Raw genomic sequence first — 72,089 nt, 5'->3', positions numbered from 1 at the left:
CCTTGAACACCAATGAATATGGGGTCATGGGAATCCCTACCACCTCCAGCTCTGGGGCTAATGATGGGAAGTATACATAGACCCATAGCTGAGAAAAGCAATGCAGAATGTAAGTACGAAATGCTGAGAGCAAAATACAGACTGTAAAAGTGCGCTGTGTGTGCAATGTACAAGTAATGAAGAGCAGAAATGTAAATCAAGGGGACAGAAAGTACCTCCCAGGCTCTCCAGTAGCCGCCAAGTAAATCGCCCCGCCCGCGGGAGGTCGCGCTCATATAAAAATAAAGGGTAGCCAGGCCGGCGCCACCCCAGTCATATCTACTAACCTGTGATAGGTCAACCAGAGCGCTCAGCAGGTATAGCCCAACTGTGTTCCCTCTGTCGGTGAACAGGGTAGTCCCGAAGAGGAACATCAGGAAACCACGGGCATACTGCTCTGTCTCCTCGGGAGTCTCAGGCACCATCTCCGCCCGCCGGAAGTGGGAAGAGAACCAAGTGTATCGGACTCTCCCAGAGACCCTGTCGACAGGTGGGTGAGCCCCCAATAGATACATCCAGGCGGCCTCCCACTCACCCATATCCTCATCGTAGGGGATGGACCAACCTCCGACGTCTAAGCCGGTCAATACAACGAAGTCAAAAGGGGTCATGGTCATATCCCCGGTAGCAGAGAAATGAAAGGAATTGGTGGTGTCCTACCATCTCTCTACCAGGGCTGCCATCAGCGTCCTCCTGGCAGGACAACGTGACAACCCGACGCAGAAGGGCCCGAATCCTGCCAAATCTACCAAGTCTCGGACGCCCTCCGGGAGCTCGGCATACCAATCCCGCGCAATGGTGGAACCATACCCCCTCACACTACGGGAACCAACCTGCATTCAGAATGAATACATGTGTCAATAACGAAATGAATAGGCTGTGTGGCAATGAGATAAAATGGGCTGTGTGCCAATGAAGTGAATAGGCTGTGTGCCAATGAGATAAAATGGGCTGTGTGCCAATGAAGTGAATGGGCTGTGTACCAATGAAATGAAGTGGGCTGTGTGCCAATGGAATGAAATGGGCTGTGTGCCGATGAAGTGAAATAAGCTACATGCAAAATCTACCTAGGCTGCGTATTCAGAAAATTTGAAGTTTGGGCTGCATGTTCAACTTTCAGTTAAAATTGTGGGCTGCGTGTTCACTATCTATCTGGGCTGCGTGTTCAGAAAATTTGAATTTTGGGCTGCGTGTTCAACTTTCAGTAAAATTGTGGGCTGCGTGTTCACTATAAATCTGGGCTGCGTGTTCAGAAAATTTGAATTTTGGGCTGCGTGTTCAACTTTCAGTAAAATTGTGGGCTGCGTGTTCACTATCAATCTGGGTTGCGTGTTCAGAAAATTTGAAGTTTGGGCTGCGTGTTCAACTTTCAGTAAAATTGTGGGCTGCGTGTTCACTATCAATCTGGGCTGCGTGTTCAGAAAATTTGAATTTTGGGCTGCGTGTTCAACTTTCAGTAAAATTGTGGGCTGCGTGTTCACTATCAGTCTGGGCTGCGTGTTCAGAAAATTTGAATTTTGGGCTGCGTGTTCAACTTTCAGTAAAATTGTGGGCTGCGTGTTCACTATCAATCTGGGCTGCGTGTTCAGAAAATTTGAATTTTGGGCTGCGTGTTCAACTTTCAGTAAAATTGTGGGCTGCGTGTTCACTATCAATCTGGGTTGCGTGTTCAGAAAATTTGAAGTTTGGGCTGCGTGTTCAACTTTCAGTAAAATTGTGGGCTGCGTGTTCAACTTTCAGTAAAATTGTGGGCTGCGTGTTCACTATCAATCTGGGCTGCGTGTTCAGAAAATTTGAAGTTTGGGCTGCGTGTTCAACTTTCAGTAAAATTGTGGGCTGCGTGTTCACTATCAATCTGGGCTGCGTGTTCAGAAAATTTGAAGTTTGGGCTGCGTGTTCAACTTTCAGTTAAAATTGTGGGCTGCGTGTTCACTATCTATCTAGGCTGCGTGTTCAGAAAATTTGAAGTTTGGGCTGCGTGTTCAACTTTCAGTTAAAATTGTGGGCTGCATGTTCACTATCTATCTGGGCTGCGTGTTCAGAAAATTTGAAGTTTGGGCTGCGTGTTCAACTTTCAGTTAAAATTGTGGGCTGCGTGTTCACTATCTATCTGGGCTGCGTGTTCAGAAAATTTGAAGTTTGGGCTGCGTGTTCAACTTTCAGTTAAAATTGTGGGCTACGTGTTCACTATCTATCTGGGCTGCGTGTTCAGAAAATTTAAAGTTTGGGCTGCGTGTTCAACTTTCAGTTAAATTGTGGGCTGCGTGTTCACTATCTATCTGGGCTGCGTGTTCAGAAAATTCGAAGTTTGGGCTGCGTGTTCAAATTTCAACTAGTGTGGGCTGCGTGTTCACTATCTATCTGGGCTGCATGTTCAGAAAATTCGAAGTTTGGGCTGCGTGTTCAACTTTCAGTTAAATTGTGGGCTGCGTGTTCACTATCTATCTGGGCTGCGTGTTCAGAAAATTCGAAGTCTGGGCTGCGTGTTCAGAAAATTTGAAATTTGGGCTGCGTGTTCAACTTTCAGTTAAATTGTGGGCTGCGTGTTCACTATTAATCTGGGCTGCGTGTTCAGAAAATTTAAAGTTTGGGCTGCGTGTTCAACTTTCTATCGGTGTGGGCTGCGTGTTCACTAATTATCTGGGCTGCGTGTTCAGAAAATTCGAAGTTTGGGCTGCGTGTTCAAATTTCAACTAGTGTGGGCTGCGTGTTCACTATCTATCCGGGCTGCGTGTTCAGAAAATTCGAAGTTTGGGCTGCGTGTTCAACTTTCAGTTAAATTGTGGGCTGCGTGTTCACTATCTATCTGGGCTGCGTGTTCAGAAAATTCGAAGTCTGGGCTGCGTGTTCAGAAAATTTAAGGTTTGGGCTGCGTGTTCAAAATTTCAACTAGTGTGGGCTACGTGTTCACTATCTAATCTGGGCTGCGTGTTCAGAAAATTTAAAGTGTGGACTGTGTGTTCACTTTCAAATCCGGGCTGTGTGTTCGACAAATCAGTGTTTGAGCCGTGTGTTCTAATGTGGGCTGTGTGTTCGCAATTAATTAATGAGCCGAGTGTCCAGAAATTCGAGTGTTGAAATTACATGTTCAAGATGCAAGCAAAGTACTATGTCATAAGCTAAACTGCGTGTTCAAGCATGGCAAAGTTGCGAAATGTAAAATATAGAAAATGAAGTAAATACCTCTCGGGCCTCGTGTGAGAGATGCTGCTCCGGCTCTCTGAGAAGCAGATCCCCGGGTGCTCGCTCGTCAAAACTGGTAAAGTGACGGAAGACAGCGCGCGGAAGAACGTGTGCTGGCGGACGGTACCTCCCGGGAATGAAAGGTCGGGTCCTCGGGGGTAGGGTCATGGGATCGAAATCATCTCCGGCACCTGGAAAACCTCCGCCGTGGGGAGAATTGCCCGCCATTTTCAAAGAATCTGTAAAAGGGAGCAGAAATGAGCAAAATGGGCCAAAATTGGAAAAAGTCAACAAAAGTCAACTCTCGGGAAATGAAAAAGTCAACAAAAGTCAACTCCTGAGAAAATATTCCAAATATTGAGACAAACTTACCTCAAGTGGCGAAAATGCAAAAAGAAGCTCCGAAGCCGGAATTTAATCGCTTCAAAGTGCTTGAAACTGAGTGTTTTTGCGGAAACAATTTGCGCGGGGCGTTGGAAAACGCGCGTGAAACTCAGATCTGGAGAGGAAAGTGTTGTAGAAGGCAAGAAAAGGAAGGGGCCTCGGCTGCCTTTTATAGGCCTCAAGCCTTGGTTGAAGAAGCATGCAAAAAGGAGGGAAAAAGACCAAAATACCCCCGGATAAAGCACATGGCCGGCCGGCCCCTATTTCTAGCCGGCCAGCTATCTGCTTTTTGCAGAAATGGCCGGCCAGCCATTAGCTTTTTGGGAAAACGGTTGGCCACCTCCCCTTGGGAAGATAAACGGCCGGCCATGTTCCCCACATGCCCACCTAGCTCTCTGCAAATTTTGAGGAAGATCGGAGTTCCCGGGACCTGAAAAAGTTCAAGAAAAGTACACTTCCGGTCGCAAAAATGATCCGCCGGAACTTCGGCTTCAAGTTCTGACATATGTCTCATCATCACTCATCGAAATCAAAGTGTATCCTTTTTGAATGAGTTGTAACCTTTCAGGGAAGTGGATCGGAGGCCGCGATTGAGTTACCTTCGCCGAAACACGCGTTTCCGTACTCGTTGTTTCATGACAAATGAACACCCTGATTTATGCTCGTTTTGCACATAACTTGCATTCTCATGAGCATACTTGCCTTGTCATGTACATTTCTTGATATTGGCATACCTCTATGTTTGAGCATGCGTTGTCACGCATGTTCCATTCTTGCATTGCGATGCATACACTCACCAGCACTCCGTGTGTCGAACTTTCGGAATCACATTAAATACATGTTGTTAGCATATAGTGCTCGTTGAGTCTCTCTCTTTTGCAGGCACGATATTGTATGTACGGTTCAATTGAGGCTGGTGCGACCAGACGAATCGCGCAGGTATCGTATCTTCTCCGTGTGAGACGTGGCGGGGATTGAATAATCCTCCGCATTCTTAACTGCATGAAATGTAGTTGTTGCTTTGCATTCTTGCTTAGAACTGTTGCATCTATTTGCGAATACTTGCTTCATTACAGCTTGCTGCATTTGCATGATCATTGAGTTATGTTCGGCTTCTTGCATATCATTTTGCATTTTGCCCCCTTGCCTGCGGGCATGCCTGCGGGCACATCTCTGTTTACCCTGTATGTTTGTCTAAGTCTTCGGCCTTGTCAAAAATGGGTCGTCTCTGGGCTTTGACATTCACTCCCGTCACTTGTGACTTCCGAGTTCTGTCAAAGAGGGGCAACTGTAGACACCCCATTTTTGACCAACCTTAAGACTCAGACGTCACCGATTGAGCGCTTGGTGATATTGCATAATGTGCTCGTTCAGAAGTTTCAGAGTCGCGGCCGTGAGCCCTGCCTCCGGACTTCCGAACCCTCTTCTATACCTTGTCTCGGTTTGCGAACCAGACTCGGTTTTCTCTGTTTCTTTTCCTGAGGGAAGGGAGAAGTCCTGTAGACCATCTCTCAGTGGCCGTAGACTACATTTGGTGGCCGTAGGCCATTTTTCCCATTTCGGAGTCCGGTTCCCGGTTTTCGGAGCCGTCAGGCCGTGTGCCTCGGTTCGGGACCGCTTAACCATCTACTATTGCTCTAATTTTTGGCATACATCTTATTTAATCTCTTTTGAGGGACACTGGGGTCTGAAAAACCCACTTCGTGGCCGAATGCCACTTTCGGTGCTTAACAGCCCATTTTCGGGACCCCGAACTGCGTGTTTTGGTCCTCGAACGTTCGTTTTGCAACGGTTTTCGTTCATTTTTGGCAGGTACCTCTGTTTTATCACCAGGGAGGTCACTAAAGGGTGGGAGGCCAGCAATTGTTGCAGCAACCAGTTATGCATCCTCAGACGCCCTCCGGCGCCCGTTTTTCGCACTTCCGGGCTAATGTTGAACACCCTAGGGTTAGTGTTGCCAACTTTCAACCACATATTTGTGATGTACACACATGAGAGGACCCTAAAAGTTCATGGCCGGCCATTAATTCAACTTGACCCTTTTGACCCCCTTCTTCCGGGCTAATGTTGAACCCCTTGGACCCTTTTTCTTGAACTTTGAACCACATATTTGTGATGTACACACATGAGAGGACCCTAAAAGTTCATGGCCGGCCAGTAATTCAAATTGACCCTTTTGAACCCCTCTTTCCGAGCTAATGTTGAACTCCTTGGACCCACTTTCTTGGACTTTTAACCACATGGTTGTGTTGTACACACATAGGAGTACCTCACCAGTTGGTGGCCGGCCAGAAAATATGATTGAACCTTTTGACCCCTAGCCGGCCGGCTAGGGGGTGTGGCCGGCCGGCCACCTGCAACAAAAGTACCAGGCTGGCCTGCTTCCTTGCACTGTACACTTTACAGCTGTGGAGCTGTTTCCCCCAGACAAGATCTTTATCTGGGGGATATTTCGTGGGGGAATATTACTCTCCTTTTCCCCCACCTTTACACCCCTTCTTTGGTCTATATAGCAAGCAAGCCTTGTAGTATTTTGGGGTTAGAAAAACTCTCCTTCAAGTCTCCATACTCAACTCCATCTCCATCCTTCTCAATTCTTTGAAAAACCCTAAGTCCCTAACCATCATTCCTTCTACACCACCAAGCTCTACCACCACCACCTCATTTCCAGCAACAAGGAAGGTTTCTCAAAGGTCAAAGAAGCTGCAAATTCATCCAAGAAGCAACAAAAGTTTGAGTCTTCAAGGGTAAGTAATACTTTTACCCTTTTGACCCTTTTTCTTGATTTATTTGTAAGCCCCACTTGCTTTTTGTTTCAAGCTCCGGCCCTAACTGAAAAGGGCCCTCTTTTGAGCTCATCTTCACTTTTCATTAAGGGCTCAACCCTGTTTGAGCCCTCCATAATACACTTGCTTCATTGATCCTCTTATATGTCATGATTTTGCATGCTATTTTTGGCCCATGAGCAATCTGTTTTTGAGCATGTTGTAAACTGATATTAGGCTTATTTTGAGCCCCTATTCAACATTGGAGAAGGGCTTAACATTGTTTGGTGCCTCCATGTGTCACTTGTAGTTATATCCTTATTTGGCCCCATTTTTGCATAAATTGGCAGCCCCATTTTCTTCTGTTTTTGGACCTTGGTCCGAACTGAAAGTGGCCTTATTTTGGCCTATACTTCATGTTTCATTAACACTTTTTTTCTGTTTGATGATTATTTTATATACTTCATGTTATAGCACCTTTTGAGCCTCATTTTGCATCACATTTTTAGCATGTTTGTATACTGATTTGAGGTCTTCCATATACTGTAAATATTCATATTTTTAGTCCCTCTTCAGTGTTGTAGAAGGAATTTTTTCAGTTTGGGTTTTTCTTGTATCACTTGCTTCATTACCCCTCTTTTGGCCCCTATTCTTGCATGCTATTTTTACCATACCTATGCTTGCTGTTTGGCCATGTTTATAACTGTGAAAGTGCATTTTTTTTGACTGTCTAGCTTCTGTCTTTGCATTGCATGTCCATATTGTGCATGTTTGGCATAGCTATAGGCCATTTCGGGTGCCTAATGTTGCATTTCGGGACAATTCCATGCATTTCATGTCATTTCGCCTCATTTCGGGACTGTTTTCCCCCATATTTTACTGCTGAAATTCCATTAGAATGATTGCTATCATTTCCATGTCATTTCATCATATTTTGTCATCGCCTCAGTTTGCGTGCCCGTGTGCACGCATTTCGAGGCACTCCATTTTTACCCGCCGGCATCCTATGTGAGTGTGGCTGAGGCCCACTCATGTTGGTATAAGTCCATATCATGTTTCCATGTCATTTCATTGCATTCTGCCATCGCCTCGGTTTGCGTGCCCGTGTGCACGCATTTCGAGGCACTTCATTTTTATCCGCCAGCATTCCATGTGAGTGTGGCTGAGGCCCACTCATGTTGGTATAAGTCCATTTGCCATTTTCATGTCATTTCATTGCATTCTGCCATCGCCTCGGTTTGTGTGCCCGTGTGCACGCATTTCGGGGCACTTCATTTTTATCCGCCGGCATCCTATGTGAGTGTGGCTGAGGCCCACTCATGTTGTTATAAGTCCATATCATGTTTCCATGTCATTTCATTGCATTCTGCCATCGCCTCGGTTTGCGTGCCCGTATGCACGCATTTCGAGGCACTTCATTTTTATCCGCCGGCATCCCATGTGAGTGTGGCTGAGGCCCACTCATGTTGGTATAAGTCCATTTGCCATTTTCATGTCATTTCATTGCATTCTGCCATCGCCTCGGTTTGCGTGCCCGTGTGCACGCATTTCGGGGCACTTCATTTTTATCCGCCGGCATCCTATGTGAGTGTGGCTGAGGCCCACTCATGTTGGTATAAGTCCATATCATGTTTCCATGTCATTTCATTGCATTCTGTCATCGCCTCGGTTTGCGTGCCCGTGTGCACGCATTTCGAGGCACTTCATTTTTATCCGCCGGCATCCCATGTGAACGTGGCTGAGGCCCACTCATGTTGGTATAAGTCCATTTGCCATTTTCATGTCATTTCATTGCATTCTATCATCGTCTCGGTTTGCGTGCCCGCGTGCACGTATTTCGAGACACATATCATCGCCTCGGTTTGCGTGCCCGCGTGCACGTATTTCGAGACACATATCATCGCCTCGATTTGTGTGCCCGCGTGCACGTATTTCGAGACACGTATCATCGCCTCGGTTTGCGTGCCCGTGTGCACGCATTTCGAGGCACCTCATTTCCATAGCATTGTGTATGTTAGGATTGTATCTTAGTTGCATTTCATGCATATCATGCATATTGCATCATGTCTGGAATAGGAGTTAGCCCGGGCACGAAAAACGAGGTGCATTTCGTACTCCGAGTGACGGAATGTGTCTCAATTTTCCAGTCACCGACACTCCGGATTATCCATGATGGAGTTAGGTTTTAGCTGTAGTTTCATGTGCTTTCATTCTATATTGAGTTGTGCATTTCGACTCCTCGGCCATCATGCCTCGGTATGCGTGATTGGTGGCACGAGAATCTAGACATGCATATATCTGTGCAAATACATTGCTATGCCCCTTTCCTGCTCTTTGTTGCAGCAAAATCAGGAATCAGCAACTTTTTGGGGCTTGGCACGCATTTCAAGAACAGGTGTAAACAGAGGCTGATTGGGGCATTCCGGTGGATTTCCGCGCAAGACAACCCGGACATGCATCATCCATCAGAAGCAAGGCAGTCCCTGGCTTGCACGCCAGTTTTATTTGCTTTCTTAGTTAATTCATTAATTAATTAGGATCTTGTAATATGTCGGACTGTAATATTCTTTTATTCGGGACTGTAATATTCGGACTGTATATTTATTCGGACCCTCTGAGTGAGGGCACAACTGTAATAAGTGTGCGTGAGTATGATGCATGTCTTCCAACCCCACGTCTTTCTCCCTTTTATTTATCCGCTTATGATGGTTAGATTAGGGCATATTTAAATTAGCATACAGTATGACAGCATGTTTGCATCATTCATCTGTATTGCATGCACCGGGCTCGGCGCATCATACTAACTGCATTGTACTTTCAATTTCAAAGTTGAATAAATGATAGTTGTAACATTCCATATGCCATCTTAGAATAGCCGAGCCTGCTATAGTTGCATTTTGCATGTGTTGCATTAGGCATTTCTGTATACTTATGATTCATGCATGATTTCTAACGAGGTTTCTATTTTGGCTTGGAGTACTCGGTAAGCTTTATGTTTTAGCATCCTTGCATGAGTGTGAGTGACTGCCATGAATAGCATGCTTACCATGAGGCTACATGCTTATCTGATATAACTGCCTGAATGCCTGTGGGTGAAGGTTGGGTTATCTAAATTGGAATAAATCATCAAATGTTTCAAGCCTACCTGCGGGTAGCAAAACCTCTTTCAAAAACAAGCATGAAATGTTTTGTTCCAATTCGGGCGACCCGGTCTATACTTATATGCTGTGAGCATCACATAGTAACCTAGGCTAATAACCGGAATAAGAACATACAATGTTTTCAAAAATTGATATCATGGTTAGTAGAGGCCGGTCTATGACCGGGCGAGCGGGGGTGCTCACGAAGTGACCTTCCTCAATCGTACCCAAGTTCCCGAGCCGAGGCAACTTTGGTGATGACGGACACGTGGCCTTTTGGCACCGAGTCAGGGTTTCCTAAATTTCCCAAAATAAAATATTTAGGTGGCGACTCTGTATCTGGCAAAGCAGTCCATGTTTGGCACTACTTTTTCAAAAATCAGTTTCTCAAAACGATTTGCCGGATTTGGACTCTTTGGTTCAGATTAGGAACCGTGACATTTAAGAGTCCGAGCTGTAGTGACCCCAAAAGAACAGAACGGGACCTAACCCTCCCGGGGCGTTCGGGGTCGTCTACAGATGACTGTACCAATAAATGATGGAGAGAAGCCAGAGAAGTTCTCAGGAACTGATTTTAAAAGATGGCAACAGAAAATGTTGTTTTATCTTACAACTCTGAACCTGGTTCGTTTCCTCCGTGAAGATGCTCCTATCCTGAAAGAGGATGAAACTGACAAACAAGTTGTTGCTGCGGTTGATGCTTGGAAACATCCCGATTTCCTTTGCCGGAACTACATCTTGAATGGACTTGACAACACATTATACAACGTCTACAGTCCAATCAAGACAGCAAAGGAACTTTGGGAATCGTTGGAAAAAAAGTACAAAACGAAAGATGCCGATTCAAAGAAATTTGTGGTTGGCAGATTCTTGGATTTTGTAAGGGTTGATTCAAAAACTGTGATCAGCCAAGCTCAAGATTTCCAACTCATTCTGCATGACATTCACGCAGAAGGCATGACTCTCAGTGAATCCTTCCCAGTTGCAGCCTTAATTGAAAAATTACCAAAAGGCTGGAAGGAATTCAAGAACTACCTCAAACACAAGCGCAAAGAAATTTCTATGGACGAATTAATTGTGCGTTTGAGAATTGAGGAGGACAACTGCAATTCTGAAAAGTGGGCTGGTAAGCATCCTATGGAGTCTAAGGCAAATGTGGTGGAACATGCTTCAAAAAACAAGAAACGAAAGTCTTCTGGAGAAAGTTCATCACAAGGCTCTAAAGGGGGGGATAATAAAAAGTACAAGTTTAATGGCAAATGTTACATCTGTGACAAAGAGGGACATCGGGCTAAAGATTGCCGTAGCAAAGGCAAAAGTAAAAGAAGAACAAGCAAGAAGCCTGCTCAAGCCCATATGATTGAAGTGGACAATATTTCCAATGGTATCGATGACATCAATCTTTTTACAGTTGTTTCCGAGGCAAATCTTGTCGGAAATCCTAAAGAATGGTGGGTGGACACTGGTGCTACTCGCCATTTTGTGCCGACAAAAAGATGTTCACATCTTATTCTTCAATGGACAATGGTGAACAACTTTTTATGGGCAACTCCTCAACTTCCAAAGTTGAAGGGCAAGGAAAGATTGTACTCAAGATGACATCTGGAAAGGAACTCACTCTCAACAATATGCTGCATGTACCGAACATTCGCAAGAATCTTGTTTCCGGATCTTTGTTGAGTAAGAATGGATTTAGGCTAGTATTTGAGAGTGATAAATTTGTACTTACTAAGAATGGGATGTATGTAGGAAAAGGTTACATGTCTGATGGCCTTTTCAAGTTAAATGTAATGACCGTTGTACCCTCAGTTATTAATAATACTACATCTTCTTCTTACTTGCTTAAGTCTTCAAATTTATGGCATGGTGGACTAGGACATGTTAATTATGGATCTTTGCGTAGATTAATTAATATGGAATGTTTACCTAAATTTAACATTTATTCAAATCATAAATGTGAAATTTGCGTTGAGGCCAAATTATCTAAAACTCCTTTTCATTCAATTGAAAGAAGTACGGAACCACTTGAATTAATTCATAGCGACATTTGTGATTTTAAATCAATTCAAACTAGAGGTGGGAAAAAATATTTTATCACTTTTATAGATGACTATACTAGATATAGTTATGTTTATTTAATTCGAACCAAGGATGAAGCTTTGGAAACTTTCATTCAATATAAGAATGAAGTTGAAAATCAACTTGGTAAAAAAATCAAGAAACTTAGAAGTGATAGAGGTGGTGAATATGAATCACCTTTTGGTGAGTTTTGTAAAGAATATGGAATAATTCATCAAACCACCGCTCCTTACTCACCTCAACAAAATGGAATTGCTGAAAGGAAAAATAGGACTTTAAAAGAAATGATGAATGCCATGTTAATAAGTTCTAGATTATCTCAGAACTTGTGGAGGGAAGCAATACTTTCTGCAAACTATATTTCAAATAAAGTACCCCGAAAGAAAGTGAATCAAACACCTTATGAAATGTGGCATGGTAGAGTACCATCCTACAAATACTTAAAAGTGTGGGGGTGTTTGGCTAAAGTGGCTATACCTAGTCCTAAAAAGGCTAAGATAGGTCCTATGACCATTGATTGCATTTTCATCGGTTATGCCAAGAATAGTAGTGCATATCGGTTTTTTATTCATAAATCAGAACATTCCGAAATGCATGTAAATACTATTATTGAGTCTCGGAATGCATCATTCTTTGAACATGTATTTCCAAATAAGACTGGACAAGAGACTAGTAATAATAAAAGATCTCATGATGCTATTACTAGTCAGGATCAAGAACATGATCAAGAACAAGAGTTAGACCAAAATGAGGAAGAAGAACCTAGGTGTAGTAAACGTGCTAGCACCTCAAAATCTTTTGGTCCAGATTTTCTAACATATTTGTTAGAAAATGAGCCTTTAACTTTTAAGGAAGCTATGTCCAGTCCTGAAGCTCCTTTTTGGAAAGAAGCTGTCAACAGTGAAGTTGAATCCATCTTGCAAAATCACACTTGGGAATTAGTGGACTTGCCATCAGGTTGTAAACCTCTTGGATACAAGTGGATTTTGAAAAGAAAATTGAAAGCGGATGGATCAATTGACAAATACAAGGCAAGACTTGTGGTCAAAGGGTTTAAACAAAAAGAAGGTTTTGATTACTTTGACAAATACTCACCGGTTACTAGAATAACATCCATTAGAATGCTAATTGCCATTGCATTTCTATACAATTTAGAAATTCATCAAATGGATGTAAAAACCGCTTTCTTAAATGGTGAGTTAAATGAAAAAATTTACATGGAACAACTAGAAGGGTTTTTTGTTCCAGAAAAAGAAAAGAAAGTGTGTAAATTGGTTAAATCATTATATGGTTTAAAACAAGCGCCAAAGCAATGGCATTAGAAATTTGACAAGGCAATGATATCAAATGGATTTAAAATTAATGAGTGTGACAAATGTGTTTATATTAAAAACACAGATAAAGGTTATGTCATTGTATGTCTTTATGTAGATGATATGCTCATCATTGGTAGTAATAATGACATGATTAAAACTACCAAGAAAATGTTGAATAAACATTTTGACATGAAGGACATGGGCATTGCTGATGTAATACTTGGTATGAAAATTACCAAAACATCAGAAGGATATGTTTTGTCACAATCTCATTACATTGAGAAAATACCTGACAAATTCAGCAAAGATAATGATCATCTTGCTAGAACTCCTGTAGATGTTAATTTGTATCTTTCTAAGAATGTACAGGAAAGTATTTCTCAATTAGAGTATGCCCAAATTATTGGAAGCTTAATGTACTTGATGAACTGCACTCGCCCAGATATAGCTTATGCAGTAAGTAAATTAAGTAGATATACGAGTAATCGGGGAGTACAACACTGGAAAAAAATAATAAGGGTTCTAAGATATCTTCGATTTACTCGTAACATTGGGCTGAATTATACGAGATATCCAGCAGTACTTGAAGGATACTGTGATGCAAATTGGATATCGGATACTAAAGACTCGAAGTCTACCAGTGGGTATGTCTTTACTCTTGGTAGTGCGGCTGTATCTTGGAAATCTTCCAAACAGACTTATATTGCTAGGTCTACTATGGAATCTGAATTCATAGCTTTAGACAAAGCTGGGGAAGAGGCAGAATGGCTTCACCACTTCCTTGAAGATATTCCAATATGGCCAAAACCAGTGCCTGCTATATGCATACATTGCGATAGTCAATCAGCTATAGGTAGAGCACAGAGTCATATGTATAACGGTAAGTCACGATACATTCGTCGTCGACATAATACCATAAGACAACTACTCTTTAATGGAATTATTTCCATTGATTATGTGAAGTCTAAAGACAACATAGCGGATCCACTAACCAAAGGGTTAGCAAGAGAGTTAGTTGAGAATTCATCGAGGGGAATGGGACTTAAGCCTATTAAATAAGAGCTACCACAACGGCAACCCAACCTAGTTGACTGGAGATCCCAAGATCTAGGTTCAAAGGGACAACCGAGTTGTGAATAACTCAGAAGGATCACTGGGGAGTCTAACTCCTACCCATTTCTTTGATGAAATAGTGATGTCTGCAACGTCAAAGGTTGAGTAAAATTTTAATGATTCTTATATCTAGGTAAACCTAGTGGCGTATAGCAAGATACTCTTCATAAGAATCACCTATGTGAGTGTGAACTGGGCCGGTTCTATAAGATTTGTGAAGGGTTACAAGTCTTTATAGCACTCATGAAATACCAGGTTGTTCAGGGCCAAAATGAACACAATAGTGAGAACTAAACTGTGTCTGGGAATATACTGTGTGAGTTCTATTGTCTTGGTTTACACAAACGGCTGAACAGTTCAAGACATCATGTTCACTGTTTAGCTAGTAAATCCGATAGTGTCTTACAAGGGAAGGTTCAAAGCCAAAAACTACCTATCCTTTGCAGAATATTACCAATTTCTGTACTCTCAGTAATTAGATCATGTTGTTGCATTTTCTCTCCGTCAAATTCCATTCATGTGGGGGATTGTTGGAAAAATGGTTTAATATAGGCATATTGTTTTGCTCAATTTGAGTGGGCCCCAAACGTCTTTTGGGGTGGGTCCGAAGAGGTGAAGTGTTCCTTGCCGCGTGGCAAGTCACACGGTGAAGACGGAACGTCAAAACCATTGATGAGTGAATAGAAAGTTAACGTCGTTTTCAGATCTAACATTAATTTTTTAGATAAAATTCATTTGAATTTTTTCAATAAAAATTATTGTGGGAATTTAATTTAATTCTAAATTCAAATTTTGGGTTCCTAAGTGGTTTCCTAAAGTTTGTAATTATGGGAATTTAATTTAATTCTAAATTCAAATTGTGGTTTCCTAAAAAAATGATTAAACTATTCAAAATAGTTTAATAAATGTTTTCCATTAGTTTAATATATACCTACATATTTCAAATAGTTATTAAATAAAGTTCCAAACTATTCTTGCGTTTGACCAACGGACACTTTTTTGAATTTTGGTTCAACCGTCAAAATAATTTGAATACAACTTGTGCACCTGTTCTTTTAGAAAGGGCATCTGTTCATTTAAATTTGTTGCACCTGTTCGGGGACTTTGTTTGCCTATAAATACAATCTATTTTCAGTAGTCCATGGTATCCGAAAAATTCAGTCTGAAATTGTTGTCTCTTTGCTGTCCATTTTCTTTTAGTGCATTATTCTTCATATAAAATATTATGAATAAATTTCAGAGAGTTATAGAACACAAGGTTCTAGTTCGCCGGACAAATTTGTTTGAAGTGCTTCTACAAATTTGTGAAGATCATTGTATCCTGGGAGATAGACGCCACTCAACCGTAAGCACCGTAGCGGGGCGAATCTGTCTTAAGGGCAGAGTGTCATACACTCGACTTGGTCTTTTATTTTTAATTTGGTTCGATAAATAAATTCGGTAAGTTATTTATTTTATTTTATTTGACTTTGTTTTAATTTATTTTATTTACACAGAAGATTCTTCCAACAAAACTCACATTGTATAATTGTGTAAGTTTCACTCATGTTATCAATACGCAATTAAAACTATGATTAAAAATAGTATGCCTCCAAACTTATTCTATCACACACAAAAACACAATGAATTTCTTCAACATACCATGAATGTAAAATGACAAACCGTAGTGGACACGTGAAAATCACAAACAAAATAATTTTAATGAAATTTCACCCTCCTCCCACTCCTTTCATCACCTACATCCCTCCCTGAATTGCATCAACCACCGTCATATTAACTTGAGATGTCTTGGCAAGAACATCACCAGAAATCATTGGTTTTGATCGGAAAACAGGGTTAGCTATCGTGATAACTCCAGGATTCTGGCTGCTTAACCCAGCAATCGCGATAGCACTTCCATACCCAACATTCCTTTCCCAATGAATAAGTCCTATTGGGAACACAAACACTTCACCTTTCTGAAGAACTTTACTAATAAAACGGTTTTCAAGGTTGGAAGTAACAAAGCCGACCTCGAGGGTGCCTTCAAGGACGGTGAAGATTTAAGTGGCACGAGGGTGTATGTGAGGAGGGCTAAGGCCCCACGGAGCATAGTCGATGCGGACCATAGAGATGCCGAGAGTGTTGAGCCAATAAATATTTCAAATAGACAAACATCCAAGCCATATGCGCATTGGTAGAGCAAAAGAAGGGTAAATGCTGAAACAACTCTTGATGTTTTTGTTGATATTATTGAACTGCAGGTTCTCTGTGTTTGGGATGATGAATAAGGTATGCAAAAGCCTTTTGGATTTGGAATAAATTAGTTGTGCTTATTTCAGTGTGTAACGCCAATGGGTAGACGTCTCTTGAGGTAAATTCAAATTGAGAAATTTACTGTTCTACTACTTCTAACCATTTTAACCCAAGACCCCTGGATGATGGTTTACTTTGCACTAGGAGCTGGTTCCTGAGGCCTATACTAGATCTTGATGACCTTAATAGTTGTCTTAATGCTGTATACTTTCATCCCCTCAAGATTACTTTAATGTTATCAGGACTAAATCACTAGTTTGAAATGCTAGAACATGACATAATTAACCTGAAAGCATTGTAAGAAGAGGTTTGGCTGAAATCAAGCTCTGAGCATGAAATTTAGAAATCCACATATCTAACTATTCCATGAAGGGTGATTACATAACTAAACATGAACTAAGAAATGGATTCCCCTGCATTTGAATTCTGTATCCTCAATCTACCTTGCCAAAAATTCATACACTTTAACAGAATGAAGATATCATTCTTCCTTTGTTCTGAAGAACTGTTGGTTTCTTTACGGGAAACCTTGAAGTCGGTCAAGGATATCCCCCACATACTCAAGGTGCACTAATATCTTATCTATGCTCTTTCTTCTATCTATATCCTACATTTGTATTATTTCCAAAATAAAGAATTTAAACTTTATTTTTCAATTAGTAACTGCAGACGTGAATCAGTGGCTGGAAACTACGCAATTTTTCACACTTTCAATATATTAACTATTTCTATTTGATTTAAAGGTTTGCCTGAAATTTGTAGTTGTAGCACATTGCCACTAGTTATTTTGAACACTTTACTACTATGTGGTTCAAAATGATGGGCACAAAAAAAAAAAAAATTTCTATTATGTTTCTTTTATGAATTTGTATTTAATCAAAATCTAAAATTTATGAATCTTTTGCTTTTTCTTCTAGAAGAAATTCGTAAAATTTCCACTTTCATGGTATTTGTTCCATGTACAGTTGGCACAATAATCCATTTTACACTTTCTCTTATGGAGCATCTGTTCAGTCCCACATGTGAACAAGATATTTGAAGTTGGCATTTCTGGAAGTCTTCGAGAGCAAATGAAATATTTGAATTTGGACATTGTTCAAAAGGTATGAAAACTATTAGTTCAACTAATTCTTTCTAAATTTGTGTGACATATACTCACAATCTCTTGTTCATGTGTTTAAATTTGTCACAGGCTGGATCATGCATTTTGACAGACTTGGCTTATGTATATGAATTGGTTAGTTTATCTATAGACCTTAATATTTCATTAGGTTACTTTGTATGTACTTTGCTAAGATTCCTCAAAGTTCCGAGATCAGGAAGTTCTGTCCTTCAATCTGGGGTAGCCAATGACTTCAATAAGATGCCTGAAAATGTATCCCACTCCGCTCTACTGGCCACACACCTTCACTTGTGCTCAAAGTTTTGTTTGTGTCTGTCTAAAGGACTTTTAGTCTAGTAACATTAGAACTCTTTCTTGAAACTAAGCTTTTGATATTTTATCCCTAATTATTTGTGAGAGCCTTATTCAAAGCTGTATGCTCGTTTAAAAGAAAAAGGAAAGGAAAAAAAAAAGTGCAAAAGAGAGGAAATTATTGTATTGGAGAAACTTTTAGATTGAGAACAATATATATATTTTTTTATTATTCTAGAACAAGGTCTGAAAATGACGAAATAAGGCTTGGTTGACAGTGTAACCAATGACTATGTTGTTGATTTGGTTAAAATCTTTTCTTAACTTTCTTTTGTTCTGATGTAAACTAGTGGAGTGGCTAAGACAAACAAAAAGGGAAGAATATTAGATAAAGCTAAATGATACATAAAGCCTTATATTGGTTATCTACATCTTGCCCTCCCTAGGCCCCACTTTAGCGGGGGCCTCGTGCACTGGGTCACCCTTTCTTATTCCCAACCTCCCATTTCTTTTTTCTGCCAAGATGTTAAACCTAACATTCCCACTCCACATCCCTTGCCCGAGGGGAAATCATTTAGTTGAAGCCATTGTTGCTGTTTTTTTTTTGCAATGCAAGAATTACAGGTGACCTTGCAAGTGCAGTTGAAAAGGGCTTTCAATGTGAAGTACTGCATTTTTGTAATCATTGATTCACTGATTTTATTAATCTCTTTGTTTTTTACTAGTTTCTTCTTTATTCTTTTTTCTTTAATTGTGTACTTGCTTCTTTCTTTATTACGTTTTGAGTAATTTTCTTGTGTTTGTGTTTGTGTTGTGTAGGTGATTGGTGTTATTGATGTGAGTAGAAGTAAAGACAAGGGTTATGGGACAATAGTGAAAGAAGGGTTCTGTGATGAGGTAATACATCCTTCCTATTGGTGATCTTATCTTATTTCATAAAATTAAAGCCTTTAGGCATTATCTATAGTACTGTATTCTCTTATTTATTGCAATTATAAACCAAACCAAATCAAGCCTAGCCTTAAGTCCTATAGCGACCCCGGTCTTTTCCCATTTGATTATTGTATCCGGACTGTTCCGTAGATTCTGTCATTGTATAATTGTTGTTGTTGTTGTTCCTTATTTTCTCATTTGGAATTATAGGATGTGTTGGGCAGGTTTGTTCAGGTTGGTTGGGTTTAGAAACCAAGTGTTGTTGTCCAGAATTTTGGTTATTCGCTCGAGCGAGGAGTTTGTCGCTCGAGCGAGATGTTGTTTTGGTTCTTCGCTCGAGCCGGGGTTTGGTAGCTCGAGCGAGAGTTTGCGTCTGGGTTGGACCTGTAGCTTTGCATTCTTGGCTCGAGCGAGCTTTTCTTCGCTCGAGCGAGTTAGTTTGTTCTTCGCTCGAGCAATAGTTCCTTCGCTCGAGCGTGAGTCTGGTTTCAGACCTGAGGGTTTGAGTTCTTCGCTCGATCGAGCTTTCTTTCGCTCGATCGAGCTTTTGGGTTGTTGGCTCGAGCAAGGCTTCCTTGGCTCGAGCGTAGATTCTCTGTGTCTGGTCGCTCGAGCGACCAAGTCTTCGCTCGAGCGAGCCTGTCCAGTTTAAATACACAGCAGCGGGATTTGATCAGTCTTTTTCATATTCTTTTGATTCCAAACCCTAGGTTCGACCTCTCTCTTTCCCTACTCACCTTCTCTCTTAGGTTTGATCTGTTTAGAGAGTGTTTCAACCCTAGTTGCTTTATTAAAAAGATAGAGGGAGTCGAGAGCTTTCATTTAATCTGAACATTTGGCAATTTGGAGCATTTTGGTCTTTGGGCACTCATCTCTGTCTTCACCATTTGGGTTGTTTTCTCTGAGGTAGGGATTTCCTACTCCATTTTATAGGTTTTGTTCTAAGTTTTGGTATTTTGATATGTTGGGGATACTTTGGTAAATTTTGGGAAAAACCCTAGTTGTATTATTGAATTAATTTGTATAAGTAATTCATGGAATTGGGAAAAGAGGGTTAAATTCATGGAATTGGGGAATTCATTGATTAAATGGCGTAATTGGGTAATTGATATCATTTGTCTATTGAATTTTTTACATAGTTATTTTCAGTTTAGAAATAACTGTTTTGGGCTATCGGTGGAGGATAGTCGTGATTGTTGTAGACATTGCATGTGGATTAGGAATAACTGAAACTAATCACATTGGTTAAGTCATAAATTTTGACTGTTGCATTGATAGAAAATACGTGTATTGATTGAGCATTGCATTTGCATACATTGTTTTGTGTGTGGGAGGAGATAGGGGATGTACTCCACGGTTTAGGGGAAGATAGGGGATGGACCTCTAAACCGGATTTTGTTTGGGAGGAGATAGGGGATGGACTCCATTAGCATCACTTTTATGTGTGCTTATTTATATAGAAGTGTTTTATTGATACAGCACTAAAATGTGTATCAATCTGGAAGTATGAAGTGTTTTGATTTATTTGAGCTTGAGTCTCATTTGTTTGTTGATATTGGAAGGATGTGAATACGATATATGTAATTCACTGTTGTAAGTTTGGCCAGGTTCTGAGCCATGTTGATAAAACTGGGAAGTAAAACGTATCTTAGACAATAGTGTCAAGAGACTGTAAAATGAAGTAATTGATTATCCTGGTTAACCATCTGTTGAATGCTATTGCTTTATTCACTACTTATATGTGGTTTAGTATACTTCTACTGGGCTGTGGCTCACCCTTTATGGGAACATCATTTTCAGGTTCAGGGGATAAGCTACCTCCAAGGACTTAGCTTGGAAGGACTTGGATTCTGAAGACTATTTTTTTTTTCTCTGTTGTTTGCTTTTATTTGTTAGTACATGTAAACACTCAAGCCTAGGGCTTTTCTTGTATTGAGTTAGAACTCGTATTTTTGTATCCAAGTGTTGGCTTGGAAAGATGTAAGCCTGTAGGGCATTTTATTCGATTATTTAGTAATACTCTGATGAATGAATTAATAAAATGTCTTCTTTAAATAATGCATGTCAATGATATATAATGGGTTAAATTTGAGGGCGTTACAAGTCCTATCAAATGGGGTAGGATTATTTATCACAGTTATGAATTAGGAAATTTTAATTTGCTGCTAGTTTTCTTAATGTCTGTAACTATTCTTCTTTCCCCCAACCCTCCCCAACCCACTTCTGACAAATCATTCCACCATGTTGAATTGCAGTTGGATGAGCTGAGACAAATATATGAGGAATTGCCAGAATTTTTGGAAGAGGTGCTTGTTTTTATTTTCTTTTCAGACCAAATTCAGAAATGAATTTGATATGGAGTTCACATATTTTGATAACACAAGTGCTTTACAGGTATCATCATTGGAACTTGCTAGGCTTCCTATTATATGTCGGGCAAATTACATATACCCCCTCAAGGTTTGGCTAAATTACATATATCCCCTGAGGTTTGAGAAATTACAAATTTCCCCTTGAATGCTATATTTGCATAACAAATTAGAGGGTAATTTGTTATGAAATATAAACCTTAGGGGGCAGGATGTAATTTCTGAAATCTCAAGGGGTATTTGTAATTTATCTAAAGCTCGAGGGAGGTATTTGTAATTTGCCCATTTTAGAAATTATTGTGTTTGGTTTGAGTTTTTTGGATTAAGTTTTTTAAAAATTGAGTTTTTTAGTTTTCGTGTTTTTTTATTTTTAGTGAATATTTTTAAAATTTTAAACATTTTTTTTTTTACTTTTTTTAGATACACCTTACTTAGATGTATCTAAAAAGTAAAAAATTTGTGAAAAAATATTTTTAAAAATTAATAAATAATTTTTTTTTTGTATTTTTGGTATTTAGTGAATTTTTAAAAGGTTTTTTTCACAATTTTTTTACTTTTTAGGTATATTTATGTTAGGTATGTCTAAAAAGTTAAAAAAAAAAATTGCTTAAAATATTAAAAAAATTCAGTAAAAACAAAAAAACACAGAAAACAAGAAAGTAGAATTTTTTGAAAAATATTTTTTGAAAAACCTAACCAAGCAGTATCATTAGATATTTAATGAATGATCCCATCTTCATATAGACTGAAGATTTCTTGATGAGGAACAGGTTTGATCCATTCAACATTAGTTTCTTCTATTCTTTATTTTCTTTCATCCATTCATGGAGGTCTTCCAACTGTGAAAACTTGTGGCTCATGACCAAACATGCAACATATAAGAGCAAAATAATAATAATAATAAAAAACTATAGAGAGTAGAGGTGGGCGCGGGTCGGTTGCGGCCACGGAACCTCCAATCCGCCATCCGTCCACCAGATTGGAGTAAATTAATCCACATCTGTCCGCCAATCCGGCGGATGTAGATTGAGCGGATTGGCGGTTTGGCGGATGGATGCGAATCGGTTTGGCGGTTTAACATTTTATAAATTTTCAACATAATTCAACTTGTGTACTTCCTCAAAAGAAGAAGAAGAAAGTATTACAGTTAATGACTTAAAAAAATATTACAAGCACTGTATGCCTCATTCAAAACAAGAAAGTTTGAAACTTTAGAATATCACAATCACTGCATGCCTCATCTACATACTACAATCACAGCATGTCTTATCCACATAAAGTATTACAATCTATGGTTCTTAAAATATAAAAACAATTCAAACCACAAAAACCATGAACAAAGCAGTAGTAGAGATTGTATGTCTCTGTATTGTTACATCTATATCTGTTTTTGAAGACAAAACCAACCAGCATATATCATATTTTCTATTTATTATTTTTAGAGATAGCTTTAAAAATCAAAAAATATAGATAAATAATACGTTTATTTTTTTCAATTCAAAAAAGAAATTCAAGTTGACAACTTTTTTTCAACAGAATATTTAAACTCTTTTTTAATTGAAAATACAAACAAAATATTTAAACAAACTGAAAACACGAAGTCTTATATAAATTACTATGGGTGCTTGCGGTTTGGAGGATCGGTTGCGGCCAAAGGAATCTCAAATCTGCCATCCATCCGCCAGATTGGCAAATTGGAGAAAATCAATCCGCAACCGCCTGCTCGTCATCACGCATCCGTCCAAAATGCAGCAGATCAGTTCGGTTCGGTCGGTTTTGGCGGATCGGTATATCCGCTGCTTACCCCTAATAGAAAGTAATCTTCTTTACATTAACTTGAAATTTTTAATTTGGATTTTATTATCCATCTTGAAATTGTCCTAGAATCACTAGACTACGATACACATGGACATGATATATTATATGACATTTCCTTTTAAAAGATCATGAGAATCTTGCTTTAACAAGAGCTTTCTTGTAATATTCTTAATCCGAAGAACACTTTTTATGATTCTTTTCGTTTTCATTTTCTTTTTTTAAAGCATGCCAATTGGTATTGCTATGTCGGTTATTGATTTTAAGCTTTAGTACATTGATTAATGTTATGGCTTTTTTGTTTATATGTAGGTTACTTGATGTGTGTTTTCGAAGAAAAACTTGATGAAACCACACTAGAAAATCTTCAAGATTTTGAACTTGCTGTAAGTCAATCAATGACCTAAATTGGAACTAATAGTTTATGCAGTTAATTTGTATATTTTCATTCATACTAAAAAATGTGCCACCAAATGTAGTTCTCAGATAAAGATGGAGACATGAAAAAGTTTTTCTATTGCACCTTGAAGACACGAGAATTGGACAACCTTCTTGGGGATATATATCACAAAATCCTAGGTCTGTAGTCTAATTCACTCTTCTGCTATGTGTTGTTATTCCAGATGACAATTTCGAAACTGCTTGGCCAAGAAGCACATACATTACTAAAAAAAAGTGCCATGTTTGCATCTGACAGCATATTGAACATTAACACTCATTGGACACCCCGAACATGTGTCCAAACGTGTCAAATTATTATTATTATTATTTTTTTTTTGTGGAACCAGACATGTTTTGGACACTTGAGGGAAACACGTGTTCATTGCTTAAATGCTTATAAAACACATTGCCAGTTTGAAAAAGTTAACTTTGGAACGTATGATTAAAATAAAAATAATGTGGATTTATACCAAATCATTGATAAACTTAATGTAGCCCCAACAGTTTACTTGTGAGTGATTCGATGATGCTTTTTAAAAAAATTAAAAACAGATTAATGTCTTATCTTCCATTCCTTTTTGAAGACATGGAGAGGGCAATTACTGGGGACTTGGTGTCACAAATTCTTCTATTCTCAGCACATCTTCTCAAGGCTTTGAACATCTATTTTATTTACATTGCAATATCTTGTTAGGTTTTCATGTCTTCTTTTTCTTATTTTATTTTTTATTTTTTTTATGACATATATTTCCTCACTATATTTTTTCACTTTTCAAAAAAAAAGGAAAAGGAAAATTCCTCACTGTATTTTTTCATGTTGTCACCCAGCTTTTTATCACTGGCATTGGTTGCTCGTCAAAAAAATTATGTGAGGCCAACTTTGACTACAGAAGACTTGCTTGATATACAGAATGGAAGGTTAGGTTGTCTAGTACAGTCTACAATATGTCAATGATTTTATTTGCAAGGTCATACTATAATAGATTAGAGAAAAAATTGGGCATCCACCAAAGGAATCCTAACAAGTAGTTAATTCAGACATGTTTTGCAGGAAATGACTGTAGATACTTTCATTCCCAATGATACAAAGATTCATGATGATGGTATTTGTAGTTAAACATCTCTAAGTATATTGGTTTCTTACTCCACTCGCCAATAAAGTCTTTTCTCAGAATATACTAGTTATTCTTGTTAAACTAACAAAGTCACACTTCTTCAGGAAGGATTAATATCATCATTGGCCCCAATTATTCAGGGAAAAGTATCTACATAAAGCAGGTCAGTAATTATTATATTTCTCTTGATGGAACCAACATGCTCTCCTTCACTTTCTTTTCTTTCTCTCCTTTAAATGATTCACCCACATGCATCAGTAGATATATGTCATATGTTTGAGTGTTCATGTAAGTGCATAATTTGCAATCCTATATAATATCTGCTTTAAGTTAATTATATTGTCTATTTTATTATTTCTTCAATAGTTTTATCTGACAACTATAAGTGTAAGGTTTGTCAGTGTTTCACCTTCCTCTTTGTATCAAAGTTTTAATAATAATGTTGCATTTATGTTCTGTATAAATGCACTAATCTTTGATAAATAGAAATACTTATTTGACACATCTCGAAAGATAATTTTTTTTTTTCCAGGTAGCTTTAATTGTTTTCCTTTCCCACATTGGAAGTTTTGTACCCGCAGATGCTGCTACTGTGGGTTTGACTGACAGGATCGATATTTATATCCCTAGCCTTTAGGTATCATTAATTTTTTTGGTACTTCATTTTTTGCATATTTTACTACGAGAACTTACCAGAATTTCAAAAAATAGGATATTTTGTGCCATGGGAAGTAAATTTATGAATGCTGAACAGTCAACATTTATGATTGATCTACATCAAGTTGGAATGATGCTAAGGTATAGTTACACAGTTTTCTCTTAACCTACTAATAATGGACATGGGATTGGCATCTACCCCTTACATCCTTGGTTTTTGGTTCTGGGGATTAGTGCATTGATTTTATTTTTTGTTGGCTGTTGGCCCTTGTTATTTCCTTGCTATGGATGTGAAAGGGTGCTGAAACCATAGGGTATACAACTTAGTCATATATATATATATTGATTCCGAGAACTTTCATAGGCATGCAACTTCACAATCTTTATGCTTGTTGGACGAATTTGGTAAAGGCACTCTAACAGAAGGTTGGTTTTACCAAGAATAATCATATGTCATGCAATAAATGTAATTTTTTAGCTACCATACGCTGTTGTTAAAATTCATTTCAGATGGCACTGGTCTCCTTGGTGGAACTATAAATCATTTTATCACTTGCTATGATCATCCTCCAAAGGTTTGATGCTCTCAATTGCTATCCAACCAGAGTTTCTAATAAATGCAAATTCATATTAAGAGTGCATTCCTGGAGGCCACCTCTAGGTTTGCTAGTCACATTTGTTTTAATAGGCAACTTGTGATGGGATATGCTCTACTAATTTGCAGGTTTTGGTTTGCACTCACTTGACCGAGATGTTTAATGATAGTTGCATACAAGAGGTATAAACAAGACATTGCATTTTTTAAAACTTTAAGTATTAACTATTTCAACTGCGTGACACATCTATATATATATTATTTGCAGTCTGATAACATTAAGTATTACACCATGAGTCACTACAAGAAAAATGGGTTTAAGCGGCGTTTTTTTAACGGTGCTTTTTTAAATGCCACGTTTATTAATATTTAACGACGTTTTATAAAAACGTCGCATATTCCTTTAATAAAACGGTACCGTTTTGAAATAGGAAGCGTTTTAAACGCCTCCAAATACGTTGTGCCTCACGCACCTATTTTAAATCTGAGAATACTTGTTAAAGCTTTGTAAACCCCTATTCTGAATCCTCACGCTGTCACAATCCTCACGCCTCTCTCTTGCTCACCCCCAATTGTTTCTAAACCCTTGAGAGCGATTTTGATTCAGAGCGATTTCGATTTGAAGCTTTGAAGCTCCACTGTCTCTCTCTCTCTCTCTCTCTCTCTCTCTCTCTCTCTCTCTCTCTCTCGATTCATCCTTTGTTCTCTGCTATATCAATCTGAAGCTCTGGGAGATTGCGAAGAGAGAAGAGGGGTTGGTTTCGATCGCAGAGGAAATGATCTCAGGAGAGGCTGTGCTTGATTTCTCAGATCGAACTCAGAGCGATTTCGATTTTGAAGTACTCTCTCTCGATTTCGAAGCTTCACCATGAGGTATTGATTTCTCTTTCTCTCTCTCTCTCTCTCTCTCTCTCTCTCTCAAGCTCTTCCTTCCCATCTTTCCCGATTTGGTTATTGAGATCTATTGCTTATTTGTGTTGTGTGTGTGTGTGTGTATATATATATATATAAATGTTTAGCTTACCTGAAATCTTAGTTACATTTTTTCTAACCGTCTGATATGTAAAGTTTTTTTTTACTCAAACTCCTTGTTTATCACCTCTACGTGCTTAGCATTTTTTTTTTCTATGAAGATATGATTGATTAGAAATCTAACAGTATAGATGTTCAGTATTACAATATTATTCTTAACAAGGAGATTCTGATACTGAAGTGATTGGGCTTTTAAAAACATTTTCCAAAAAGAAGTTGATAATATTTGCTTAGAAGTTAGTTCCAGGCCTCGCTGAATTACTCTCTTTGTTGAGCCCTCTCTCTTTGCGTGAGTATCTAATTCTACTTCTGGATTAGTTTATACAAGAATCTTTGTGTATATACTGTTTTGTTAATCCAAAGTTGAATCTATGGTGTGGATTAGATTTGGAATAAAGCTGTAAAGTTTGTAACATTTTGTGCAAAAATCTTGGTGGGTTCTATAGATTAGGATTGCTTAAATTGGATTTGTTTCTTATAATGAAAGTCTGGCAACATGCTCTAGTATGGGGTTTAGTTATAATTTGTTTGTTTCTCCAATTACATTGGTAGCTTAAGGTCATTTAACAGTAAATTGTAGTCATGTACGTGACTTGGTCAGCTTTCTAACTTAGATGTTGTTTGATGTGTGGAGTTCTAACATCAACTATAACTCTAATAGGTCTTTTGTAGCCTGACTTGGTTTCATTAACCTCTCTCCTGCTTTCTGTTGAATTTGCAGTTATGTGTCCGGGTATAAAAATTGGTTCTAGAATTTTATTAGATATCTACGGGAAATGGGAGATGAGGTAAACTCCAGAGGTTCTGATATTGAAATTTTGTTTCAGGAGTTCTGATATTGAAATTTTGTTCCAGAGGTTTTGAAGCTTGGGAACTCCACTCGGATTAATGAGTAGTGCTTGGAGCTTCAAAAGAATATCAAAGATGATGTTTCCAAAATGAAGGTAGGTATGATGGTGGCTGCTTTCCTAAACCTTGTATTCATCTTGTGAAGCATGTTTTTGGGCTAATTTGGCCTGCATTTGCTTTCCTTTCATCGTTAATACCTTAATGATTTCATGGTTTTGGCAATGTAAATTATTGTGTTAACTTGATAGACAATATCACTCTAAAATCACAATTAAAAGTACAATGATTTTAGAGGTTGCAACAATTTACAACAATTAGAACAAGAGATCAATCCTGTTGCTTGCTTATTAACTTTCACATAATTCATCAATTTGGTTAATACTACTAACCTCTGACTCAGATATATTTTTCGTATTGGTTGCTAAATGCTAAGCAATGCCTCTATCTCTTTGGTGATTTTTTTATTCTGTTCATTCATAATGGATGATCTAGTTGATAGTATATTGTGTTTCTCTTTGGTATCTGACTGGACCAATAGGGATAGTAATAATAGTAGTGTTGTAATGTTATCATTCATATTGAGAAATTCTCCTTTTAGGTTAAATGCAATAAACTTTCAAACTGAATTGGTAGGGTAGAGTTGAATGATGAAAGATCAATTTTGTTTGTTGAATTTCTATAAGAATTCAGATATTAAGAACAACCATTTGCTTACATTCAAGTATCTATCTCTGTTGAACCAGAAATGTGTTTTGTAGAGTAGCCATTGAAGGCCTTTCTATGCATTTTTGTTCCTTTCCAGTTCAGTACTATTATTTAATATCAACCAAGTGAACAATTACATCTATAGAGAAGCTGAGGCATTGACTGATGATATTGAAGAAGAGAGTCAGATTTTTGGGGAGGTCCTGAGGATCAAAAAGATTATTGATAATTGTCAAGATGAGGTTTATCTTCATAACTTCTACTAAATCTCTCTCTTTTATGTGAATTTAATTTTCATTTCTGTATTTTGTTGCTTTTGATTTTTTTTTTTTTTTTTTGGTAAGAACTTTGACTGATAAATGGGAGATTAAGCAGAAATTCCCTGTTATATTCTGATCCCAAAGTGTGCAACTCATTAATTAGAGTGTGCAACTCATCAATGAATAGAATAATGACCCCTTTGCTTTGCTTAACTTCAACAACCAATAAAATGCTGAATACTACTTTCTGAACGAAACTCAAAGCCAGCAATTGAAAGCTGTACGTAACAGTGTCATCCAGTAGTCATGGTTTTATATATCATAGTCTACATTTATTATTTCAGAATATTATTAAATGCACATAAATGTAATGATGCACTTTCTAACAATGATGGTTGGCATTCCCTCTCTCTCATGAGAACATTACTGAGGAGGGTACAGCTTCCTAAGAGTTTTTGCACATATATGAATGTTTGGCAAAAACTATCTTTACCGGTGGGATTGAATGTATCTAAGTGATATTGTTACATGCTAGAACCCACCTGCCTGCATTTGTTACCTACCTGCTGCATTGTGTAAGTTTCAACATTAAGTTCCCTCATTTGTGCTGGACATTTCTTAATATTCCTCCTTTTCAAATCGAGTGCAACAGGTCATCAGAGAAGAGAGTGAGTGCAGTTGCCATAAGCAATGATGGTCTATTTGTTTGTTTTGCTGACAAATTTGGAGTTGTTTGGTTTGTGGATTTGGATGGATTTCATGAAAATCAAGCTTTAGCCGATAACAAGGCAGTGCCAATTCTTGCTCACTACTGTAGCATCATTACTAGCCTGGTATGTCATTTGTTATCTTTGATATCTTTTCTCTTTGTCCTTGCTCTATTGTATTTATGGCTTTTTGTGATGACCTCTAGTATAACAACTCATCTTTTTCCATGTCAGTTATAATGCTAAAACCATATCATAATTATAATGCTTAAAAAACAAAACTTTTTTTTTTTTTTTTTGATTGGCAAAAACAAAACTTAATTAGTTTCTCATTATACGTGCAAGACTTGGTTATGTAGATTTGTCCTCAAGAGTTGTGGATCAGATGTTTCAGTTTATTGTCCTAGACATTTTTGCTAAGTTTTATTTTTTAGTTTTTATTTTTGGTGAATCATTGGTTATTCCCTCCATTTTCCCATGAATAACAGGAATAAATTGGACATAATAGATTTTATCATTATCTTTTTTCTACAAATTTTCCTGCCAATGTTTTTAAGGTATATATATATATATATATATATATATATATATGTATTCTTTCTCTACTCCTATACACATTGTTAAATTCTTATGAGTTATTACGTAAAAGTCTTTGAAATTAGGGCTACATTTGTGTGGATGCATGAATGACCTTTACTTGTAAGCTGGGCTTTTTCTAAACAATTTTATGTTCTTGCAGGAATTCTCGCCGGATGGACGATTCATTATTAGTGCTGATCAGGATTTTAAAATTTGTGTAATTAACGATTCTTACCCATTGAAACAAATAAATTATTAAATATTAAATTCCATTTCAATTTGTTTTCAACAATGTTATTTTGTGACAGGTTACCCTGTTTCCAAAGAAGCCTTTAGATGGGGCTCATGAGATACAGAGCTTTTGCCTTGGTCATTTTAAGTGAGTGAGTTTTTTATCTTCGAATATGTTGCAGAGCAGACGTGATTTCCATTTTGGACTTTCTGAATAGTTTTCTGAATAGTTTTTCTCTACAATAGTGTATTAAAGCACTTTTCATTTATCAACAAGAAAAGCAAACAAGTGTTGCAATTCTTTGTAATAATAGTCTCTCTTATTCTGTGTGCATTGCAGGTTTGCACAAGCTCTCTCTATTGAACATGGAAGGTTGCCCTGTTATTGCAGCATGCTTGGACTCTCTTGCAGGTTCACTTTTGCCTTTTCTTCTCCTTTGAGTCATCGCCATTTTAGTTATGTTACTGGATATTGTAATTAATATTGCATTTTGAGAGAAGGGCATGTGGGCTGGTCAGTGTTTTTCCCTTCATTTTTTGGTTGGTGACTTGCCAACAGTAGGCTTATAGTTTATGTTGATGGGCTTGTGAAAATAATTTGCTGTTGTTAAAATCCTTGGGATTTGATAGCCTAATTTCTATAACACAACAAAATTGTTGTAGGTCCTCTTTAAGGAGAGGATTCTGGCATATGAACTTTCGTTTGTTAATGCACAAAATTGGGATTCCAATTAAGAAAGGGAATATAGCGCTCAATTACAGTTGCCAACAATAGGCTTAAAGTTTATATTGATTGGCTTTAGTCTTTTTTGGAAAAATAATAAATAAAGAAGTGTAATAAATCCCTTAAACAGAGCCTTCTGTTAAAACCTAAATTGTTTTTAAAGCTTCTTTTCAATTCTGGACGAAAACAAAAATTTTAGCCCTAGTTTTTGTTTAAATACTATTGAAGGAGTAAAGTTGTAACTTAAATCATAGATTTGTGTCAGGAGCAAAACTCTAACCACCTCTACCAAAAAAATTAAACAATTAAAAATAAATAAATGCAATCAAGTGATTAAGAAAATTAAGTTTACAAATTCTTCAATTTATGTTTATTTTGGTGAATCTGATTGTAATTTATGTTCTGATGCAGGTATGTACACCAATAAAGACTAACAGTGAACTCTCTCATCAATTTGAATTTAACTCATCCAAACTTGAAATTTATGCTATAGGCAGGAGTAGATTTTTGAAATGCAATCTAGTAAAGTTCAATAGTCTCTTACTTTGGTGATATCTTGAGTTTGGGGATAATTTTCTTGGTAGTTATTTGCCATCTCTTGTATAGTTGGATCAATCATTATAGCTCAATACTTCTTTCTCTGTTAATGTCTTTGTTAAAACATGATTTATGAATATGTTATTTTGTGATTAATGGTGATTGGATATTAAATTGAATGGGAAAGTGTACTAATGTTGTATTTGATATTTGAATGAGAGTTATTATTTCATGTTAGTGTTATGTTTCAGTCTTTTTAGTTCAATCACATAAAATTAGCACATTTTTTTTATAAAAAAAAAAGAGGCCATCACGGCATTTCTAAAACGTCGCTAAATATCATATCAACGGTTAGATTTTTAAAAAAGAGATACGACGGCGTTTTAAAAACATCGCTAAATAGCATGATGATGTCATAGTAGAACTTTTAGCAAAACGCCGCCTATAGCAATATAGCGACGTTTCTAAAAGCGTCACAAAGTTATAGCGACGGCCTCATCTTCGGCGCTTGGTGCTAAACGTCACAAAAGGTTTAGATGGCGTTTTGGACCTATAGCGGCTTTTTTAAACGCCGCTAAAACCCTCATTTCCAGCAATGAGTGTCCTACGACCTGACGATGGTACAAATATTGAAGATATTGTATTTCTATATAGGTAAGTTATTTTTAAAATCGTGTAGTATTCTTACGGAAAATTTCATACACTTTTAGACAAATTCTACCATCTCTTTATGCAGTTATTGTTACACATCATCTGTCGGGTTTAGTTTCCAATAGAAATTACCTTTTATCAAACCCCACTCGGATTTTGTAATTTGGTCTTGCAGGCTTGTTCCTGGACATGCACTTCTTAGCTATGGTGAGTAAATAGTGTCTGTGTTTGTTGGGAATTCTGATGGATATTATTAAGAAAGTTGGAATTTACATACTTCAGTTTATACCTTGCAGGGCTGCATTGTGCACTACTTGCTGGTACGTTTCAAACAATAGCTGGTTTTCAAAAAATATGCTAGGCATTTCACAATAATTTGTGTGTGTGTGTGTGTGTGTGTTTTTCTTAAGCTTCCTTATTACTGCTAGGCAAATGCAAAACAAGGGTTTCATACTCCGCCCATAATTTTTAATCTTTTAGTAAACATTCACTCGTTAAACATTCTGTAATTCCCATGATTTGTCATAGGTTTAAATTCATGCATTCATTTCCATGACAAATTGCGGAGGTTTTACTAGAGGCTTTATTTTCCAAGGTCTCCGGTAATCTGATATTTCTGATAAAATGGTTCATACAGGTGTCCCAGAGGAAGTTATAAAGAGAGCAGCGTCTTTACTGAATGCTATTGGAAATAATAATCATGTTGACCGACTGTGCAATGACAAAATATCAGCTCAAGATCGACAATACAAGTTACTTTCTTTTTTATTCAGAAACTAGTTTGTGGTTAGAATAAACTCAGAAATTTCCGTGTCACCTTTCACATGAATCATTGTGCGCGTGTGTAAACCAAATGCAGGATGCAATCGACAAGATGTTATCATTTGATGCTTGTAATGGCGATCTCAACCTCTTCTTCCAAGATATCTTTCCTTCTTAGATTCATGTAAGCATCAAATCTGTCTTCTTTCTTCTCCCGCTCATCAATGGCATCACGAAATGCTACTGTAAATTTCTTGGGTTTTCAGAACCATTCACACACAAGTAAACTTCTTTTGGTATCAATATTGAAGTACTACTGAAACCGAAAGTAAACAAATGGGTAATTTCTGCCAATGGAAGCCATTTTTCTCCTTCTGGTATCAGATTTCTATTAAATCTGAATCAAACAATTTTCAAACTTTTCTCATTCTAATGCAAGAATGTGTATTACAATGATATTTCTCAATAATTTCCATGCTTGATTAGTTTGTGAAAATTGAACAGTTGGAGGCAAATAGAACTTAGGGTGTTTCTCAATAATTTTCAGTTTACACTTTTATCATACCAAAAACTAGAAAATGCAGAAAATGTTTTTCAGAAAAACTTCTTTTCGATGAAACAAATAGAGCGTAAAGCAGTTGATTTGTACCAATGCATGCACATATTATTGATCCAGGTAATTGGTTAACAATCCCATCTTCTTTATCCCCTCTGTTCTATGCATTTTGTATTCCTTTCTATGTTTAAGGGCATTAACGACAGCCCTAACACTTGTTTACACCACTCGGTTTATGCAGCGATTAGCTGGTTCACATTCATAGGCATCGCAAACTGTTGTGAACCGTCAAAAACGGCGTTGACAAAGAGGTGAGCTGCTGCTTCAGTGGGATGGTAGAGATCCCAGAAGACATGATCACTTCTGTTGGAGCAGTACTTGGCAACGGGCACGCATGGAACTTGGGCTCTCAGGTTCCCCAACCCACAACAAGCTGATTGAACCTCAGTAAAACCTGAATATTTGACAAAACATTGTGGTTAATTGCAATGGTTTAGATTTCAAAAAGAGTAAGTTACCGATTGGCTTTTGGATTTGTGGAGAGAAGAGAAAAGTGAATGGTTTAGATTTCAGATTTTTTTTTAAACTAACAATTGGAAACTAGTTTGATAACACTATTAAATACCAAGAAAAAGATATTTTTAAATTTTTAAAAATCATTTGCATCCCAAAAAAGTGAATCATATGAAAATAATGAGTTTTTTGAATATTTTAAGATAACAATTTGAGAGAAGTCAAACTTTTTTTTAAAAAATTTCAAAAAGCAAATTCTGAAAACTAAAATTGTCTTTTATAAAACAAATCTCTCTTTTTGTTTACCTCTAGTAATTTTTTCATCAGTAAGAGATTTGAGATGAGCAAAAACTTCTTTGTGAGAAAGGAGAATCCATTTTACTGTGCAAGATTCATGGGCCTTTTTGAATATATATATATATATATTGGGATCAATGCAACCATGAATGGACCGCACTTCTTTTATTTTCCAATGGCATGAGAGCTTTACTGAATATTCAAGTTATGATTTGGATTAAATCGCAGACATGATCAATTATTGAACCAATTTTATCTTTCATGAGTTGGGTTGGTTCCGTTTTTAAAAGTGGCACAATTTCATCTCAATCTGTATTCGTCTTGGCTTAATTCAATTTAGTTGGCTCATTTTGATTTAAAATTTTTGAACAAATCAGCGCTGATTTGGTTTAGGATCTAACATTGCCATTTTGATAACTAATTAGAAGAAAAGAAATGGAAGTACCATAGGTGGAGGGTGACTGAATGAAGCTAGAAAAGATAGTGTAGGTGTCAACAAAGGAGTAGTCCATGTCATTGAGCTCGGATTTGAGTCCTTGCAACATTGACTTAAGGCCTTCATTGTACTTAACTGACCAGTAATTAGCTTCTTCATTGCATTCTTCACTAGTTTTGTTCTGATTCCTCTGTGAGGGACAACACCCCACTGCTCCTATCCCAGCCACCACGAACTTTCGTGAACCAAAATTATGCATCCTCTACAAACCATTTTTTTGTATAAAAAAAAAAAAAAATGTTAAATGAGCAAACATTGAGAAAAAAGTGAGGCAATCTATAACAATTTCAAGAGTAACAAAAATAATTAACATGCTGTATATTATGGTGTAAGAAAAGAAAAAATGGTAAATGAGCAACCTCTATAAGAAAAAGTGAGGCAAACTATAACAATTTCAAAGAGTAAATAAAAAAAAAAAAAATGCTTAGTTTGGTTTGGTTATATTATCAATGCCACGTTCTTGAAAAATGTGAATCAATCAATATGACTTAAATCGATAATAACGCTTTACGTACTCAATATCGTTGGCATAAATTTCCAATTTGAGGTGGGGTTGTTGAAATCATTTTTGTTTGTTTGTTTTGTAGAATGATTTTTTCGATATATCTAAGAGTGTAGCTCAAAATAAAGTTAGGAGGTCGAATATGATTTTGAATGAGTCAAGTAAAATTTAAAATTAAGAACACGTTGAGAACGCTAAGTTCAAGCACAACATTGGATATATAAGTCATCAACAATCTATTTGGTACAATTTTAAGGCCTCCTTATAACTTATATTTTTATATAATTTTTTTTGAAAGTTTATGCTAATTGTTTGCATGAGCAGTGATTGGGAGCTCTAGTAGAGCTGCTCTAATAAGCTGGCAACCAATTAAAAAAAAAAAAAAAAAACAGAAAAAGATAAAACAGTGGCCAGAAGAAGACAATTTAATGCTAAGTTTAGAGGTGCTCTTTTAGAGCTCTAAAGCAATTTTGTTGTTTGCATAGCTTCCATTTATAGCTTATAATTTAAAATTAACTTAAATAAATTAAAATTTTAGTTAATTGTGCCAAAATATATAGCTTATTGGGTGATTAAATTGAATGGAATGAGGAGACTACCAACATGACTAAAAAATTTAGGTATTAATTATATTTATTATATTATATAGCAATAATCTCACAATTATACTAATATATGAATGACATGTAAGGTGTCATATCAATAATACATAAATTTGATATAAAAATTTAAACGTCCTCTAGTATTACTCTAACTATGGTATATTGTTGGAATTAATTTGTAGCTATCAAATTTTTTTTTCGAGATTTACCTTCAAGACATCTTTGAGGGTCATAACCATTAGATCCACATACTGCTGTTGGGTGATTTTCTTGGGAAGATCCGACCCGGATTTGAAGTAACCAAGTATGTCGTTGCTTCCAATCACAACCGCGAAGAGGGACTTGGACAGGTGGTCTAGTGCAGTAGCTGATCCGAGCTGTTGCACCAAATCTTCGTACACCGTGGAGTAGTACTCAACTTGTTTGGTTAAAGGAATTGACTGTCTCTGTAAAATAATTTAAACTTGGACTAAGATAACATCAAGCGGGGATAGCTCAGTTGGGAGAGCGTCAGACTGAAGATCTGAAGGTCACGTGTTCGATCCACGTTCACCGCAATCCAGGTTTTTGAAATTTTCAACCATTAGTTGCTATTCCGACTATTCACAGACCAAGCCAATAAACCATTTTTCATTGGCACCAAACACGTTTTGTTGCTCCATTTACTTAACTTATTTACTCATAAATCTTCAATGGTCTTTATTTTTTATTTATTTATTTTTTATTTTTATAAATTTTATTATATATAATATAATTGTATGTTTGTGTTGTGAAATGATAATTTGATACTAGTAATGATACTATGAAATTTTTATCAAAATGATAAATGATTAAGACATTTTGATTTTGTCTCTGAGTTTTGATTTATTTTTGTTAATCTTTATTGAAATATAATATGAGAAGTGTAAGTGGTTGAATTGTATTTTTTAAAAATATTTTTATATTGATAAATTTGTCATTTAAAGTTGAAGTAGGACTTATTAGTAAATAAGTTTCGTTCCTAGGACTGATTTGTAACTACCTTTTTTTTAAAGCAAGGAATACTGTTGGGCTCACTTCAAGCTCATATCTACATTCTAAACAGTTTATCTTATAGGACTTGTCAAGTAAAAATAATTTATGTAAAAAATAAGTTTGATTGAACATCTAAATCCATATGAATGAATCATATTTTTCTTTAAAAAAATAGATGATAATTTAAATTTTGAGATTGAACTGTTAATTATTTTAAAAATAAATGTGATCTAATTAATTTATTTTTTACATGGATTATTTAATCAATAAAAATAAATGATTTAAATCAAGAGAAAGAACCGGCAGTGAGCCCACCAATAGGTACAACAAGCTCCTTCAGCCCAATACCCAAGTTAAGAGTTGAATTTGAATCGCCCCATAATAAACCATAACTTTTTAAATTTTGCCTTCTTTCGTTTATAATAGAACTTTATAAATGTAATAATTGTTGGTGATTGCATGCATTTCATGCAACTAGTAAATAAATAAAAAAAAAAAAACCACTTTTATTGAGTATAGAGCACATGGTTCATCCCATATCTTCTCATACCATGATTTGATTCTTTTTTTTTTTTTTAATCCACAAAGAAAAAAAGCAAAGAAAAAGAAGAAAAAAGGAGTTTTGAAAGCCCATGTGTGGCCCCATAGCGTGTGAAGAAGGATCAAAACAAAGTAGATTCACTACTTCCTAAATTAAAAATAAAAAATAAAAAATAAAAGGAAAAATTACAAATAAATTCTCAAAGTTTGACTGTGTAACAAAATAAATCAAAATTTTAATTTTATCAGTTTAAATTATAATTTATTAATTTATTTTCAATCTAAATCATCGAACTATTTTTGTTAAGTAAAATTGATGAAAAAAAATTATTTTAATCATTAAACTCAGTGTAAGTATGTATTCTTTTCTGTTGAGTCTAATGATTAAAAAATATATATTTTTTATTAGTTTTACTTCACCGAACAAATCAGAAGATTACTATTTAAATTAATAAAATTAGAAATTTATTTTGAAATTTTGTTAAAATAATCTTTTAAAAATAAAAACATAAAAAGCAAAAACACTTACATAGCGTTGATCTGTGCCATTAAAGATTCCAGCACCACCAGAGGCAAAGCTAACGCCAGTGATTGGGAATGCATTACTACCACTCCTGTTAGATACAAGGGATAGATATGGTGGTGATGTCGGTAACCCCACTTTCTCAGCTGCCAAACAACACTCCACAACATATGAATCATAATCACCAGAACAACACATACATGTGACACATTTATATTTTCATGGCATTTTTCTGATAGATAATTATTAGGATAAATTATAAACACACTTCATAAATTTTTTTTATAATTTCGATTGTTTCTTATAATTTTGAAAATTATAAATACTTTATTATAAAGAAAATTTATTTAACAGAATTAATAGAAAAGTAAAATTCTTGATAAAATAATAAAATTATTTAAATTATTAATTAAAATAAAATTTTGATATAATTAAAAATTATTAATTGACTTGATAATTTATTAATAAAAAAGATCATTTATTTTAAAATTAAAAATTTCAAAAAATGGGTGTAATTTTTAAAATTAAAAGAAATAATTTGCATTTAAACAAACTTTGAAAAGGTGTATTTGTAATTATCCTTATTATATTATGACTTATCAATTTTACAATAATGCTCAAATATATACGACAACCCATCAGAAGATCTTTATGTTCACTGCAAAAAGTACGAATTTTGGAGACATACTTTTTTTTTTTTTTTTTTTTTGGATACATCGGAAAATACAAAGTCATTGCAAAAATACTAAAAAGTTAATATAAAAAAAATTTGACGACAAAATTTTTTCGTCGCTTGATGGGAAAAAAAACAAAAAAAAATAAAATTGACATATGATGGACAAATTAATATGACAGAATGCCCAGAAAAATTAGTACATGATGAGACGTTATCTCACCTACTAAAACTAAACCGAAATGAAGGTGATACATATATTATTTATTTATTTATTTATTTATTTATTTATTTTATAGTTTTTTGTAAAAAATTTAAAAGCATATTTATTTAGCACTTTCCAAAGGAAGACTACAAATTCAAAATTATTGAAATAGAAATCAATGGTTTAAATTCATTTTACTCATGAACCCCACATGTTATCAAATTAATCTTCACCACACAATCTGATTATGGGTCAATTCTGTCTTTTTTTAATAAACAAACAAATTATACTGATAGTCTTTTCATTTTGCTTCTTATATTATATTTATTCATGTATTTTCAATTGATTCAATTTTAATTTTTAATTTTAAATTTTGTATCAATTATGTCTAATTGATAAAACTATTACGATTTTTGATGAAAAATAATCATCAAGCGCTTGACATATGCCGCTTATTCATTTAATTTTCATAAGAAAATGGTAATAAATTATAGATTTAGAGTCAAAATTAAATTAATTAAAATTGTATGAGCTAAACTGACACAAAACCAAAAATATAGGAACTACCTTTTCCATAACAAAACCAAAAATATAGGAACTACCTTTTCAATAATATTATAATAACCATAACTTTATGTGATCATTGACATATTATTGATAGGATTCAATGCATGAGAGAGAGATATTTGGTTTGATGAGAAGTGAAAGTGAAGTGTGGCTATGATGGGATGGTGAAATTTTAGTTACCAAAAAAGTCAGCAGAGTTTTTGCCATTGCAGAATCTTCCGGTAGATTTTTGGCCAGGAAAGTCGATGCCGTTGTGAGGAAAATCAGCTTTAGCAAGAGAGAGCTTGAGGTGATTGTTGTTACCAACATCCACTAATGAGTCTCCCAATACATAAATTGCTGGTACTTTCTGAGCTTCTGCAAAAGGACTTCTCAACCCCAACACAACTATTACAAAGAAAAACAAGAACAACATGAAACTCCTTAATGTTGAGACCTTGTAAGCCATTGAGGAAGTAGGGAGCCAATACTCTCTCTCTTCAATTTTGGAGTTATGGGGGCAGTGAATGGTTCATGGTTGGGTTTTAAGTAGTGACAAAAAAGCTAATGGATTGAGTAGTGCCATGGGGTTGGTAACTTTTAACTTCTAAGTGTGAACGGTGGACAATTTACTTAGTTGTGGGTGAGTGCTTTTCCCTCTCTTCACATTGTATTTTGTTTTTTATTTATTTATAAATATATAGTCCTATCATGTTCCAATCTTTATCCCTCTTCCTCAAATTGTTTTTATTTTATTTTATTTATTTATTCATTTATTTTTTTAGGGGGGTTACATTGATGGGAAAGGGGCAATCGAATCCATAGTTTTCTAATTAGATACATAAATTTGTCTATTAAGCTAATTGCAATAGTTCTTTCTTTGGATTTTTTTTAGAGGTAAAGTATGTTTGGATTTTTTTGGTTACAATAAATTAGATGATAGTTGCCATCAAATTAAGGTGATAGCTTTGGAGGAGCTCACTCTTCACTAGTTTGGCGTGCAAGGGACTATGAATTTGAGGCTCTATGATGACAACACGGTTCTTATCTTTTTTTATTTTTAATTTCAAACTCTGATAAATCTAAAGTCAAGTTATGAATCAAGTTCGTCTTGTGAGGACGCCTATGATTCTTCTTTCAAGTCCCTATGTCTGATTCTTCAACAAATGGAGATCCTTTAATCGGTTAAAAAAATTATTATTGCTCATCGCATTGCAATAATTTTTTTTTTTATTAAGAAATAATTAGTATTAACCTTGTAACCGAGATGTCTAGGCCCATACCTTTATCATCTTTATTGATTAATTTGATGTGAGCCATTTGTGTAAAAAGATGAATGGTGGTGAGATGGAGGATTTCAAAGTGGGGCCCTAACTCCAACCATGGAGGCATCAATGAGATCCTCTACCTTGAATTTTCTTATCAAAAATGAAAAATGATTTAATTAAAAAAAGAAGAAGAAGCTTTTGAGATCTGAATGAGTGCACCGTCCCACAGTCAACCCACTTTGCAATGATTCATCAACCTTTTCCAATGCATGTTCCCAAATTACTTTTATTATTATTATTGAATAATTTTAAAAAATTAACTTTTTAGACTGATATATTTCTTTCCAATCAATAAAAATAATAATTATGATATGTATAAAATCGACTTGATTCAATTTGATTAATCGGTGAGAGACAAGTCAATCTTTATATCTATTTCTCTTTGTGCAATTTTATTAATCAAAAATATTACGTGCACATATCATGATGATATTTTAAAATTATTTAATAATTTTTCGTTATACACATATTTAAAAAGCCCTAGATTCTCTATTAATTGAAATCCTCTATTATTTATGTCTCAAGTTACTTGTCCCGTCTAATAAATTTCTACATTAATTGTACGATTGAAAAAAGTTGGTCACAAATGAAGGATCCCAACCCGATTACAAAGCTATGGCTGACCTTTGTGGCTTACAAATTATCTATTATTATTCTAGTTACTTTTTAGTTGGTAAAGCTGTCATTAGTTCACTTTCATAGCATAGACAAAAAGAGAGAATAGTAAGGGATTGTTTGGGGTGTTTAAAATAAGTATATTTTTTAATTTTTTTGATAAAAAAAATAGAGAAAAAAAGATAATTATTTGAGATAACTTTTTAACTTTTTATAAAAAAATATGTATTAAAATATTATATAAAATAACAAAATTATCATATTAACCCTACCATGTAATTGCCTACTGACAGTGAATAGACTAGGAAGCCAGTACGATGGCCAGCACATTTCGGAAGATGTACAGGAGAAGTTGCCTCTAGTTCAAGATCGGATTGGACGGTACTGTTCGGTCCATAAGGGCTCACCAAGGATTCCGTTTTGATAATCGTAACCGTTCAATGTGTAGAACTCGTCGAGTACTATATGTTTGTAAAAAAACACGTTAATCAGATATCGATAGTTATCTCATCGATTAGTTTTTTGTCAACCGTTAATTTGTTCACCGTCTATTTTTTTTGTACAAAGGTAATTTGATCATATAGTTATCGATATCCGATCAATGTGATTTTTTACAAGCATATAGTATTCAATGATTTTTATATATTAACGGTTCAGATTATCAAAACGGAACCCGTGATAAGCCTCCACAGGCTGAACAACACCGTCCTGTGTACATTTTTTGTGCACCCGCCTGTGCAGACTGTACCATCACTTCAATAGACTTGTTGGCTGTATTTTTTTTTTTTTGTGTAAATGTATTATTTTTTTATTTTTTTTTGTGAATAGTGATAATTTTTTGACTTTCTTATTAATTTTTTGACTTTTATTTTTTTTATAACATGCCAAACCAGTCCTAAGAGTCCGTACAAGGCATAAATGACTCATTCCCCAACTCTTATTTGTTGTTCTATGTCTCTCAACCTCAGAATTTTATACACAACTATTCATTTTTGTTTTTATCTTGCTGTTTTAATGATAAATTTAATCAATTAAAGAAAATCAAGTAGTAAAGGAAACAGATTTCAAACAGATTTCAACCAAATTTACAATGCCAAACCTTTAAATTTAGTGGCAACACATGTTCTGTATGTTTGTACTTATTGACCAGATGTGTTCATTTCAGCTGTGTGAATGGTTGGATGGTCCTCATCTTCTTGCTTCTTTTGTTTTGAAATTTTTTAAATCTGTTGGACGAAAAGAGAGAAGGAAAAGTTGTATTACACAACAGTGAGACTCAAGTTAAGATATTATATTTAATAAAAAAAGTACTTTGATTTAAAAAAATAATGTGACGGTGATATTCTTAAAAATATAAGTTTAAGACTTGCCATATCATTTTGTATTGATTTTAGAGTTAATTATCTAAAAGTTTTATTTATAAATGTTATGCTTGTCTAGGTCCTATTTAAGATTTTTTGAACCAATAAGTCCTATTTAGTTAAATTGAGAATATTATCAGTTTTGTTTTTTAATTTTTAAAGGGAGATTTATTAGAAAATCTTTTTTCAAGTGTTTGTATTCCAATTAATCCATAAGATATTCTTATATTTCAATAAGTCCGAACATTTGATCTACTAAATCCTAATTCTCATATTTAAAGTATTTTATGGACATTTCCACCCTTACAAATATTTTTTGAACGGTTAGTAATTCAGTGATGTGAACATTCATATTTTACAATGTAAATATTCACATTGATGTATGAATGTTCACATTGTAAACATTCACATTGACGTGTTAACATTCATATTGATGATGTGAAAATTCACACTGACGATGTGAATATTCACATCACGGAACATTCACACTGTAAATGTGAATATTATTAGGGATATTTTGGTAACTATGTCATTCATAGAACTTAATGAAATATAAGAAAATAATGTGGACTAAATGAAACATAAGTAGGTGAAAAAAGATTTATGAAAAAGTGCCCCATTTTTAAAACTAAAAACATTATCAATTTTGTAAAGTAATGTTCCAGATAATTGTTTCATTAACTGATAAAAAAAAAAAAGAGAGAGCATGGGATTAAACGTTTTTGCCTTTCTACTTATTGGTTTGATTCAACTATCCAATAAGACCGAGAACATTAATAGTTTTTTCCAGTTTTAAAACTGAGAACATTATCATTTATTTATTTTTAAAGTTTTTTTTTTTTTTTTTGCACATCATTATTCCATTATCATGCTCCTTTAGAGATACAAAAATTTTAGTTTCGCACAACAAAATAATTCAGATTTTTTTTTTTTTTTTTTTTTTTTTTGGGCGCGCGCGCGCACACACACATATATATATTTATAGTTTTTTTAAATTTAAAAGTTAATATTTTAAAGTTTTGAAAATCAAAATAAATGTTAAATCATCATGTTTCTTTATAGATAATCATAAATGATGAATAATTATTATTTGAAGGATAATTCCGACTATTAATAATTTAATGAAATTTAAAGATCCAAAATATCTTAATTATAACTTAATAAAATATAAGTTCATAAATTAAGAATCGTGAATAAATATCCATTAATTTTATACATAAATTTCTATTGGTATAACATTACTCTATATTTGTTTTTACAATCACGCAGCAGTGAGGTTTGAACCCAATCATTTCAACATATGAAAAAAAAAAATGCATATCATCAAAGAGGCCAACCTGTATTCACTTGCCAAAAAAAAACCAACCACCCCATGGTCTTGGTGTATACAGTTCCCAAAAAAATACATCAAACCATGTAGTCTTGATGTTGAATCAACCCACTCGAAAGGGATATGGATGCATTTTGTTACCCATGCCTCGTTCTACTCTCACTCTCTTTAAATTTTAAATTTAAAATTAGAGTGTAACTTTTACATATATACATATATAATATTTACACATCTCTTCTCTCAAAATAGGTTTTTCAACATAAAAATCTAAACTTAGCAGTGACTTATATATCTTTCGCACACCTAAAACAAAAAGGGTATGACTTCTGTTCAGTCCGGGATCAGACTGGACCGTGCTGTTGGGCCTGTGGGAGTCCACCACGAGTCCTATTTTGATAATTTGAACCGTTCAATGTGTAGAACTCGTCGAGTACTATACGCCTGTAAAAAATCACGTTGATCAGATATCGAAGCTATATGATCAAATGAGTTTTTTGTCAACCGTTAATTTGTTCACCATCCAATTTTTTTAATACGAAACTGATTTGATCACATAGCTATCGATATCCGATCAACGTGATTTTTTACCAGCATGTAGTACTCGACGAGTTCTACACATTGCACGGTTCAGATTATCAAAATGGGACCCGTGGTGGGCCCCCAAGGGCCCAACAACACGGTCCAGTACTATCCCGGACTTGACAGAAGCCATACCCAAACAAAAAAACAGTAGGATGTGAGCTATCAACAGTGAATGTACTAATTCATAATAATAACTTAAAAGAAAAATCAATGGCTCAATAGCAATTAATATTCACATAACTACATCTTGTTGGAAAGTTAGTTTTATATAAGCTTATTTTGGGCCAACTTTGAGCTCAAAATTGAGTGGGCTCCAAACGTCTTTTGGGGTGGGTCTGAAAATGTGACGTGTTCCTTGCCGCGTGGCAAGTCACACAGTGAAGACGGTTTGTCAAAACCATTATGAGTGAATAGGAACTTGACGTCGTTTTCGGATTCGTGGAATAGACATTTAAAGAATTAAATGTGGATTTCCTTGTAAGGCTTGTCCCATATTGAAACTTGAAGAAAACTTATGTGTGTATATAAGTTCTGGATGACAACACTTGGTTGGGTCCCAAGGGGCACCTCAAGTTTGTAAAAGGGAGGAGTTATGGACAAAGCGAACCTTAGCCTAAACCACCACACGCGCGCGCCGCTGTTGTCCGGCTGAGCTGTGTCGTGCACGGGTGTGGATCGGGTCAGTTCTTATATTAATTTTTTGGACAAAATTCATTTTAATTTTTTCAAAAAATACTTGCAGGAAAATTTAATTTAAATTTTTTTGTCCACTGTTACCTCCTCAAGTACAAATTCCACAACAGTCCAAACAGGTTGCTAATCTGTTGAACCCCGGACATATGCATTACTGGTCAGACAGATTCAAAATCTGGACAATTATTTAACTGCTGCAGTTACAGATCTGTCCAGTTTTCAAACTGAACCTGTTCAAAGGTTTTTTTGTACTTGTTAAGTTCAAAAAACTTACCTGTTTGGCCAGATCTTATTGCCTATAAATACCAGCATTTCCAGCAGTGTTTGGAATCTAAAACAGTCTAAAAATTACATATTTCTTGCTGTCCCATTTTGCTCCTTTGCATAAATTATTCTTCATATTATTTTAGGAAAAAATTAAAGAGAGTATAGAACACAAGATTTTTGTTCGCCGAACAATAAGTCCGTAAGCACCGAAGCGGGGCGAATCTGTCTTAAGGATAGAGTGTTACACACTCGACTTGATATTTTTATTATTTATTCGGTTCGGTAAAATAAATTCGGTACATTATTTATTTTATTTTTTTGATTTTGTCTCAATTTATTTATTGTACACAGAAGGCTGTTCCAAGAATCTTAAGACAAATTCGAATTATTCTGTTTATAAAGAATTTCTCGTTTGTTTCCTTTCTTCTTTCTTCTTTTTACAAAAATTATTTTTTGTGATTTTACAAAATAATATTTTGGTTGGAAAACAAATAGATAATATACTGTTTGACAGATAATAGTAATATACTGTCTATTTTCTTTGACAACTAGTAGTAATATGCTAGTGTCATTAACAATTCAGAATATTTATTTGTGGAATTTTGTCAAAAATTAATTTTGATTTTCAGAAATTATTTCTGAGTGTTCATTAAATAAAATTCTGTTTCAGTATTTTAATTATTGAAGTGTTACAGAAATTTAATTTTCTATGTGTAATTAATTTGGTTAAATAAAATTTTATTTTATTTTCAAATTAATTGAAAAAATAAAAGTTACAATTCTTGTTTCTTTTATTTTACAGAATTAATTTTCTGTGTGGAATTAATTTGTTTAAATAAAATTTTATTTTATTTTCAAATTAATTGGAAATAAAAGTTATAATTCTTGTTTCTTTTATTTTTACAGAATTTAAAATTTTGTGTTTATGGTTTAATTTTCTGTGTAGTATAAAATTATAATTATAATTTTATTTTATGATTTAGAATTCATGCCCACAGAAACTGGTCAAACTAATGTTCAAATCAGTATTGGTATGGTGATTGCCATTTTGCCAACCCCCCTTTATGTTGGGACTGTGCCAGTGAATTATGGTAAAAAGCCAGAGAAGTTCTTAGGAGCTGATTTTTGCAAAGGCAAAGGAAGATCAAGTAAGAAGGTTGCTAAAGCCAAAATAACCAAAATGGATAAAATTTCCAATGGTGTAGATGTCATAAAACTTTCTGCAGTTGTTTCCGAGGCAAACTTTGTTGAAAATCCTAAAGAATGGTGGGTGGACACTGGTGCTACTTGACATATTTGTGCCAACAAAAAGATGTTCACATCTTATTCTTCAGTGGACAACAGTGAACAACTTTTTATGGGTAACTCCTCAGCTTCCAAAGTTGAAGGACAAGGAAAGATTGTACATAAGATGACATCTGGAAAGGAACTCACTCTCAACAATGTGCTGCGTGTACCGGACATTCACAAGAATCTTGTTTTCGGATTTTTGTTGAGTAAAAATGGGTTTAGGCTAGTTTTTTAAATTGACAAGTTTGTACTTACCAAAAACGGGATGTATGTAGGAAAATGTTACAGTCTGATGGCCTTTTCAAAATGAATGTAATGACTGTTGTACCCTCTGTTATTAATAAAAATACATCTTCTTCTTACTTGCTTAAATCTTCAAATTTATGGCATGATAGACTTGGACATGTTAATTATGGATCTTTGCGTAGATTAATTAATATGGAATGTTTACCTAAATTTGAGATTGATTCAAATCATAAATGTGAAATTTGCGTTGAGGCAAAATTATCCAAAACTCCTTTCATTCAATTGAAAGAAGTACAAAACCACTTGAATTAATTCATAGTGACATTTGTGAATTTAAATCAATTCAAACTAGAGGTGGGAAAAAGTATTTTATCACTTTTATAGATGACTTGTCACGACCCAAACCCACCCCTATGGGTTTAGCATCGTAACCGGCCAGTAATCCGTGATTACCAAAGGCCTGCTTAACAGTAATGACAGTAATACAGAGTAAGGGGCTGGCGGAAGCTAAACAGTAAATAAAAGATGTCCAATGAGCTGTGAAATTCTGAATGCAAAAAGACTTTTATGAACAAGTCACATCATAACCCAAACATATATATACATCATGTACACAAGCATCCAGGTTAGGGACCACATTCCTTTATCATAACTGTACAGTCGAGTCTAAACATTTGTTACAAAACAGAGTCGGTTGGGTGAGACTAAGACACCCCAAAAGCAGCCTAAGCTTGAACGAACATGGAACCTCGAAGTGAGGCACAAAGGTTGGCTTGACAAAACATAAGCTCGGCTTGACGCTTCTAGCTTCGGTCCAGTGCCTGGACACCTACATATAAATATAAACAGTGAGTTAAAGCCCAGTGAATAACAGCTGTGTAAAGAGGTTAAGAATGAATGTCCTTTCAGTAATTTAACAGTCATATCAGTCGCTTAGAAACCATAGTAGTTATATGTGGTACATCCAATAACAAAACAGTACAGTATGTCTTAACAGACCGAACAGTCAGTTGATGGCCATCATAACAGTATATAGTATTGGTTCCAAGTGTTGGAACCGACAGAGATCTCTGTAACAGTAGCAGTACAGTAACAGTTCAGTAGCAGTAGCAGTAACAGTAACAGTAAGTTGCTATGGATGCCACGAGTACAGTTCATAAGTAGGACATCATTCATTCAGTAACAGTATCATTTCAGAAAACAGTACAATTGATTGTTCAGAAAATAATCATCATTGAATATATCTTTACAACATTGTTACTCACAAAGCACTGGGCTATAGGCAAGCTAATGAGCGTCCTCGAATGCCAACCCTACACAGTAATAGAACGAACACACACTAAGTTACACACTTGGGAGTAATGACTTAACCCCTATCTTGACTTGGTGTGGTTCTATAACATTATCCTCATTAAGATGCCTTAAATATGGCCTAGAAATGCCTAGGATGGAATGAGGATGCAAAGATGTACTTTATAACACTTTTCAAAATTTGCTGAAAACAAGGGTCTCACTCGAGCGTGGCTTTCCTCGCTCGAGCGAGTTGCCAAAACAGAGGGGTCGCTCGAGCGTAGACTTCCTCGCTCGAGCGGTCTGTAAAAAATGCAAAAGTACTGGTTGTTGAAAATCTCCGCTCGATGCTCGCTCGAGCGTGAGACACAGTCCTCGCTCGAGCATAGGTTCCCTCGCTCGAGCGTGCGTCTGCACACGCAGAAAACCTAAGAGTTTGCAATCTACGCTCGAGCCAGCAGTCCGTCGCTCGAGCGGAACTCAGAACACAAAGGTGCTCGCTCGAGCATGGAAGCCAAATTCTGGATTTTCCAAATTTGCCTTCAAAGCTCAAACCAAGCATTCAACACATCAAAACTCAACCTTTTGGGCCAATTTTCTGAAAAATACTAGAAAACTCATAGTACAACATATTTTGAAGATCAAGTGATAAAATCAAAACCCAAAGGTAAGCCAATTGAACACCAATTTCAACTCAAAATTTAAGAACGTGAAACACAATGCAAAAATCATACATGCATGAGTTCCCATGAACTCTAATGTTTCAAAATATGATCAAATGTAAGATTTAGTTCAAGAACATGGTGAGTTCATGGACCTCAACTGAAATATAAACATGCATGGAAGAAATTCATGCAAAACAACCTCAAAATGCAAGAATATGCACATGCATGCATGAATTAATTCTCAATTCAACACTCTAAACCAATTCTTGAATCTAAACTCCAATTTACCATGAATCATGCAAGATATAACTTAAATTCACAAATGAGAGGATGAAATCTCTACCTTAGGTCTTAAATTTCAAGTATGAAAGCTCAATTATGCAATTCTTCTTTAATTTCTTCTAAGTCTCCAAGCAAATTTTCTTGTTGAACTCAATTTCTCCCAATTCACTCTCTCTCACGTTTGGTCTGAGATATGGATGAAGAAATGATGCCTCAAGGGTGTGAATTAAGTCCTAAACAAGTTTTGTGTAGGTGACCCACTAAGTGGCAAACATGCAAATAAATCCAACTAATGTAATTTAACTTTAATAACTCTGATTAAATCATACCAAATCAAATTTTAATTAAACCTACCATAAAATCACATAAATACTAATTAGCATAAAACACTAATCAATTTCTGAATTGGTCGCCGATAAGGCTTTCAATTCGTGATTCGAAACTTAAAACATGAACAGATCATTCAGTAATCAAACAGATAGAAATGCATTTAAAATAATACACTCATGCAATCAATTCAGGATTCATTCTAATCAGTTACTTAACATGCTCAGTCACAGTTTAACACTAATCGGAGGTGAGGGTTGTCACAGTCTTCCCTCCTTAAAAGAGTTTGGTCCACCAAATTCGGATTACCTTCATTATGGAAGAACACTGGATCTAGGGGGAACAGTTCAGGATATCTCTTCAACATATCGTTTTCCCTTTCCCAAGTAGCATAAGTGCCACCATGGTTTTGCCAATCCACTTTCACTAACGGAATTTCTTTGTTTCTCAACTTCTTGATTCGTCAGTTTACAACCTGAATAGGCCGTTCTTCATAAGTGTAGTCATCACTTAGCACCACACGGGTAGGCTCAATAACATGGAAGGGATCCCGAAGATAATCCGTCAGCATTGAAATGTGGAAGACATTATGCATATGCTCCATTTCAGGAGGGAGCGCTACTTGATACGCTACCGGATTAATCTTTTCAATGATTTCATACGGCCCAACATATCTCGGTGCCAGCTCACCCTTAACCCCAAAATGGGTCTGACCTTTCATTGGTGTCATTTTAACAAAAACACGATCACCCACTTCATATTCCCTCTCTCGCCTTTAGACATTCGCATAACTTTTCTGACAGCTTTGTGCGGTTTTCAATCTTTGCTTAATCAATTTCACATTTTCTGTGGTTTCCAGTGGGCCCAAGCAAAGGCCCATCTCCAACTTCTGCCCAGCAGATAGGAGATCGACATTTTCTGCCATATAAAGCCTCAAAAGGCGCCATACCAATGCTCGAGTGAAAACTGTTGTTGTAGGCAAATTCAGCTAAAGGAAAATGGCTTTCCCAATTTCCTTGGAAATCAAGAACACACATACGCAGTAAGTCTTCCAGAGTTTGGATGGTTCTTTCTGACTGGCCATCTGTCTGAGGATGGTATGCACTACTCAATCTCAATTCAGTACCCAACGATATTTGCAGACTTTGCCAAAATCTCGATGTAAACTTCGAGTCCCTATCAGAAATAATAGATACAGGCACTTCATGCAATCTGATAATCTCATCAATATAAATTGTAGCCAATTTGTCTGCATTATAAATTGTTTTGACAGGTAAGAAATGAGCAGATTTAGTCAATCGATCAACAATAACCCAAATTGAATCCATACCTTTACTGGAGCGGGGCAACCCAACAATGAAATCTATAGTAATATGTTTCCATTTCCACTCTCGTATTGGTAAGGGCTGAAATAAGCCTGCGGGTCATTGATGTTCAGCTTTGACTTGTTGGCAATGTAGACATTTCGACACAAAGTCGGCAATTTCTTTCTTCATTCCTGGCCACCATAAATTAAACTTCAAATCTTGGTACATATTTGTATTTCCTGGATGGATAGAAAGTTTCAAATTGTGGCCTTCTTGCAAAACTCGTCTTTTCAGTTCAGAATCATTTGGTACGCACAACCTTCCCAGAAATTTCAACACATTGTTTTCAAATTTAAAGTCCGGCCTTGGTTTGGATTCTCTTTCATCAATGATCTTCTTCAAGAAGTCATTCTGTTGTTGTTTCTCTTTGATCTCTTCAATGAGTGCCGGTTGAGTGGAAATAGCAGCTAATGTTCCACCTTGTTCACGCAAAACAATCTCAACTTCAAATTTTTCAAGGTCACATAACAGTTCTTTCTGTCCGGTGAGTAAACAGGCTAAATTCCCAATTGACTTCCGACTGAGTGCATTAACAACAGTTTTAGCTTTTCCTAGATGGTACAAAATTTGCAAATCATAATCTTTTATCAGTTCTAACCATCTCTGTTGTCTCATATTCAACTCTTTCTGTGTGAAGAAGTATTTTAAATTCTTGTGGTCAGTGTACACCTCACATGTTGCCCTATAAAGGTAGTGACACCAAATTTTCAATGCAAACACTACTGCAGCAAGTTTCAAGTCATGAGTCGGGTAATTCTTTTCATGTGGTCTCAATTGTCGGGAAGCATACTGTAGACACCAAATTTTTTACTGACCTTAAGACTCAGACATCATCGATTGAGCGCTCGGTGATTGCGTATGTTGTGCTCGTTTCGAGGTTTTGGAATTCTTGGCTGAGAGCCTCGCCTCCGGACCTTGGGACCCTTTGTGCTTTGACTCGGTCGGCGTACTAGGTTTTGTTTTCTCTTCCCAGAGGAAGGGAGAGGTCTTGTAGACCATCTCTCAGTGGCCGTGGGCTATTTTTCGCGATCGTAGGCCACTGTTCCCGTTTGGAGACTAGTTTCTGATTTTCGGAGCCGTCGGCCGTGCGCCTCGATTCGGGACCGCTTAACATTCTCCGTTTGGCACGATTTTTGGAACACACCTTGTTTCCTCTGTCTAGAGGGACACTGTGGTCCGTGAGACCACCTTTGAGGTCGTACGCCACCTTTTGTGCTCAACAACCAGTTTTCGGGCCACCCGGTCGCGCGTTTTGCCCCCCGAACTCTCGTTTTGCATCCGTGTTGGTTCATTTTTGGCATGAACCTTGTTTTCCTCGTTTGGGAGGTGGTACAAGGGTGGGAGACCGCCTTTTATCCTTGGAGACCACTTTCTCCCCGCCAGTCGGTTTTCTTGTCGGGAAGTTGGTTTTCTTGGTCTTTGGACCACATTTGCTGGTCTCCCACCATACCACTAACTTGCTTTCAATGTGGAGACTACCAATTACAATGGCCGACCACCTTTTTTTTGGGAGACCACTTGCCTTGGTCGGCCGACCAGGGAAAGTGGTCGGCCGACCACCTTAACTAGTCGGCCAGCTTTCTCCTGTTTTGTGTGACTAAGTGGATGCCAGTTGTGACAGCTGGAAGGCACAGACTGTATCCTCCATATACGTGTATGGAGGATTTGCACCTTTGCTTTAGCTTCTTGAGGAAGCTTGAACCTTTGCTCTAGCTTCTTGAGGTAGCTTGAACCTTTGCTCCTCTATAAGAGAGGGCCTCCCTCTCCTTATACCAGGTTCCAAAAATTTTGCTAAGGCAAGATATATATCTCTCTCTATATCTCTTCATTTTGGGTTCAAAAAGGATATTGTTCTTGACCCTTTTACACTACACCTCATAGCCATACACTTCCACCATTGCTTTGAGGTCCTTGAAGGTCATTTTTAGAGGTTAAAGGTTTGGTTTTTGGTCCCAAAGTTGGCTGGTTTTGCTGAGCTTCAAGGGGAATCAGTTTTCCCTCTTTTAAGCACTATTTTGATCCTTCTCATAGCCTCATTTGCATGCTTATTTGAGCTTTGTTGTCAACTGAGAAAAGGTTCATGTTTAAGTGATTTTCATGTTTGTGTAAGACCATTTTGGCGTTGAAGGTCATCTACCCTTTTGCATGCTTTAAATAGCTTTGTTTTGTGCCATGCCATAAAGCCTTTGATTTAATCTTTGCTTAGCCTTCCTACCACTGAAATCCAGTGGATTTTCAGTAGTGAGAATTTGGTTTTGAGGGTCAAAATCAGAGAGGGGTGGCCCTCTCTCTTGTTGTCTCATTTACTAGCATTTTGGCCTTTTAAAGGAGCCCATATTTCCACACTTCCTAGCCTTGGTTCAGGCCCTTTTAGTGACTTTTAGGACCTGTCTAGACTCTATCTATGGCTGGGTTGGTCACCTTTTGTTTGCCTCTTGCGTGTGTAGAACAATCCTTTGCATAGCCTATCAAAGTAGCACCTCATTTTTGCATGTACTGGTCATGTTTCAGTGGGTTTTTGGCCATCATTTGTATAGCGACCCTGGTCTTTTCTCATTGGTTTATTGTATCCGGACTTAGGTTCCGTAACTACTGCTATTGTATTATGATTGTTACCGTCCTTTAATTTCCTATTTCTGGGTTAGGGGATGCATTGGGCAGGTTTGTAGTAGGTTGGTTGAGCTTGGGAGCAAAGGGTTGCTGCCCAGAATTTTGACCCTTCGCTCGAGCGAGCAGTTCTTCGCTCGATCGAGCTCTTTGTTTTGGTCCGTCGCTCGAGCCAGGGTTTATTCGCTCGAGCGAGGATTGCGTTTTGTTGTAAGACCTGATAGCAGTGGTTTTGGGCTCGAGCGAGCTTTTCTTTGCTCGAGCGAGCTAGTTTGTTCTTCGCTCGAGCGAGAGTTCCTTCGCTCGAGCGTGTGTCTGGTTACAGACCTGAGGGTTTGAGTTCTTCGATCGAGCGAGATTTCCTTCGCTCGAGTGAGCTTCTAGGTTGTTGGCTCGAGCAAGGCTTCCTTGGCTCGAGCGTAGCTTTTCTGTGTCTGGTCGCTTGAGCGACCAAGTCTTAGCTCGAGCGAGCCTGTTCAGTTTATAAACGCAGCAGCGGGTTTTGATCAGTCTTTTTCATCTTCTTTTTTATTCCAAACCCTAGGTCCGACTTTTCTCTCTCCCTACTCACCTTCTCTCATAGGTTTGATCTATTTAGAGTGTGTTTCTACCCTAGTTGCTTTATTAAAAAGATAGAGTGAGTCGAGGGCTTCCATTTAATCTGAACATTTGGCGATTTGGAGCACATTGGTTTTGGGTATTCATCTCTGTCTTCTCCATTTGGGTTATTTTCTTCAAGGTAGGGATTTCCTACTCCATTTTATAAGTTTTGTTCTAAGTTTTGGTATTTTGATATGTGGGGGTTACTTTGATAATTTTGGGAAAAACCCTAGTTGTAATAATTAATTAATTTGTATAATTGATTTAAGGGAATTGAGGAATTTGGTTAAATTCATGAAATTGGGTAATTTTGTGATTAAATGGTGTAGTTGGATAATTTAAATCACTCGCCTATTGAATTGTTGATATATTTATTTCCAAGTCTAGAAATAACTGTTTTGGGCTATCGGTGGAGGATAGTCGTGATTGTTGTAGACAATGCATGTGGATTAGGTATAACTGAAACTAATCATGTTGGTTGAGTCAATAATTTTGACTGTTGAATTAATACAGACATTATGTGTATTGATTGTGTGTTGTATATGTGATGTGTTTACATACTTTGTTTTGTGTGGGAGGAGATAGGGGATGTACTCCACGGTTTAGGGGAAGATAAGGGATGGACCTCTAAACCGGATTTTGTTTGGGAGGAGATAAGGGATGGACTCCATTAGCATCACTTTTATGTGTGCTTATTTATATTGAAGTGTTTTTATTGATACAGCACTAAAATATGTATCAAATTGGAAGTATGAAGTGTTTTGATATGAGCCTGAGTCTCATCTGTTTGTTGACATTGGAAGAATGTGAATATGATATATATATATATATATATAAAGTTCACTGTTGTAAGTTTGGCCAGGTTCTGAGCCATATTGATAATGTTGGAAAGTAAAACGTGTTTTAGACATTAATGTCATGAAACTGTATAATGATGTAATTGATTATCTTGGTTAACCATTTATTGAATGCTATTGCTTTATTCAATGCTTATATTTGGTTTAGTATATTTCTACTGGGCTGTGGCTGACCCTATATGGGAACATCATTTTCAGGTTCAGGTGATAAGCTACCTTCAAGGACTTAGCTTGGAAGGACTTAGCTTGGAAGGACTTGGATTCTGAAGACTATTTTCAGTTGTTTGCTTTTATTTGTTAGTACATGTAAACACTCAAGCCTAGGGCTTTATTTGTATTTGAGTTAGAACTCATACTTTTGTGTCCAAGTGTTGGCTTGGAAAGATGTAAGCCTGTAGGACATTTAATTTGATGTTACATGCAATGCCTTTTATTAGTAAGACTCTGATGAATTGTTTCCTTTTTAACATTGCATGTTGATGATATATATATTTAATGGGTTTATTTTTTGAGGGCATTACAATTTGGCATGCCATGATTCTGTTTTTGGCTAGTTTTGTAGCCTCTCATATGCTTCACATGCTTGTAGTGTAAATCATGGTTCACTAGCTTATAATGCATGTTGTTTTGGCCCTCTATTCTAGCATATTTTGGCCATGGTCCAAACTAATTTTGTTCATGTTTTGGACTGCCTTAGCTCTATTTTGAGGTCCCTTGGTCGAATGACCCTTGCCATGCATGCTTATAATGTAATAGCCTTGCTTAGCCTTGAGTTTTAAGGTCCATTGCATGCTTAACTTGAGGTGTTTGCATGTTTTGGCATCATTGAGCATGATATTTCAGAGCATATAAGGTTGTCATATTTCCATGTTTATCACTTCTTTAATATGTTTGAGAGTTGTGCTTGTATGCCCTATTTGTGAGCCATTGCATGAGCTTCATTTTTGTGCATTTCAAGCCATCATCTTAGTCCATTTTGCCACTGTCTTGGGCCTGCATAGGGACTGTTTGGGGTTGGTTTGTTCATTTGGGCATTGTTTTGCATACTTCTAGTGTAATGCACTTCATTAGTTTCGGTATTTGAGCCATTCAACATGCATCGTGTGAGTTGTTTGCATGATTCAGAGCCATTTTGTATGCCATTCCAGAGCTAAAATATATGCCATTGTGTTCCATGTTTCATCCTTGCCATGCTCTTGGAGAGTTGTATCTTGTGCCCTAGGCTTTGGACCCTTGCATCTTGTATGTTTGCATGTGTTCTGTTGCCTCATTTTCATCATGTATGGCCACTGATTTGGGTGTGGCTGAGGCCCATCCATTTTGGTTTAAGTCCATTTTGCATTGAGTATGCCATTGTAGTCCATAGCATTGAGTATGCCATGTTGTCGTATGATTGATCATTGCATTGTGCATGCCTTGTTCATCTCATTGTGTATGTTAGTTTCTATGTGCATTGTGTATGCCATTGTTAGTTCGTAGCATTGTGTCACGCCCCACTTTTTATTACTCGAAGTATTACCAATTTCATTTACTTAATTCCATTTCAGAGATAACATGCGGAAATAAACTCGTATATTCAACTCGTAGAAGTGAATAACATTGCTCTCATTCGTATGCAAGTAAATACAACATGAGTATAATAAATAAATTGCCCATGAGCTTACATCATTAACGAATCAAGAAGAAGGGTGCAACCCTTTTACACATATGGCATTCCGCCAACACAAGAGAGGCCCCGTGGCCAACAAATAAGAAGATCCAAATCTTGCAGCACATTCAACTCAACACCTGAAAAAGATTCAACAACGTGGGATGAACATATAGCCCAGTAGGGATCTCAACATGGCACTCAACAATAACAACTTACAGATAGCTATGCTCATGAATGCTCAATCTCATACTAGGATAGTAATGTGACAGTTTGTATAAAATATACATAAGTATGAACTTTTCTCGAAAACAACCATTTCAATCAACGCCATAGGCGATTCAATTTTCTTTTCTTTTCATTAACCCCCGTTCCCAATCTTTCATAACATTAACAATTCCTTAGGAAATAAATTCACTAGCCCACTACTCTCTTCCATTTTCCAAACATACACAGATGTGCCTTTTCAAAACATATATTTCTTTAAAAAAATCCGTTCTCCTTCACACTTTCCAAAAGACAAAAAGACATTTTGGCTTCTTCCTGATACAATCAAATCTATACATGCACCGTTATAAAAAGGGAGATAACAACTCACCAACATGCATAAGATAAACCAATGAGGCAACTTAGCCCTCCAAAACTGTAGCCGACACAATCCATGATATTCCCAGACACACTGAAACATCAACAACAAAACTTTGCTCTACTAGCTATGTGCGTAGTAAGCCAAAGATACACCTCTCACAACAACATGCCAGTTTACCAAGCGCTTGCTGGAAGGGTATGGTGCCTTAGATTCTCAGGGCAGTCAATTCTCCAGGCGCTAGCTGGAAGGTCACGGTACCTCTGATTTTTAGCGCAAGGTATAACACCACCAACCAAAACATAACAGGGCATAACTAACATGTATAACACATATACATAAACCATCAAGATACAAGCAATGTGCTAAAGCATATGAACACATAACTACCTCCTCCCGAGCAAGTATACATATATAATGTATCTCAACACTTCATCACATACGATGTTCAATCAACAATGGTATAATGCATACACGACAATTCAACACAACCATGTCATCCTCTACCGATGACCAATGACAAAACCTCTAGATGCAAGTATTAGTACACCTATTAAAGACTCACTTGCTACGAGACCACAAACCCAACAACAACACTAACACGGTAGTTAAAGATACAACCCCCACGTGTGTGTATTTAACACTTAAGAAACAACAATCCAATTTTCAAACTTATATCAAAGATACTTTTCTCGTTTCACAAAACAAATTCCATTTCCTTTTGTTTTCACAAAACCGACTCCATTCCTTTTGTTTCTACAAAACCAATTCTGGTGATAATAAAGCCATAACTCACATTAGCCCACTACATTCATTTCAAAACCGTTCCAAAGCCAAAGTTAACCCCTTAGGCATTAACACCTTCACCCAACTCACATTAACAATAGAGACTTACAACATAGGTTAACTACCCTTCATTTTTAATTTACCAAATCAAAATATAATTTAGGGCTTTTCTTCTTTCAACTATAACATGCTAATTTACACTTCAATTAGCCCAAAACAACCATCAATGATAATACAACCATTTTCAAACAACCAATCCTAGGTTCTTTCTCATGATTTCAAACAAATCCAACATGGATATGATTTTCATGCAATACAAAATTACCACATGTCTATTTATACGTGAAGTATTGAAAAAGAATAAGGAAATCCCTACCTCAAATGTAGAACCCAAGGAGAAGAAGAGCAAAACTCGGAAGTGCTCCAAATCCTAAATTTCTTGGATCAAAACGAAGCCCTCGACGATCAACACACTTCTTACAAAGGCCCAAGGTGAGGAAAACACTCATACTAGGTCAAACCCTAGAGAGAAGTTAGGTTTTAGAGTGAGGAGCTCTCAAAAATCGGTTTTGGAAAAGTAAGAGAGAAAAGAAAAGTGAAAAGTGATACAAAAAGTGATTTCACGGACTGATATAAAACATGTCCGCTCGAGCGTAAAACACCCCGCTCGAGCATCAGACACAGGTTCATGCTCGAGCATCCAAAGATCCGCTCGAGCGCCGGATGCACCCTCCCAGAATTTTCTGCAGACGACTAAAATGCTGAGAGAAGGAAATTCACGCTCGAGCGTCAAAACTACCGCTCGAGCGTCAAAGCGCCGCTCGAGCGGAGAGACCAAAACCTGGGCAAAATTCTAAGTTTTGAAACACAACCAACTTATTCCTAACTTGCCCAACACAACCCAAAACTCTAAAACAAAGAGTAAGGGATAGAAAAGAGGATAAGACAACAACAAATCTACGGAACCGAGTCCGGATTACAGTTAAACAACAGCAGGGAATACCGGAATCGCTATAATTGCGTATGCTAGTTTGCATGTTTACACGTCATCCTTTGCATGTTTGCATGACTTGGTTGTATCGCCTTAGGATTGCATGCTTGAGGTCGCATTGTGCATTCCATTCTACTTGTTGCATTGTGTTTGGAATAGGAGTTAGTCCAAACACGGGAAACGAGGGACGTTTCATACTCCAAGTGATGAAACGTGTCTCGATTCTCCGTCGCCGATACTCTTGACTAACACTTGATGGAGTTTAGGCATTTATGTGTTTATATGTGCATTCATTTCACATTGAGTCGTGCAATCTGACTCCTCGGCCATCATGCATCGAGATGCGTGATTGGTGGCCCGAGGATCAAGGATTACACTCCCTAGAGCTTATGCAATAATGGGGAGAGTGGTCGTGCACACATATGTTGAAAATACCTTGCCATGCCTCTCTCTTGTTCCTTGTTGCAGAAAACCAGAAACTAGAGGCAGAAACTGGTCGGCCGACCAGCTTTTCTGGCAGGCCGACCACCCCTTTTGGTTTCTCCCACAAAAGGTGGTCGGCAGGTGGTCTCCCATGCCCATAAGCTGGTCGGCAGCCTTCCCACAGATTCCCAGGGTGGAGTTTCAGCCTTCTGGAGCTTTGTGTAAGTTTCTGAAATCAATTGCAAACAAAGGCGAGCCAGGGCATCGCGATGGATTTCCCGACGAGGCGACTCGAGCATGCATGCATCCTTTATCATTCAAAGCAGAGCTGAGGTAGCCTATTTTACATAGTTTGCATGCTAGTTTAGTTAATTTGTTAATTAGCTAGTGTTGTGTAATAATTAGTTAATTCGATTATGTATTATTTATTCGGACCCTCCGAGAGAGGGCAATGTTGTAATAAGTGTGCGTGTGTGTGATGTATGTCCTCTAACCCCACGTCTTTCTCCCTTTCATTTACCAGCTTATGATGGTTAGTTTTAGGGAACGTTTCAATTAGCATCCTTATGCTCGTATGTTTGCATCCATTCATTTGTTTTGCATGCACTGGGCTCGACGCATCATACTAACTACATCGTATTTCAATTCCAAGTTAAATACATGTTACCTGTAGCATCTCATATGCCATCTTAGAATAGTCGAGCCTATCTTAGTTGCATTCTTGCATGTGTTGCATTAGGCATCTCAGTATAGTTAGGGTTCATGTATGTTTTCTAATTAGCTTCTTTCTTTGGCTCGGAGTACTCGGTAAGTGTTTATGCTTTAGCATCCTTGCATGCGTGTGAGTGACTGCCATGATAGCATGCTTACCATGAGGCTATGTGCTTATGTGATATAACTGCCTAAATGCCTATGGGTGAAGGTTGGGTTGCTTGAATTGGAATAATTCGTCGAAACTCGTGTTTTAGCCTACTTGCAAGTAACACACTTCAATCCATTTTCAAAAAAAACGGATATGCGATGCTTTGTTCTAACTTAGGCAATCTAGTCTATACTTGTATGCTGTGTGGATCACATAGTAATTCTAGGTTAATAACTGGAATAAGAGCACATGTGTTTTCAAAAACAAGATATCATGCTTAGTAGTGGCCGATCTTTGATCGGGCGAGCGGGGGTGCTCATGAAATGACCTTCCCCAATCGTACCCAAGTTCCCGAGCTGAGGCAACTTTGGTGATGACGGACACGTGGCCTTAGGCACGAGTCAGGGTTTCCTAAATTTCCCTAAAATAAAATATTTTGGTGGCGACTCTGTATCTGGCAAAGCAGTCCATGTTTGGCACTTCTTTCTAAAATCAGTTTTTCAAAACGATTTACTGGATTTGGACTCTTTGGTGATTTATCGATCTTGCATTGCACTTTGCGAGATTAGATTCAGAACCATGACATCGAGTCCGAACTGTAGTGAGCCCAATGAACAAAACGGGATTTTCCCGGGACGTCTGGGGACGTCTACAGTTTCTGGCGACTCTACTGGGGATTTAGAGAACTTGACTCGAACTCATGATATCTTGTTTTAATTGCACTCATGTGTCTCTTTGCATTGCATTTGCATTGGTACGCCTAGGACACCGTGTTTGCCATCTGCTATTCCTGAATGGTTTGCCGGAGGCTCGCTTTGAGAAGCGTGCCATAAAGCTGATCGGTTACGGGCTCTGCCACGATGGGAATACAAACCCCGATTTTTACTGGGGCAACCTTTTTGACCATTCGACCTAGTGCATATTCAGAATCCATAGTGACCATCCCAAACTAGGACAGGTTGCTTACCCGATTATAGGCTGTTTGAAGCTGCTGCGTGCGTAGTGAAGCCCTAGCTCCTGACAAAATAGGACAGGGAAACCCTATCCCAACATAGGGGTGTTTTGGGCTCTCACTTGCTTGCTATGTGCTTTTAGAGTGCGTCTCTACAGGAATGCATGTATCAGTTTGCAAGTCAGAGTATCAGGCCTGAGGGCACCAATATTTGGGAATCAGTTTTACCTGAGGGTATCAGTTTACAGGCAGAATTCAGTGGAGAGTACAGTCATTCAGCTTTGCTTATGTCTGTTTTGGTGGAATTAGGCTGAGATGCTGTCTGTTTTCTTCTTTTGCAAGGTAGTCTCGGAACCATAGCTTCAGAAGGCTCCAATATGCCCCAGTACATTGGGCTTGTGCTAATAGACTTTGTCAGGTTAGAGATTTAGTTCAAGGGCAAATCAGTGTTCCTTCGCCAGAGGCAGGGTAAAAAGGCCAGTCAGGCACAGATCATCAGTTCAATAGTCTTCGGATCAGCAGTCATTATCCATCTCACCTGTGTGCAGTTGGGTTGAGATATCTATTTTTACCACAAAGACAGATATACCGATAGATCAATTAGATCAGGGCAGTATGGCAGGAATGGAGGAGATGATGCGTCAACTCCAAGAAAGTATGAAAATATGCAGCAGGGCGCTGTTCGTCAAGCCGAATTTTCCAAACAACAGGCCGAGGTCATGGCTCAACAGGCAGAGTTAATTGCCTGGCTACAACAGAAAACCAGAGCATCTGCTTCACACCAGGTTCCTCCCCTACCAAAAGTCCCAATACCCGGCGAGACGGCAAATGTCCAGAATGTCCAGGAGGATACAGACATCCCAACGGGGCCACCTCCGCCCCCGATTCTACCTCAACTATCCAAGGCACCCACGCCTATCAATTTACCGAACTCCCCCTTTGAGTTCGAGGCGGACCCCACGGCATTAAATGTGAGCAAGCTTGAAAAGCTGTTCAAGAAATCTCAAGGTGTGAAGTCCATTCCGGACATTGAGGATGGGTATACCGATGCGGCCATAACTTTGTCGAACCGGTTTAAGATGCCGCATATCGACCACTTTGACGGATTTGGGGATCCCATGGTGCATTTGCGGCTATTTTCGGACATACTAAGGCCGATGGGCCTCACCAGATTACAGAAGCTTTCTTTGTTCGGCCGGACCCTGTCAAGTGTAGCGGCCATTTAGTATGCAAAATTGGAAGATTTTGTCAAGAGGAATTGGGAGGAGATGGCTGAGGCCTTCATAGCTCAATACTCCTGTAACACGCAGATTGAGATTACAACCCATGATCTTGAGACCACTAGGCAAGAGCCGAAGGAGAGTTTCTCCGATTTTGTAACCCGGTGGAGGGCTAAGGCCTCGATGATGACCATCAGGCCTGTTGACAAAGATCAGATTCGGATGGTTGTGCGCAACCTCCAGCCCAAGATCATGCAGAAAATGATCGTTCTCCCCCTTCCCACCTTTGCAGATCTACATGAGATTGGGGTACAGATCGAGGATGCTATGAAACAGGGCCTCATTGACCAGGAGAAGGAGCAGCCCAAGAGGGCGTTTTCCCGCAGTTCGAACGCGACCACTAGTGGTGATACAGCTGCAAGATCTTCTGAAGTGGGCATGGTCACCACCACCGCATCAAAAACAGCTATCATATTCACCAGTGCGTCCGGAAGTAGCTCACAAAAAACCAAATATCCACCTCGAGTCAAGAGGGTTTTTACCCCACTTTATATGCCTTTATCAAAGGCTCTAGAGGTCTTACTCCAGAAAGGACATCTGAAACCGTTGGAACAATGGCCTCTACCCGATCCTATCCCTCCAAAGCATGACCAAATCCAGTACTGTGCGTACCATCAACAAACCGGTCATAACACCGAAAATTGCTTCCGTCTTCGCCACGAAGTACAAGATTTGTTTGACAACGGGGTTGTCCTCCCACCAAGCTCAGCAAAGTCTATCGTCACCGGATCTATGAATCTTGAAGATAATGTGATGTGATCAGAGGGGTTGAACCACCTGCGGGCGGCACTCAGTTTACTTCAGATGTGGCGTATGGCACGCACTATTTTGAGCATTTGCGAATGCTGGTTTTTGTACTTTCTAACTTAGGTATTGAGTCAGTCTTGTTGTGTTGTGTTGAGTCAGTCTTTTTGTACAGAGTCAGTCTTTTCTTACTGAGTCAGTTGGATCTGTCTTGTTGTACCGAGTTAGTCCTGTTTTGTTAGAGTCGGGTGATCCCGGGGGCGTTACCTCGGATATCACTATTTTGTTTTTGTGTTTGTCTTTTCGCTTTCTTTTGAGTCTGTTTCTGTCGGGAAGCCAGTTACACCAGAAGATCTAATTGAAACAGCTGTGGTTTTCATGCTTTTGTGCTTGTTTCTGCTTTGAGCTTGTTGTGCCAGCAAACTTCAATGAAACGGCAGTGCTTTTTTTCACCTGCTTTTTTGTGCCTTTAAGTCATTACATCGACCCAAGATTTTCAAAACCTCTTTTGAACATTGTGATGAAAACGAAGAGGAAGGAATTCCTCGGGTTTTGCAAAATTTGATCAATTGAGAGAAAGAGAGACGTGCTAAGCCCTTAATGAATGAGATCATGTTTGTTAATGTGAGTACTGAGAAGGATCCTGGCTTGATCCAGATCGGTTCTACATTGTCTTCAGCGCGAGCGACTAGTCGCTTTCTTAAAAGATTTCAAAAAATATTTTGCGCGGTCCTGCGAAGACCTGTGTGGGATCGCTCTTGAGATTGTGCAGCTTAGGATCGCTCTCAGCCTTGAGACTCGACCCCTCATTTTCAAAACTTGAACTTGAATTCAGAATGTTCAACGGTCAACTACAATGTGAGGCCTGTGTAGCTAGATTCAAAGCAGCCCTCAAACTAGGGGCAGGGAAGTCAAATCAAGAAGATCAGATGTCGTCAAAAGAAGTTTGCAAAGCTAAATGAGAAGCACTCCTCGAACTAGGGGCAAAAATGTCAAAGGTGCTCGAAGAGTCAAAAAAATTGGGATGTTTCTCAAGCTAACAAAGATTAGCAAGAATGCCAAATCCCAGAGGGGAAGAAAGAAGAAAATATTGCTGAGGGATAACCGAGTTCCTATCCACAACACTAGGGGCAAATTCAGCCCCCCAATTGGATGGACTCCTGCATCGTCAGCGAACAGCAACCATTCTTCTTGATTCAGATGACTTTAGGATCTCAAAACCATTTGACATGGACAAAGCTACACTTTTACCCTTGAGAGGCTCACTGGGCCGAAAACCCGGAAGGGCGACCCAGGCAAAAGTTAGAGCAAGAAAAAGAAGAAAAAGAACAAAAAAAAAAAAGAAAAATGCAAAGAATAAAAAAAAATGAAGAAAATAAAAAGAAAAGATGAAAAAGAAAAAGTAGAAAAGAAATTAAAAGAATTGAAAAGAAAAGAAGAACATAGCTCGCAAGGTTGAAAACCCAGAAGGGCGGCCTTGGCAAAAGTTAGAGCGCAAAAGGAAAGGTTAATACCTGAGTGTACCTTAACCCCGAACTACGTAAGGTTTGATTCCCATGTTTGGGATACGTAGGCAACTTCATTCTGAAGTCCAGCCATAAAACACTTCAAATTCAACTGTCCTGTCTATGAGATTGAACGGGACATCTTTGTCATTTCTGTATCCAAGAGTTCGGTTGTGACCTTCACCATGAGAACTGGTTACAGTGCGCTGCGGTACTATTCAAACAAGGGGCAACTTTCCATTGCCATACAGTGTGCTGCGGTGCTATTTAAACATTTCTGTTGCCGTGCAGTGTCCTTTAGACAAGGGACAATTTTCCATTGTTTTTGGATCTAAGGTTGTGCATCTCAAGAGTCAATTTTACGTTGGTCAAACAGTGGCCATTTGTAAAAATAGTTTTTGAGAATTTTTACTGAGGTTGACTAATTCTCTCGAAAATTATTCTATTTTTCCAAAACTGGACCATTTTCTTGGACCCAAAAAGGAAAATTTTCAGTGCTCATAACCTAACTTGCATGATTTTAAATCAGAAAATCGAACGAGCATGTTAATCTAACTTTCATGTTGGTCAAAATTGTTTTAGCAGAACGTCAAAAACAAAAAAATGGTCAAAATAATGAACTAGGGGCACAGTTAAGTCAGGTGTTCTGTCTTTTCCCCATTGTCAACATACTTGCCAGAAAGGGCACCGTATCTGCCAGAAAAGGGCACAACAGAAACCAATAGCAAAATGCCGAAAGTTCTCTCATCCTCCAAGCAGCAAGGTATCAAGCTAAGTGCGAAGCACGAACTGGAATGGAGCAGGATATTCCATTCTCTCATCTGGACAGATCTAATCACATCCAAACTCCCCAGTAGAGCATCGTCAAGCAATGTCAATTGCAGATCTGCTGCACATCCAGTCGCATCACAACCCCTCTGTGGGGGAAGTTCACTGTTGTGAGCAGAAGAAAGAGAATCTAGCAGAATGCTAGGGGCAAGAGACCGCAACTTCTTGTTTATCCATCAACCACCTAGGGGAGGGACAAAAAATGAGAGATTGAAGAATAGAGAGATGTGCGCTGAGAGAAAAGTGAGGAAAAGGGCTTTTTCAGAAGGAAAAAAAACAGAGCCTGAGGGTCGAGTGATGTGAGAATCACAAATGAGAAAGGGTGGGAAACAATACCCAGAGAAATAGGCTCCCTGTCCACGTCTGAGGGTCGTGTCTTTTTGTTTTATCTCGATTCTTGTTTTGATTCGTTTCGAGTGTTACTTGATGTGTTTAGGTTGTTTACCTTTTGTTTTCCGTTGTTGAGTCGTAGTGCGCTGTGTTCAGTCGTAGGCTCAATACCCCAGTCAAGAACTCATCTCTCAATTTCAAAAATAAAATCGTCTTGCGCTCCAAGTGTCGTGCCGTTCTCCACATCTGTGCAAAACAAGATTCGTTCTTTCGTAAAAATGCAGGGTTCAACCTAGGTCATGCAGGAACAGTAAAACCAGGACCTATCTGAAGCTATATAGGTTCCGGACTGCAAAGCAAAAGAAAAGAGGAAATGTCGAGCATCTGAGTTTGTTTCAACTTCAGTAAGTTCCGAGATTACATTCTGTGTGCACCTCTTCAGGTCTTGCCAATGCTCCGAAGTATGAGTGGGCCTCTACCTCAAGCTCAAGATCAAGTCTACTTCAAGCCAGAATGGCGATCAGAAGTGCTCTCCCGAGTATCAGTCCTTGCCAGGGGCATCTTGGCTGTGTTTGCAATGAGTTCCTAGGAGACCGACTGCGACGGTGGAAACTAGAGTTCGAGTGGCTGTTGCCTAGAACGTAAAGGTTCGAGATTTCTGAGACTAAAGTCTGGTTTAAATACCCAGGGATGTATCCCCAGCTTGAAATCTGTATGGAAGCCCCATAAGTTGAGATAGCATGTGCGTGCCTCAATTCTGGATACTGAACCAACCTAGTCAGTCACCCCGTTGGAGAATAGGGAAAGTTGTGAATATGGTCAGAAAGAAAAGCGGCATCCGTGGCTTCTACATACAGATTTTACCTCTTCTCAGCATATCAGAACCTTTATACTGCGAGTTGAAGGTAAGTGTTTGAAGAACAAAAGAGGGGGGTCCCCGTCAGAGTAGAGCGGTTCATCGCCACTCACCCCATGAGGTGCTTTCTAAAGCGCCACTAGGTTTGTTTATTGCATTCCTTAAACATCATGCATTGTATTTCATTGTACCTATCAAGTTTCTTTCTCATTCATGCACGATATTGTATATACGGTTCATTTGAAACTGGCGCAACCAGGCGATATTATATGTACGGTTCATTCAAAGAAGTTTCGTTTAAGGTCATTCACCTTAGTGTATCCATCACACTTCATTTACTTTAGTGTATCCATCACACTTGTTCACTTAGTGCATCTATCACACTTTGTGTTCACCTTTTGTGTATCCATCACACTTGTTCACTTAGTGCATCTATCACACTTCGTGTTCACCTTTTGTGTATCCATCACACTGGTTCACTTAGTGTATCTATCACACTTTGTGTTCATCTTTTATGTATCTATCATACTTGTTCACTTAGTGCATCTATCACACTTTGTGTTCACCTTTTGTGTATCCATCACACTTGTTCACTTAGTGCATCTATCACACTTCATGTTCACATTTTGTGTATCCATCACACTGGTTCACTCAGTGCATGTATCACACTTTGTGTTCACCTTTAGTGTATCTATCATACTTGTTCACTTAGTGCATCTATCACACTTCGTGTTCACCTTTAGTGTATCCATCACACTTGTCCACTTAGTGCATCTATCACACTTCGTGTTCACCTTTTGTGCATCCATCACACTGGTTCACTTAGTGCATCTATCACACTTTGTGTTCACCTTTTGTGTATCTATCATACTTGTTCACTTAGTGCATCTATCACACTTTGTGTTCACCTTTTGTGTATCCATCACACTTGTTCACTTAGTGCATCGATCACACTTCATGTTCACCTTTTGTGTATCTATCATACTTGTTCACTTAGTGCATCTATCACACTTTGTGTTCACCTTTTGTGTATCCATCACACTTGTTCACTTAGTGCATCTATCACACTTCGTGTTCGCCTATTGTGTATCTATCATACTTGTTTGCTTAGTGTATCTATCACACTTTGTGTTCACCTTTAGTGTATCTATCATACTTGTTCACTTAGTGCATCTATCACACTTCATGTTCACCTTTAGTGTATCCATCACACTTTTTCACTTAGTGCATCTATCACACTTCGTGTTCACCTTTTGTGTATCCATCACACTGGTTCACTTAGTGCATCTAAAACACTTTGTGTTCACTTTTTGTGTATCTATCATACTAGTTCACTTAGTGCATCTATCACACTTTGTGTTCACCTTTTGTGTATCCATCACACTTGTTCACTTAGTGCATCGATCACACTTCATGTTCACCTTTTGTGTATCTATCATACTTGTTCACTTAGTGCATCTATCACACTTTGTGTTCACCTTTTGTGTATCCATCACACTTGTTCACTTAGTGCATCTATCACACTTCATGTTCACATTTTGTGTATCCATCACACTGGTTCACTTAGTGCATGTATCACACTTTGTGTTCACCTTTAGTGTATCTATCATACTTGTTCACTTAGTGCATCTATCACACTTCGTGTTCACCTTTAGTGTATCCATCACACTTGTCCACTTAGTGCATCTATCACAATTCGTGTTCACCTTTTGTGTATCCATCACACTGGTTCACTTAGTGTATCTATCACACTTTGTGTTCACCTTTTGTGTATCTATCATACTTGTTCACTTAGTGCATCTATCACACTTTGTGTTCACCTTTTGTGTATCCATCACACTTGTTCACTTAGTGCATCTATCACACTTCGTGTTCACCTTTTGTGTATCCATCACACTGGTTCACTTAGTGCATCTATCACACTTTGTGTTCACCTTTTGTGTATCCATCACACTTTGTTCACTAAGTGCATCTATCACACTTTGTGTTCACCCTTTGTGTATCTATCACACGCTCGCTTTGTGTATCCATCACACGCTTACTTTGTGTATCCATCACACGCACGCTTTGTGTATCCATCACACGTTCACTTTGGTTTATCTATCACTACACTCGCTTTGTGTATCTATCGCACATGTTTACTCACTCTGTGTATCTATTACACCTTGTTCACTTTTGTGTATCTATCGCACATGCTCACTAAGATTGCATAATCTTCTTATATCCTTTCTGCATGTAATGTAGTTTGGTTTTTATTCACTTGCTTAAATTGTTACATTTATTGTGTATATGTGCTTCATTACAGTTTTCTTTGCATGATCATAGGTTATGTACGGCATTGTGCGTGTCCTTTGTATTTTGCCCCTGCCTGCGGCCACATCTCTTTGATCATCTTGTCTGTTTGTCTAAGTCTTCGGCCTTGTCAGAAATGGGTCGTTTCTGGGCTTTGACATTCACTCCTGTCACTTATGACTTTCGAGTTCTGTCAAAGAGGGGCAACTGTAGACACCCCATTTTGATCGACCTTAAGACTTAGACGTCATCGATTGAGCGCTCGGTGATTGCGCATGTTGTGCTCGTTTCGAGGTTTTGGAGTTCTTGGCTGAGAGCCTCGCCTCCGGACCTCGGGACCTTTTGTGCTTTAACTCGGTCTGCGGACTAGGTTTTGTTTTCTCTTCCCGGAGGGAGGGAGAGGTCTTGTAGACCATCTCTCAGTGGCCGTGGGTTACTTTTCGCGGTCGTAGGCCACTGTTCCCGTTTGGAGACTAGTTTCTGATTTTCGGAGCCGTCGGCCGTGCGCCTCAGTTCGGGACGGCTTAACATTCTCCGTTTGGCACGATTTTTGGAACACACCTTGTTTCCTCTGTCTAGAGGAACACTGTGGTCCGGGAAACCACCTTTGAGGTCGTACGCCACCTTTTGTGCTCAACAGCCAGTTTTCGGGGCACCTGGCCGCACGCTTTGCCCCCCCGAACTCTCGTTTTGCATCCATGTTGGTTCATGTTTTGCATGAACCTTGTTTTCCTTGTTTGGGAGCTGTTACAAGGGTGGGAGACCACCTTTTCTCCTTGGAGACCACTTTCTCCCCGCCAGCTGATTTTCTTGTCAGGAAGTTGGTTTTCTTGGTCTTTCGACCACATTTGCTGGTCTCCTACCATACCACTGACTTGCTTTCAGTGTGGAGACTGCCAATTGTAATGGCCGACCACCTGTTTTTGGGAGACCACTTGGCCGACCACCTTAACTGGTCGGCCAGCTTTCTCCTGTTTTGTGTGACTGAGTGGATGCCAGCTGTGCCAGCTGGAAGGCACAGACTGTATCCTCCATACACGTGTATGGAGGATTTGCACCCTTGCTTTAGCTTCTTGAGGAAGCTTGAACCATCGCTCCTCTATAAGAGAGGGCCTCTCGCTCCTTATACCAGGTTCCAAAAATTTTGCTAAGGCAAGATATATATCTCTCTATATCTCTTCATTTTGGGTTCAAAAAGGGTATTGTTCCTGACCCTTTTACACTACACCTCATAGCCATACACTTCCACCATTGCTTTGAGGTCCTTGAAGGTCATTTTCAGAGGTTAAAGGTTTGGTTTTTGGTCCCAAAGTTGGCTGGTTTTGCTGAGCTTCAAGGGGAATCACTTTTCCCTCTTTTAAGCACTATTTTGATCCTTCTCATAGCCTCATTTGCATGCTTATTTGAGCTTTGTTGTCAACTAAGAAAAGGTTCATATTTAAGTGATTTTCATGTTTGTGTAAGACATTTTGGTGTTGAAGGTCATCTACCCTTTTGCATGCTTTAAATAGCCTTGTTTTGTGCCATGCCATAAAGCCTTTGATTTAATCTTTGCTTAGCCTTCCTACCACTGAAATCTAGTGGATTTTCAGTAGTGAGAATGTGGTTTTGAGGGTCAAAATCAGAGAGGGGTGGCCCTCTCTCTTGTTGTCTCATTTATTAGCATTTTTGCCTTTCAAAGGAGCCCATATTTCCACACTTCCTAGCCTTGGTTCAGGCCCTTTTTAGTGAATTTTAGGACCTTCCTAGACTCTGTCTATGGCTGGTTTGGTCACCTTTTGTTTGCCTCTTGCATGTGTAGAACAATCCCTTGCATAGCCTATCAAAGTAGCACCTCATTTTTGCATGTACTGGTCATGTTTCAATGGGTTTTTGGCCATCATTTGGCATGCCATGATTCTATTTTTGGCTGGTTTCGTAGCCTCTCATATGCTTCATATGCTTGTAGTGTAAATCATGGTTCACTAGCTTATAATGCATATTGTTTTGGCCCTCCATTCTAGCATATTTTGGCCATGGACCAAACTAATTTTGTTCATGTTTTGGGCTGCCTTAGCTCTGTTTTGAGGTCCCTTGGTCGAATGACCCTTGCCATGCATGCTTGTAGTGTAATAGCCTTGCTTAGCCTTGAGTTTTGAGGTCCATTGCATGCTTAACTTGAGGTGTTTGCATGTTTTGGCATCATTGAGCATGATATTTCAGAGCATATAAGGTTGTCATATTCCCATGTTTATCACTCCTTCAATGTGTTTGAGAGTTGTGCTTGTATGCCCTATTTGTGAGCCATTGCATGAGCTTCATTTTTTGTGCATTTCAAACCATCATCTTAGTCCATTTTGCCACTATCTTGGGCCTGCATAGGGACTGTTTGGGGTTGGTTTGTTCATTTGGGCATTGTTTTGCATACCTCTAGTGTAATGCACTTCACTAGTTTCGGTATTCGAGCCATTCAACATGCATCGTGTGAGTTGTTTACGTGATTCGAAGCCATTTTGTATGCCATTCCAGAGCTGAAATATATGCCACTATGTTCCATGTTTCATCCTTGCCATGCTCTTGGAGAGTTGTATCTTGTGCCCTAGGCTTTGGGCCCTTGCGTCTTGCATGTTTGCATGTGTTTTGTTGCCTCATTTTCATCATGTATGGCCACTGATTTGGGTGTGGCTGAGACCCATCCATTTTGGTTTAAGTCCATTTTGCATTGAGTATGCCATTGTAGTCCATAGCATTGAGTATGCCATATTGTCGTATGATTGATCATTGCATTGTGCATGCCTTGTTCATCTCATTGTGTATGTTAGTTTCTATGTGCATTGTATATGCTAAGTGTCACGTGCATTGAGTATGCCATTGTTAGTTCGTAGCATTGCATATGCTAGTTTGCATGTTTGCACGTCATCCTTTGCATGTTTGCATGACTTGGTTGTATCGCCTTAGGATTGCATGCTTGAGGTCGCATTGTGCATTCCATTCTACTTGTTGCATTGTGTTTGAAATAGGAGTTAGTCCAAACACGGGAAACGAGGGACGTTTCATACTCCAAGTGATGAAACGTGCCTCGATTCTCGGTCGCCGACACTCTTGACTAACACATGATGGAGTTGAGGCATTTATGTGTTTATATGTGCATTCATTTCACATT

The 72,089-nt window shown here is 37.6% G+C and overlaps 2 protein-coding genes and 1 non-coding gene across 3 annotated transcripts; 2 read left to right on the top strand and 1 right to left on the bottom strand.

The window, feature by feature from the left end:
• Positions 1-16,158: 16,158 nt before the first annotated feature.
• Positions 16,159-33,680, top strand: LOC114301141 (DNA mismatch repair protein MSH5; the record flags this gene model as incomplete). The annotated part of the gene is given in 34 exon segments (XM_082881488.1): positions 16,159-16,211; positions 16,263-16,290; positions 16,341-16,372; positions 16,459-16,516; positions 16,793-16,879; positions 17,232-17,260; positions 17,318-17,417; positions 17,507-17,551; positions 18,548-18,625; positions 20,917-20,967; positions 21,056-21,092; positions 23,113-23,231; positions 23,325-23,424; positions 23,871-23,988; positions 24,115-24,204; positions 24,325-24,389; positions 24,506-24,564; positions 24,934-25,006; positions 25,109-25,199; positions 25,423-25,484; positions 25,569-25,633; positions 25,783-25,836; positions 26,379-26,523; positions 27,407-27,473; positions 29,152-29,332; positions 29,946-30,002; positions 30,094-30,154; positions 30,357-30,428; positions 31,871-31,931; positions 32,104-32,135; positions 32,225-32,248; positions 32,566-32,680; positions 32,788-32,874; positions 33,289-33,680. Coding segments are annotated over 34 exon segments (2,415 nt in total), but the record flags the coding sequence as incomplete, so codon positions are not given.
• On the bottom strand, positions 33,333-39,802 carry LOC114272004 (GDSL esterase/lipase At5g55050). Its single transcript, XM_082880191.1, has 5 exons — positions 39,359-39,802; positions 37,740-37,879; positions 35,866-36,102; positions 34,502-34,754; positions 33,333-33,700 (listed from the first exon to the last, which is right to left on the bottom strand). The coding sequence occupies exons 1-5, from the start codon at positions 39,624-39,626 to the stop codon at positions 33,480-33,482; spliced, it is 1,119 nt and encodes a 372-aa protein (XP_082736317.1). The 5' UTR covers positions 39,627-39,802; the 3' UTR covers positions 33,333-33,479.
• On the top strand, positions 36,141-36,213 carry TRNAF-GAA (transfer RNA phenylalanine (anticodon GAA)). Its single transcript has one exon. It is a non-coding gene; the product is annotated as a tRNA-Phe (tRNA).
• Positions 39,803-72,089: the final 32,287 nt, after the last annotated feature.

This window comes from Camellia sinensis, chromosome 7, assembly GCF_055761805.1.
Source record: "Camellia sinensis isolate YWXY chromosome 7, ASM5576180v1, whole genome shotgun sequence".
Lineage (NCBI taxonomy): Eukaryota > Viridiplantae > Streptophyta > Magnoliopsida > Ericales > Theaceae > Camellia > Camellia sinensis.
This window is presented reverse-complemented; position numbering and strand designations above follow the sequence as displayed.

Excerpts from the sequence above, each read along its gene's own strand:
- LOC114272004 (XM_082880191.1), bottom strand. The coding sequence starts at position 39,626 with ATGGCTTACAAGGTCTCAACATTAAGGAGTTTCATGTTGTTCTTGTTT. Across the intron at positions 37,880-39,358 it reads AAACTCTGCTGACTTTTTTG|CTGAGAAAGTGGGGTTACCG; the intron begins GTAACTAAAATT and ends GTTGTTTGGCAG. Across the intron at positions 34,755-35,865 it reads CCCTCAAAGATGTCTTGAAG|AGGATGCATAATTTTGGTTC; the intron begins GTAAATCTCGAA and ends AATGGTTTGTAG.